At 42.5% G+C, this 63822-nt stretch overlaps 1 protein-coding gene across 3 annotated transcripts; it reads left to right on the forward strand.

The window, feature by feature from the left end:
- Positions 1-34081: 34081 nt before the first annotated feature.
- On the forward strand, positions 34082-59966 carry LOC118369254 (fibronectin type III domain-containing protein 5-like). 3 transcript variants are annotated; one of them, XM_035753708.2, is made up of 6 exons: positions 34082-34556; positions 45128-45243; positions 45679-45880; positions 53638-53745; positions 54214-54347; positions 55073-59966. In XM_035753708.2, exons 1-6 carry the CDS (start codon positions 34484-34486, stop codon positions 55130-55132), a joined length of 693 nt encoding a protein of 230 aa, XP_035609601.1. In that variant the 5' UTR covers positions 34082-34483; the 3' UTR covers positions 55133-59966. The 3 variants fall into 3 exon arrangements, with proteins under 3 accessions (XP_035609601.1, XP_035609602.1, XP_035609603.1); XM_035753709.2 differs by having other exon boundaries at positions 53638-53721; XM_035753710.2 differs by lacking the exon at positions 55073-59966 and having other exon boundaries at positions 53638-53721; positions 54214-54353.
- The last annotated feature ends 3856 nt before the right edge of the window (positions 59967-63822 follow it).

Here is a 63822-nt window from a genome sequence, read left to right on the forward strand (position 1 = left end):
ACGGGCGGTGTGTGTGTGTGTGTGTGTATAGTATAATATTTATAATGTAATATCAAATTCATTCTGGTTGTCATCCTCGCTGACATTTATTCTACTAATGCATGAGGTTAAGAGCTGATCCTCTTCACATCCTTTACAAGCAGCTGCCATGTGATTATGAGGCCTTGCCAAGCCCACTTTTTGAAATTCACTGGCGGGTCATTTTTCTTCTTTATCGATCCATTGCCCTGGTAGGGGGAACACATCAATATTAAGGCACCCATCAGCTCTCCATCTGGTCAATGGACATATGGGGGGGAAAGTGACTTATCGGTAAGCTTCACCCTCTCTGTGACACCTGCCACTCTGACACCTCAGGTGGGGATGTGGGGTGTGTGGGCGGGACAACATGGAGGAGGGACACTTTCGCTAACTCAGGACAAAAATTTGACACCCGCGCATAGGGCTGTGTCCTGATTTGAGATATGTGTCATGTGTGTAATCAAATATTCTGTGTAGATATTCAACAGGAAGAAACAGATGTGGATATACCACTTGAATGTTGCAGCCAGTTGAATATCACCTGACAGATTCTTGGGTGTTCTTTGGCTGCCGTGGCCTGTCCTCTGTTTTCTCCAATTCAACTGTTCCTTTCTCTGTCATGCCATTTCAGAGGCACACTCCCGTGTCCTTAGTTCTCCCTCCCATCTCCCGTTCCCTGCTCCCTATTTCCATTCCATAAATAATTTTAAGTGTGAGAGAATATCTCATCCGCTTCGCAGACAGAGATAGACTGCTCCACCCCTACTACGTAAGCAAAGCCCATGTTAGATTTGCATATGGAATCGTCCACGCGGTCAGATGTCGAGCCGTGTGTTCCAGTGTCTCAGTCAGGATCAACAAGGAAGGGACTGTATCCTGTCTATTACATTACATAAAGCTACTGGACACACACAGGACAAATAAGACCAGTTCACAGGTTTACAGGTCATTATGGAGAATCACAGAGCTCACCTGTAAAAATGTGTCCTGTTATCTATCTCTATCAGATACTGATAGATCAGTATCTCTATCAGACTATTGCTGAATACCTACAGTGCTGTGTGTGTGGTGGTGGGGGGGCTACATGTAGAGACAGAGAGGATAGGCCTATTTAGTATTGGGCCAGTGTGTACTGTGTTACAGACAGGGAAAATAAGTAGTATTGGGCTAGTGTGTACTGTGTTACAGACAGGGAAAATAAGTAGTATTGGGCCAGTGTATACTGTGTTACAGACAGGGAAAATAAGTAGTATTGGGCTGGTGCGTACTGTGTTACAGACAGGGAAAATAAGTAGTATTGGGCCAGTGTGTACTGTGTTACAGACAGGGAAAATAAGTAGTATTGGGCTAGTGTGTACTGTGTTACAGACAGGGAAAATAAGTAGTATTGGGCTAGTGTGTACTGTGTTACAGACAGGGAAAATAAGTAGTATTGGGCCAGTGTATACTGTGTTACAGACAGGGAAAATAAGTAGTATTGGGCTGGTGCGTACTGTGTTACAGACAGGGAAAATAAGTAGTATTGGGCCAGTGTGTACTGTGTTACAGACAGGGAAAATAAGTAGTATTGGGCTAGTGTGTACTGTGTTACAGACAGGGAAAATAAGTAGTATTGGGCTAGTGTGTACTGTGTTACAGACAGGGAAAATAAGTAGTATTGGGCTAGTGTGTACTGTGTTACAGACAGGGAAAATAAGTAGTATTGGGCCAGTGTGTACTGTGTTACAGACAGGGAAAATAAGTAGTATTGGGCTAGTGCAGGGCTCTCCAACCCTGTTCCTGGAGAGGTACCGTCCTGTAGGTTTTCACTCTTTCACTCTAATCTAGCGCACATGATTCTAATAATTAGCTTAATCAGGTTAGTTACAACTGGGGTTGGAGCGATGTCCACGCGACATCTGACCGCGTGGACGATTCCATATGCAAATCTAATATGGGCTTTGCTTACGTAGTAGGGGTGGAGCAGTCTATCTCTGTCTGCAGAGCAGATGAGATATTCTCTCACACTTAAAATAATTTATGGAATGGGAATAGGGTAGTTCTCCAGGAACAGGGTTGGAGAGCCCTTGGCCAATGTGTGCTGTGTTACAGACTGGGATAGTATTTAGTTGCTATATGTTCACAGACAGAAATGGTAGGCCTATTTAGTATTGGGCCAGCGTGAGTGTACTGAAAGTTGTGAGCAGCAGCAGGAGCAGCAGCTCGAGGCTAACAGATGGAATGCGTCCCATACCAGTCTGCTGGCTAATGAGTGGAGAGAAGCCAGAGAGCAGCCAGACACTGGCAGATGCTGAGCCTCCGGGACACTTCCTAAAAGCCTTTTTTGGAGCGCTACATTTTAATTCCAGCACATGGACACACTGTGAAAGAGGGATGGCTGATGTGGGATGAGGTGTTGGAGGTTCAATGAGAACAAATGGCATGTTTCCAAGTTGCCATGTTTTTAACAAGGCTGACAGATATGCAGGTGCTTATCTATACAGGCGGACTGTGCTGAACTGGGAAATTACATCCTTGAACAAAGTGGAACATTTTATCTGCTCAAAATACTCCCTGGAATGCTTTAAGTTGTGATGTATCATTCTATTTAAGGCCAGGCACCACAGGCTTAAATTACATTGGCTGGATGTCGTTTGGGTGGTGGACCATTTTTGATTCACGGGAAACTGTGGAGCGTGAAAAACACAGCAGCGCTGCAGTTCTTGACACACAAACCAGTGTGCCTGGCACATACTACCATACCCCGTTCAAAGGCACTTCAATCTTTTGTCTTGCCCATTCACCCTCTGAATGGCACACATACGCAATCCATGTCTCAAAATCCTTATTAAACCTGTCTCCTCCCCATCATCTACACTGATTGAAATGAATATGTGACATCAATAAGGGATAATAGCTTTCACCTGGAATCACCTGGTCAGTCTATGTCATGGAAAGAGCAGGTGTTCTTAATGTTTTGTGCACTCCAGTGTATATATATATATTGTTATACTAGCGCAATCAACATTTCATGAATTTTAACCATGTTAAAATGGTCATACATCAGTCATTTCAAAGCTCATGATTTTGAATTACATGTCATTTAAAAGTCAATTTCATAGATAATTTAACAAACTGGACTGTATGTAGTAACTTACTTTTATGAGATGGTGATTGGGTCTAAATAGGTGTTTGGTGTTTGACAGTCTAAATTCACTGTACTTGTCTTTTACTGCCATTTCTTGAAAGTTACTCTTCCCACACGTCAACCCATTTTCCTCAGCTTCAGAAGCATTTGCCTTCACAAAATGATGTGTGGTTATCCTTAGATATATTCTCGAGACTTGTCCAGAATAATTGTTGATATGTTGTAGATTTTTTTTTCAAGATATCATTTTTCTTTTGAAAAAACGCATTTTACGAACATGATTTTAGTATTTTACAGCCAGCAGCTGCTCTAAGTAAGTCCTGTCCTGGAGTGTCTTAACAAAATGAAAACAACATATTTAGGGTGACTTAATCCAGTGTCCAGAAAAATTAGTTTGCGTGATATGCAAATATTCACATTTTTAATACATAACTACATTTTTTATACATATAAGATTTTTTTAATACAAAAAAGTATTATATTTGTTTCTACATTCAACTAGTAATAGTTGATTGAGATATAATTAAGGGGGGAAAAAAATCCCTATTAGGGTGTGGTGCCTGGCTTTACATTTTAGTATTCAGGGAGAAACATCTTTATCTCCAAACATAATCTAAAATCACCATCGCAGATGCAACCTGCAATTTCCCAAACTGGCCTCTTCCCCTCTCTGAATAGAACCGGTGGGCACTCTCTTTCCATAAGATGAAGTTTGGCGTAGCATGCTGTTTCTGGGCATAAATCATACGCTTTATCCTACCCCCAGCCTCAATAAAACTCCTCTAAATGTAAATGGGTTCACGCGCGGATGCCATTGCAGGCTTACTTTAAGAGAATAACCATATAAATCATGTTTGTTTAAAGGATACCGCGTAAAGAGCTTTCTCACTATTGTGATGATCAAACACACCTCAGAGACGAGTGATCCTCATAACCTGCCCAGAAAAACACATACAGTTGAAGTTGGAAGTTTACATACACTTAGGTTGGAGTCATTAAAACTTGTTTTTCACATTTCCTGTTAACAAACTACAGTTTTGGCAAGTCGGTTAGGACATCTTCTTTGTGCATGACACAAGTCCTTTTTCCAACAGTTGTTTACAGACAGATTATTTCACTTATAATTCACTGTATCACAATTCCAGTGGGTCAGAAGTTTACATACACTTAGTTGACAGTGAAATGCTGACTGCCCAGCCCTTAACTAACAGGTGTAGACCTCACAGTGAAATGCAGACTTACCAGCCCTTAACCAACAGGTGTAGACCTCACAGTGAAATGCTGACTGCCCAGCCCTTAACCAACAGGTGTAGACCTCACAGTGAAATGCTGACGGCCCAGCCCTTAACCAACAGGTGTAGACCTCACAGTGAAACAGCTTGGAAAATTCCATAAAATGATGTCATGGCTTTAGAAGCTTCTGTGTCAATTGGAGGTGTACCTGTGGATGTATTTCAAGGCCTACCCTCAAACTCAGTGCCTCTTTGCTTGACATCATGGGAAAATCAAAAGAAAATCAGCCAAGACCTCCACAAGTCTGATTCATCATTGGGAGCATTTTCCAAATTTTCAAAATGTCTGAAGGTACCACGTTCATCTATACAAACAATAGTACGCAAGTATAAACACCATGGGACACCACTCAGGAAGGAGAGGCGTTCTGTCGCCTAGATATGAACGTACTTTGGTGCAAAAAGTGCAAATCAATCCCTGAACAACAGCAAAGGACCTTGTGATGCTGGAGGAAACAGGTGCAAAAGTATCTATATCCACAGTAAAACGAGTCCTATATCGAAATAACCTGAAAGGCCGCTCAGCAAGGAAGAAGCCACTGCTCCAAAACCGCCATTAAAAAGCCAGACTACGGTTTGCAACTGCACATGGGGACAAATATTGTACTTTTTGGAGAAATGTCTGATGGGAAAAAAATATAACTGCTCCAAAACTGCCATAAAAGGGGAATGCTTGCAAGCCGAAAAACACCATCCCAACTGTGAAGCACGGGGGTGGCAGCATCATGTTGTGGGGGTGCTTTGCTGTAGGAGGGACTGGTGCACTTCACAAAAGGGAGGAGGGTGTCACACCCTGACCATAGTTTGCTTTGTATGTTTCTATGTTTTGGTTGGTCAGGGTGTGATCTGAGTAGGCATTCTATGTTGGATGTCTTGTTTGTCTATTTCTATGTCTGGCCTGATATGGTTCTCAATCAGAGGCAGGTGTTAGTCATTGTCTCTGATTGGGAACCATATTTAGGTAGCCTGGGTTTCACTGTGTGTTTGTGGGTGATTGTTCCTGTCTCTGTGTTTTGCACCAGATAGGGCTGCTTTTTGGTTTTCCATGTTTATTGTTTTTGTAGTGTTTGTGTTTATCTTTTGTTATTAAACATGAATCAAACAAACCACACTGCATTTTGGTCCGCTTCTCCTTCACCTAAAGAAAACCGTTACAGAGGGAGGAAAATGATGTGGATATATTGAAGCAACATCTCAAGACATCAGTCAGGAAGTTAAAGCTTGGTCGCAAATGGGTCTTCCAAATGGACAATGACCCCAAGCATACTTCCAAAGTTGTGGCAAAATGGCTGAAGGACAACAAAGTCAAGGTATTGGAGTGGCCGTCACAAAGCCCTGACCTCAATCCTATAGAAAACTTGTGGGCAGAACTGAAAAAGCATGTGTCGAGCAAGGAGGCCTACAAACCTGACTGAGTTACACCAGCTCTGTCAGGAGGAATGGGCCAAAATTCACCCAACTTATTGTGGGAAGCTTGTGGAAGGCTACCCAAAACATTTGACCCAAGTTAAACAATTTAAAGGCAATGCTACCAAATACTAATTGAGCGTATGTAAACTTCTGACCCACTGTGAATGTGATGAAAGAAATAAAAGCTGAAATAAATCATTCTCTCTACTATTTCATATTTTTAAAATAAAGTGGTGATCCTAACTGACCTAAAACAGGTAATTTGTACTAGGATTAAATGTCAGGAATTGTGAAACTGAGTTTAAATGTATTTGGCTAAGGTGTATGTAAACTTCTGACTTCAACTGTAATTAGCAAGTGGATATTCTATCAGATACACTGAAACAAACACTGGCTGTTGGATCATAATGTTTTCGAGAGAGAGAGAGATATGTGGCTAGCTGGTCTAGTCTTTTGAAGTGGCAGAGAGATGCCCAATATAGAATCAGACTATGTGTGAAGGCTGGGGCAGAGGGGGACTTGAATGATTAATACCATCTATTATAATGTTGAAATTGTGTTATAAGTAATGTTCTCTAAAACCATTTCTCACTAACCATTTCTCAGTTAAAGTAAGTGATTTTCCCTCCAGTAAATGGGGGTACTTCTTAACAGATTTCTATTTCTGATTGATTGATCTATTTGATGATGTAACTCTGATCAGGAGTGGAGAAATAAAAACACAGGCCTCAACCTCCCCAGTTAGGTAACTGGTTCTCTGCTTAAAAAGTGGTTTGTCTTTTTTAGGACAGAGGTACGGCACATTTGAAGCAGCTTTGTCTTGAGATACAGCACTGCATGTTAATGTTGTGGGATTACTAAACTGTATAGTCGGTTAAGGGGAATCACTGTTGGATTAATAACCTCTTAAGGATACGCCCCTTTTTGTTCAATTTTTGCCTAAAATGACATACCCAAATCTAACTGCCTGTAGCTCAGGCCCTTAAGTAAGGATATGCATATTCTTGGTACCATTTTAAAGGAAACACTTTGAAAGTTGTGGAAATGTGAAAGGAATGTAGGAGAATATAACACAATAGATCTGGTAAAAGATAATACAAAGAAAAAAATAAACCATTCTTTTGTATTTTTTTGTACCATCATCTTTGAAATGCAAGAGAAAGGCCATTATGTATTATTCCAGCCCAGGTGCAATTTAGATTTAGCAGTGTATGTGCAAAGTTTTAGACTGATCCAATGAAACATTGTATTTCTGTTAAAAATGTTGTATCAAGAATGCCCAAATGTGCCTAATATGTTTATTAATAACTTTATGTTAAAAATGATGCACTCTCCTCAAACAATAGCATGGTATTCTTTCACTGTTATAGCTACTGTAAATTGGACAGTGCCAACATCTTTAGGGTAGGCTAACAGCTCTCTGTATCCCAATAAACCTTCCAGCAAACATGACTGCCCCGTGTGGTGGGCAATGTGGGCACAGGTTAGCCCACACCAAGACAACAACAGTCCGACATAGGCTCGACCACACCAATCCAACATCAACCAAACACAGGCTAGCCTAGCATGAGCTAGCCCACAAAAGCCCAAGACTGGCTAGCCTACACTAGCCCAACATAGGCTATCCCACACCAAGCCCACATTAGCCCAACACAGGCTTGCCCACACCAGCCCAATACGTGGGGTGGAAGGTCACAAAGCTCAAAGAATTAAATCACATTAAATGAGAGAGCAGTGAAGAGCTGGCAAAATTAAACATCCCGAAAAGGAGAAATAATATAGTGCTTGAATATTCGTTAAACCTCTGAATGTTACCAAAGTGGTCCGCTTGTCCACTCCTCAGAGAAAGCAGAATGTGAACAAAATGATATTTTTCATTAGGGAGAAAGTCTCTTCATTATCACAAAGGACCCTGGCTCTTTGTTTTCCCTTGTTCCCCTGCTTCCTCCTCAGCTCTGCACTCTTCTGCCTAATTAAGCTCGTTGCTGATGAAATGGCCTATCTGGGAGTGCTGATTAAGCCATCATAGAGGTGCTGCCTCGCCTCAGTGTCTGGGGAACGACGTGCTTCATTAACACGATTGGACCAGATGGTTGGGACTGCATGGGCAGGTCCAGTCCGGGTGCTGGGCAGGTCAGGTGCTTAGAGGTGATTGTCTGCTGCCTAGACCACACAGAAACACAACGTTTTACCTCAAACTAGTTAAAGATGTGACTTGTTTTTTACTCCTATTCTGATAATGTTTCCTGTCATCCTTTACCTTCTACTGTGCTCTTTAAGGGGCATAGATCAAAACCTGCAAACCAAATGCAAACCACGGAGCTAATTTAAAACCCTGAGGCAACTTTCACATATTCCTCTGAGAGAAGAAACCCATCAAACATCCAAGGAATCTCATTATGAATGTCAGGCATTCAACTAGATAACGCAGCAACCGACTACAATCTGGCCATAATGTCACCAGTTCATCATCCATACTAACTTCAGAACACTCCTCCAAGTATCAAAGAAACACATGAATGAATCTGAAGTGGTAAACATCTGGCTACTCCAACCTCGGCCAACAGCTTCACCCCCCGCAGCTACTAACCCAAGCCTCCCCAGCTTCTCCTTTACCCAAATCCAGATAGCAGATGTTCTGAAAGAGCTGCAAAACCTGGACCTGTACAAATCAGCTGGGCTTGACAATCTGGACCCTCTATTTCTGAAACTATCCGCTGCCATTGTCGCAACCCCTATTACCAGCCTGTTCAACCTCTCTTTCATATCATCTGAGATCCCAAAGGATTGGAAAGCTGCCACAGTCATCCCCCTCTTCAAAGGGGGAGACACCCTGGACCCAAACTGATACAGACCAATATCCATCCTGCCCTGCCTATCTAAGGTCTTCGAAAGCCAAGTCAACAAACAGATCATTGACCATCTCGAATCCCACCGTACCTTCTCCGCTGTGCAATCTGGTTTCCGAGCCGGTCACGGGTGCACCTCAGCCATGCTCAAGGTACTAAACGATATCATAACCGCCATCGATAAAAGACAGTACTGTGCAGCCGTCTTTATCGACCTGGCCAAGGCTTTCGACTCTGTCAATCACCATATTCTTATCGGCAGACTCAGTGGCCTCGGTTTTTCTAATGACTGCCTTGCCTGGTTCACCAACTACTTTGCAGACAGAGTTCAGTGTGTCAAATCAGAGGGCATGTCGTCCGGTCCTCTGGCAGTCTCTATGGGGGTGCCACAGGGTTCAATTCTCGGGCCGACTCTTTTCTCTGTATATATCAATGATGTTACTCTTGCTGCGGGCGATTCCCTGATGCACCTCTACGCAGACGACACCATTCTGTATACTTCTGGCCCTTCCTTGGACATTGTGATATTTAACCTCCAAACGAGCTTCAATGCCATACAACACTCCTTCCGTGGCCTCCAACTGCTCTTAAACGCTAGTAAAACCAAATGCATGCTTTTCAACTGTTCACTGCCTGCACCCGCACGCCCCACAAGCATCACCACCCTGGATGGTTCCGACCTAGAATATGTGGACATCTATAAGTACCTAGGTGTCTGGGTAGACTGTAAACTCTCCTTCCAGACTCATATCAAACATCTCCAATCTAAAATCAAATCTAGAGTCGGCTTTCTATTCTGCAACAAAGCCTCCTTCACTCACGCCGCCAAACATACCCTAGTAAAACTGACTATCCTACCGATCCTCGACTTCGGCGATGTCATCTACAAAATAGCTTCCAATACTCTACTCAGCAAACTGGATGCAGTTTATCACAGTGCCATCCATTTTGTTACTAAAGCACCTTATACCACCACCCACCACTGCAACCTGTATGCTCTAGACGGCTGGCCCTCGCTACATATTCATCGCCAGACCCACTGGCTCCAGGACATCTACAAGTCCATGCTAGGTAAAGCTCCGCCTTATCTCAGTTCACTGGTCACGATGGCAACACCCACCCGTAGCACGCGCTCCAGCAGGTGTATCTCACTGATCGTCCCTAAAGCCAACACCTCATTTGGCCGCCTTTCCTTCCAGCTCACTGCTGCCTGTGACTGGAACGAATTGCAAAAATCGCTGAAGTTGGAGACTTTTATCTCCCTCACCAACTTTAAACATCTGCTATCTGAGCAGCTAACCGATCGCTGTACAAAGTCCATCGGTAAATAGCCCACCCAATTTACCTACCTCATCCCCATATTGTTTTTATTTATTTACGTTTTTGCTCTTTTGTACACCAGTATCTCTACCTGCACATGACCATCTGATCATATCACTCCAGTGTTAATCTGCAAAATTGTAATTATTCGCCTACCTCCTCATGACTTTTGTACACAATGTATATAGACTCTTTTTTTATTTTTTCCTACTGTGTTATTGACTTGTTTATTGTTTACTCCATGTGTAACTCTGTGTTGGTGTCTGTTCACACTGCTATGCTTTATCTGGCCAGGTCGCAGTTGTAAATGAGAACTTGTTCTCAACTAGCCTACCTGGTTACATAAAGGTGAAAAAATACAAATAAATGACAGGATCATGTCCTGTTAACGACCAGCTATCCTCAGTATCATCCTATCACAATGAAGTGTGAGTGCTCCTGCAACGAGGTGGTAGTCCTATTCAAGTGGTTGTGTTGGACTAGTTGGCCAGGGTCAACAACCTGGTCTCTCAGCCAACAACCATTACAGTTGAAAAAAAACTGTGAATCTGTGAAAGGATCTGTGAAAGGAGTCCCCAACAGGGTCAGCCTGAAATGGTCTTAGTACCTCCCTAAATGTTTTAGGCCCCCCATGTGGGTAAGTGAATGAGAGTTAAGTGGGTAGGTGATGAATGTTGCCTTTATGGTGCGGTTAGACTGTTTATGAGAGATATTAAAGTGAGCTGCACTTATAAGAGTTAAGAACACTCAGTGTCATCCATCAATGTGTATTGAACACTTTATGGAGTCCGGACACTTTTAATATACTGTACTTCCTCTTTGCGACAATGAATCTTCAATGCCTCAGCTTTAGAGAGCACCACTCTTCCCACTTCCTTAATTGTTTTATTGCTTCTTTCATTTATTTGCAGATTTATGGTGTACAGTATTGATGTCCTACATTGTAATAGTTAAGGCATGTTGAGGAATGCTTCCTTTCAATGCTGCCTCACTACATGTGAATTTGAAAAAATAATTTATTAGGTTTATTAGGTGGGTACACATATTTGTAGATGTTATCGCAGGTGCAGCGAAATGCTTGTGTTTCTAGCTCCAACAGTGCAGTAATACCTAGCAATAAAAAAGAATCATAATTTACACATAATCCAGAAAAATTAAGAAATTGAGAAATATCAGAAAGAGCAATGTCAGTGACCAGAATATAAATATATGTACATATAATGGTACATATAATGGTGTGAAAAGAGAGTATGGACAGAATATGAATAGAAAAGGTGTGTACAGCAGTAGTTATATAGGATGAGCCTTGACTAGAATACAGTACAGTATATATAGTTGAAGTTGGAAGTTTACATACACTTAGGTTTGAGTCATTAAAATTAGTTTTTCAACCCCTCCACAAAATTCTTGTTAATTAACAAACTATAGTTTTGGCAAGTCAGTTAGGACATCTACTTTGTGCATGACAAGTAATATTTCAAACAATTGTTTACAGACAGATTCTTTCACTTATAATTCACTGTATCACAATTCCAGTGGGTCAGAAGTTTACATACACTAAGTCGACTGTGCCTCTAAACAGCTTGGAAAATTCCAGAAAATGATGTCATGGCTTTAGAAGCTTCTGATAGGCTAATTGACATAATTTGAGTCAATTGGAGGTGTACCTGTGGATGTATTTCAAGGCCTACCTTCAAACTCAGTGCCTCTTTGCTTGACATCATGGGAAAATCAAAAGAAATCAGCCAAGACCTCAGAAAAAAACTGTAGACCTCCACAAGTCTGGTTCATCCTTGGGAGCAATTTCCAAACGCCTGAAGGTACCATGTTCATCTGTACAAACAATAATACGCTAGTATAAACACCATGGGACCACGCAGCCGTCATACCGCTCAGGAAGGAGAAGCGTTCTGTCTCCTAGAGATGAAAATACTTTGGTGCGAAAAGTGCAAATCAATCCCAGAACAACAGCAAAGGACCTTCTGAAGATGCTTGAGGAAACGGGTACAAAAGTATCTATATCCACAGTAAAACGAGTCCTATATCGGCATAACCTGAATGGCCGCTCAGCAAGGAAGAAGCCACTGCTCCAAAACCGCCATAAAAAAGCCAGACTACGGTTTGCAACTGCACATGGGGACAAATATCATACTTTTTGGAGAAATTTCCTCTGGTATGATGAAACAAAAATAGAACGGTTAGGCCATAATGACCATCGTTATGTTTGGAGGAAAAAGGAAAAAGGGGGAGGCTTGCAAGCCGAAGAACACCATCCCAACCGTGAAGCACGGGGGTGGCAGCATCATGTTGTGGGGGTGCTTTGCTGCAGGAGGGACTGGTGCACTTCACAAAATAGATGGCATCATGAGGGAGGAAAATTATATGGATATATTGAAGCAACATCTCAAGATGTTGCTTCAACATGGGTCTTCCAAATGGACATTGATCCCAAGCATACTTCCAAAGTATGGAAACATACTGGAAACATGGCTTAAGGACAACAAAGTCAAGGTATTGGAGTGGCCATCACAAAGCCCTGACCTCAATCCTATAGAAAATTTGTAGAGCAGAACTGAACAAGCTTGTGCGAGCAAGGAGGCCTACAAACCTGACTCAGTTACACCAGCTCTGTCAGGAGGAATGGGCCAAAATTCACCCAACTTATTGTGGGAAGCTTGTGGAAGGCTACCCAAAACATTTGACCCAAGTTAAACAATGTAAAAGCAATGCTACCAAATACTAATTGAGTGTATGTAAACTTCTGACCCACTGGGAATGTGATAAAATAAATAAAAGCTGAAATATATTATTCTTAAAATAAAGTGGTGATCCTAACTGACCTAAGACGGGGCATTTTTACTAGGATTAAATGTCAGGAATTGTGAAAAACTGAGTTTAAATGTATTTGGCTAAGGTGTATGTAAACTTCCGACTTCAACAGTACATATGAAGTGGGTAAAACTGTATGTAAACATTATTAAAGTGACCAGTGTTTAATGACTATGTACATAGGGCAGCAGTAGGTAGAGTACTTGTTGGTAGCTGGCTAGAACAGTTACTAAGGCTAGTGGTGACTGTTTGACAGTCTGATGGCCTGGAGGTAGAAGCTGTTTCCTATTCTCTTGGTCCCAGCTTTGATGCAACTGTACTTTTTCCACCTTCTAGATGGTGGAGGAGTGACTAGACCGTGTCTCGGGTGGCTGAGGTCCTTGATGATCTTATTGGCCTTCTTGTGACACCGGGTGCTGTAGATGTCGTGGAAGGCAGGCAGTGTAATGGAACTAAGTCGCTGGTTTATGGACCATTAGTCCGAGAAACTCAATCTTCTGCAATACATTGAAAAGTAATTGTGTTTAATCACAGATCATGTGCTCTCTCTCCCTATCTCCCTCCCTCCCCTCAGGAGACTGAAAAGATTTGGCATGGATCCTCAGATCCTCAAAAAGCCATTCAGCTACACCAGCGAGAGCATCCTGCTTTTCAACCGATCGCTGCCTGCACCCGCATGCCCGACTAGCATCACCACACTGGATGGTTCCGACCTTGAATATGTGGACACCTATAAGTACCTAGGTGTCTGGCTGGACTGCAAACTCTCCTTCCAGACCCATATCAAACATCTCCAATCGAAAATCAAATCAAGAGTCGGCTTTCTATTCCGCAACAAAGCCTCCTTCACTCACGCCGCCAAGCTTACCCTAGTAAAACTGACTATCCTACCGATCCTCGACTTCGGCGATGTCATCTACAAAATCGCTTCCAACACTCTACTCAGCAAACTGGATGCAGTTTATCACAGTGCCATCCGTTTTGTCACTAAAGCACCTTATACTACCCACCCCTGCGACTTGTATGCTCTAGTCGGCTGGCCCTCGCTACATATTAGTCTCCAGACCCACTGGCTCTAGGTCATCTACAAGGCCATGCTAGGTAAAGCTCCGCCTTATCTCAGTTCACTGGTCACGATGGCAACACCCACCCGTAGAACGCGCTCCAGCAGGTGTATCTCACTGATCATCCCTAAAGCCAACACCTCATTCGGCCGCCTTTCGTTCCAGTACTCTGCTGCCTGTGACTGGAACGAATTGCAAAAATCGCTGAAGTTGGAGACTTTTATCTCCCTCACCAACTTCAAACATCAGCTATCTGAGCAGCTAACCGATCGCTGCAGCTGTACATAATCTATTGGTAAATAGCCCACCCATTTTCACCTACCTCATCCCCACAGTTTTTATTTATTTACTTTTCTGCTCTTTTGCACACCAATATCTCTACCTGTACATGATCATCTGATCATTTATCACTCCAGTGTTAATCTGCAATATTGTAATTATTTGCCTACCTCCTCATGCCTTTTGCACACATTGTATATAGACTCCCCTTTTTTTCTACTGTGTTATTGACTTGTTAATTGTTTACTCCATGTGTAACTCTGTGTTGTCTGTTCACACTGCTATGCTTTATCTTGGCCAGGTCGCAGTTGCAAATGAGAACTTGTTTTCAACTAGCCTACCTGGTTAAATAAAGGTGAAATAAAAAAAAATAAAAAAATAAATCCTGACTGGCTGCATCACTGCCTGGTATGGCAACTGCTCGGCCTATGACCGCAAGGCACTACAGGGGGTAGTGCGTACGGCCCAGTACATCACTGGGGCCAAGCTTCCTGCCATTAACGACCTCTATGCCAGGCGGTGTCAGAGGAAGGCCCAAAAATGTGTCAAAGACTAGTCATAGACTGTTCTCTCTTCTATCGCACAGCAAGCGGTACCGGAGCACCAAGTCTAGGTCCAAAAGGCTTCTTAACAGCTTCTACCCCCAAGCCATAAGACTCCTGAACATCTAATCAAATGGCTACCCAGACTATTTGCATTGTCCACCCCCTCTTTTACATGGCTGCTACTCTCTGTTATTATCTATGCATAGTCACTTTAACTCTACCTACATGCACATATTACCTCAATTACCTCGACTAACCTGTGCCCCAGCACATTGACTCTGTACTGGTACCGCCTGTATATAGCCTCGCTGCTGTTATTTTACTGCTGCTCTTTAACAATTTGTTATTTGTTATTTTTTTACTTATCTATTTCTTACTTAACTTATTTTTCTTAACTGTTGGTTAGGGGCATTGTTTGTTGTAAGTAAGCATTTCACTGTAAGGTCTGTTGTATTCGGCACATGTGACAAATAATGATTGATTTGATCTTCTCATCAACAGTGCTACTCTACTATAGGAAGGAGAAGGTGTTAGTTGGCTGCTCATGCCATTTCTGTCCCTTCATCTCCCATTTTCTCTGACCTGCTCTCTTTCTTTCTCTCTGCTACCTGTTTGACTTTCCACTCTCTCCTCGTTTCTCAATTTGTTCTCCCTCTTTCTTTATCATACATTTCTCATAGCATGACAGGAAAGAGTATGCTTCAACATCTATACACTCTCTTCCTCCCGCTCTTTCTCTTTCGTTGGAGATAGCTGGGTCTGACTATGTAGCTGTCCTCCACTCCTGCTGTCTGTTCTATTAGTGCTGAGGGAGACACAGAAACCCCTGTGAGCCAGGAGGGTTAAGCCATGTCAAAGAGACTCCCAGACACAACTGGACACAACACAGAACACAGAATAGACTGACAGGCCATGTGAGGCGTACAAAACACACTGCAGCTGACCGTGCTGAAGTCGGGTTCACCTCGCTTCTTTTCTATTCTTCCATTCATCCCCTGCTCCCTAGCCATCCCCTTCAGTATGTGTCACCCCAAGAACAATTCCCTTCCTCTCATTTTTCAAAGTCATCCCTCCCTCCTGTACATCCATCACTGTCCGCTCCTCTTCCTCTGAATAGATGCAATATCTTTTTGCCCATCGTCAATCTGTTCGATTGTTCTTCAGTTCACTGCAACTCTGTCCCTCCTCTGTCCCCCCTTCATTCCAGAGCCTTATATCAACACGCCCCTCCTCTTTCTATCGCTCCATCTCTCTGCATCCATACTGTTCTTCTCTCCTTCCCTCTTACTCTCTTTCTAAATTTACCAGCAGCATTGATTGACTGTGTGTGCAAGCAAGTGTTTTTTTTGCGTGACAAAGTGTGTGTGTGTGTGTGTGTGTGTGTGTGTGTGTGTGTGTGTGTGTGTGTGTGTGTGTGTGTGTGTGTGTGTGTGTGTGTGTGTGTGTGTGTGTGTGTGTGTGTGTGTGTGTGTGTGTGTGTGTGTGTGTGTGTGTGTGTGTGTGTGTGTGTGTGTGTGTGTGTGTGTGTGTGTGTGTATGCTTCAGTGCATTTGTGCGTGTGTGTGCATTACTTTTATTAGAGTACTGTGGCGAAGGCTGGTCCTATGAACATTGATCTCTACCTGTATCAGCATTAAGCAGGCAGACCTGTGTCGGCCCCATGCTGAATGATGGTTAATAGGAATGACCCGCGCCCAAGGAGGAGAGAGGGATAAAGAAGGAGAGAGAAAGTCAGTGAGATGATGTGCAGGTGTTTTCCCCATTCCAAACCTTTTAGGCTGTCTTGGACAAAGCCATTTTTGCAGAGTGACACTAAGTTTGGTATGAATGGTCATTTATAACCATAGTTGTATACTATACTGTTCAGGCTTGGGGAAGGTAATCTAATAATGAAAACACAATTGTGTTGTTTTCTAATAAATTCCTCTCCACACAGAGATACATCAATAGTGAGAAATAGACTAAGAGGACAGACCTCAGTGATTTACTGACAGATTACAGAATACAGATGGCTTGCAAATGTTACCTATTAATTCACATACATAAATAATGAAGTCGGATAATACAAGTGTTTTAATGAATATCAGGGACTATTGACCATGAGGGATTCTTACTAGTCACAGTGATTAATGACTCTACCTCTGGGTAGCCATAAAACTTCCTGACATATTTTATCATGGCCAGGGGTCTAATTCTATTTTACTTTGCATTATTGTTGAGATCACTTCCCATAATTTGATAAGCACACACACCTTTCTAAGGGAAAACATTTTCCCTTGGCGTTTTCCCTATTTTGCTGCATTACAACCTGTAATTTAAATATATTTTTATTTGGATTTCAAATAATGAACATACACAAAATTGTCCAAATTGGTGAAGTGAAATGAAAAAAATAACTTCTTTCAAAAAATTATAAAAAATACAAAATGGAAAAGTGGTGGGTGCATATGTATTCACCCCCTTTGCTATGAAGCCCTTAAATACGATCTGGTGCAACCAATTACCTTCAGAAGTCACATAATTAGTTAAATAAAGTCCAACTGTATGCAATCTAAGTGTCACATAATCTGTCACATGATCTCAGTATATCTGTTCTGTAAGACCCCAGAGTCTGCAACACCACAAAGCAAGGGGCACCACCAAGGAAGCGGCACCATGAAGACCAAGGAGCTCTCCAAACAGGTCAGGGACAAAGTTGTGGAGAAGTACAGATCAGGGTTGGGTTATAAATAATATCTGAAACTTTGAACATCCCACAGAGCACCATTAAATCCATTATTAAAAAATGGAAAGAATATGGCACCACAACAAACCTGCCAAGAGAGGGCCACCCACCAAAACTCAGGCAAGGAGGGCATTAATCAGAGGCAACAAAAAGATATCCCTGAAGGAGCTGCAAAGCTCCACAGCTGAGATTGGAGTATCTGTCCATAGGACCACCGTAAGCCGCTTGGCTTTACAGAAGAGTGGCCAGAAAAAAGCAATTTCTTAAAGAAAAAAATAAGCAAACACGTTTGGTGTTCGCCAAAAGGCATGTGGGAGACTCTCCAAATATATGGAAGGAGGTACTCGGGGTGATGAAAGCTTTTTTGCCATCAAGGAAAACGCTATGTCTGGCACAAACCCAATACCTCTCATCACCCCGAGAACCATATCCCCACAGTGAAGGATGGTGGTGACAGCATCATGCTGTGGGGACATTTTTCATAAGCGTGGACTGGGAAACTGGTCACAATTTAAGGAATGATGGATGGTGCTAAATATAGGGAAGTTCTTTTTTTATTATTATTTTTTTTTCTTCTTCCCAATTTCGTGGTATCCAATTGTTTAGTAGCTACTATCTTGTCTCATCGCTACAACTCCCGTACGGGATCGAGAGAGACGAAGAAAGTCATGCGTCCTCCGATACACAACCCAACCAAGCCGCACTTCTTCTTAAGACAGCGCGCATCGAACCCGGAAGCCAGCCGCACCAATGTGTCGGAGGAAACACTGTGCACTTGGCAACCTTGGTTAGCGCGCACTGCGCCCGGCCCGCCACAGGAGTCGCTGGTGCGCGATGAGACAAGGATATCCCTACCGGCCAAGCCCTCCCTAACCCGGACGACGCGAGGCCAATTGTGCGTCGCCCCACGGACCTCCCGGTCACGGCCGGTTACGACAGAGCCTGGGTGCAAACCCAGATTCTCTGGTGGCACAGCTGGTGCTGCAGTACAGCACCCATAACCACCGCGCCACCTGGGAGGCCTCAGGGAAGTTCTTGAGAGAAACCTGTTTCAGTCTTCCAGAGACGTGAAACTGGGACGGAGGTTTACCTTCCAGCAGGAGAATGACCCAAAGCATAGTGCTAAAGCAACACTTGAGTGGTTTAAGGGGAAACGTTTAAATGTCTTGGAATGGCCTAGTCAAAGCCCAAACCTCAATCAAATTGAGAATCTGTGGTATGACTTAAAGATTGCTGTACACCAACGGAACCCATCTCACTTGAAGGCGCTGGAGCAGTTTTTCCTTTAAGAATGGCAAAAATCCCAGTGGCTAGATGGGCCAAGCTTATAGAGACATACCCCAAGAGACTTGCAGCTGTAATTGTTGCAAAAGGTGGCTCTACAAAGTATTGGCTTTGGGGAGGGGGGGTGAATAGTTATGCACGTTCTTATTTCTTGTTTGTTTCACAATAAAAAAAATATTTTGCATCTTCAAGTGGTAGGCATGCTGTGTAAATCAAATGATACAAACCCCTCCAAAATCTATTTTAATTCTAGGTTGTAAGTAAACAAAATAGTAAAAATGCCAAGGGGGGTGAATACTTTCGCAAGTCACTGTACTGTATACATTATGCCATTAAGATGGAAGTGTGAAAGGGTGTGTGTGTGAAAGTAGCCATTACATCCATGTGAAGGAAGGACACGTTGGTGAGTAGAAAGACAGCCTTATGACCAAAGGGCAGAACAAACCTCACACTTTTAAATATCCATTATTGCTTTGCCCACAGACCCTTCCTGCTGGATTGGTTCCTGGAATATTAGGCTGCTTTCTTCTCACACTCAGATCATGCAAAATATTACTTGAAGCAGTGCCCAGCCTACAGCAAGAGTGCGCATAGAGAACTTAAAGTGTGAGTAAATGTTGTTTCGGCATTAAATACACAGCCAATTCTAAAGGAACATTCATGACAACACATAACATATATTTCTCTGTCCTGTTGACAAAAAAAACACAGTTTCCCCCTGTGCCAACCAGACAGCCAAGCAGCCAGCCAGGCAGCCAGAGCTGCACATATGGGCCTGCTCAGCAGTCGGCAGTAGCTGGTAACAGAAACACAAAGCTGTCAGAGCCCCGTTGTCCTTTTCCGTCTCCCCCAGAAATAGAGTTTATTACAGCCCGGGGCAAAGTTTCTCAGTTGGGCCTTCAGCCCAATGGCCGCTGGCAGGAAATCTCTCCTTGGATATTAATAGTTGTGGTTAGTGGGCCATTTAATTGAGAGAGGTAGTGAGTGGTAGGTGAAAAGGATGATGGAGAGGCTCCTGCCAAGCCACAGTGGATATGTGGGATTGCTGTACTGCATAAATGCACTCAATTTACTGGCCTGTCACTAGACTTGGGCGGTATACAGTATATACCGTATACAGGGGTATTTGGAAATAGCCACGGGATGATTTTTCAATAGCGTCAATACCACTTAAATACGTTTGACAATTTGTAGCTACTTTTTAAGTAAATACCTGAAGTAAACCTGAGCAATACTTTAGGAGATAAAGAAGATTGCATTCTTCATTTCACCTGTCACATAATTTTTCATTATGAAGCTTAATGGTAGTTCCCAGTCATGTGGTGTTTGTTTACAAGAGACCGGAGATGTGAGTCACTCACTGTTGTTCAGCACGTGCCAGGTGATCTAATTAGAGTATGGAATGCACAACTAAATGTTTTCCAGCTAGATATCTTATAACTATTAAGTTAACTGTCTAAAATTTGCTAAACTGCGCTGCAGTTGTGCATTTGGTTTTCTAATTTAGAAGCGAAGGGTTGCCAGTTTGTATACCAGGTCTGCCTGGAGAAATCTGTTGGGAAAGGAGCTGGAAACTGAAGGGTTGCTTGTATCAAATCCTAGATGCATTGCCTGCAGTTGTGCCCTTGAGCAAGGCACTTAACCCCCCACAACAGCAGCTCCCATCACCTCTCCAAAAACCTGTATATGTATGTGTGTCTTTTGGAGGGGTTGGGTTAAAAGCAGAAGTAACATTTTGGTTGGACCTTGTGTGCAATTGACCAATAAAGTGATCTTCATCTCTTAATCTAGCTAAGTGGCTAGCTTCTTCCAAAATCAAGCTTTTCTTGGTAACAGCAGAGAATCCACTCCTGGATCAAGAGCCTTGCTGTCTAATATTTGTTTGGTGCGTGCAACAAACTGTGAGTAGCATGTTTGAGTTACTTGTATAACGTTATGAGCTGGGATGTCAGTCCTGAAAAAAGTTTAGGTCAGAGACGGTATAAAATGTTCGCAATGTGCTCATTAGCATTTAGTTAGCATTATCTACAGGATTTTACATCTACATGGTAGCATTGCTAACCTTCGGATTACAGAGTGGCATTTTGCCCCTTATGTTCAGTGCCGGTATTACCGAATTTACCGGTAAGGCACAAGGTCGCTATGAAGGTACAGTATGACAATCTGAATACGGCTCAAGCCTGTCCTTGGGCTTACCATAAAACAGCTATTTTTATCAGACAGCAACACACATTTTCTGCTCTATCAGTGGTGCTGGTCACTGTTGATTGGGAAGAGGTAGATTATCATATAAGGAAAACTCACACATCCTGTCTACAAATCGTTTAACTTTTTTTAAAGCTACTGTATGAGACAGGCCAATGAGCGCAGACGTATGCAAATACAAAATGAATCCGCAATCAGTCCTCCTACATAGCAACTGTGTGTCATCTCCCCTGCAAGGCTACGTCAGTCCGTACTCCTTCTGCCACAGCGATTTTGACAGCCCTCTCTGTGCCAAGGAGGTGACCTCTGTCACTGTGCCAATAGGTGTACAACTTGTGAAATGTGCACTCCTCCCCTAGCACATCTCCTTTCTCCCCTCTACTCTCTCCTCCCCCATCCCATCCCCACCCTGATCTCCTGGTCTCTCTCTCTCTCTAAAGGCACAAGGAGAAAAAGGCCATCCCACTGCAGAGAGGACATGCATGACCGCCCACCTGTCGGACACCATGTCCAACAACGAGGTCACCGGCACCATGCAGCATCGCAACCGCATCATGAATATTCATGACCCTGGGAAAGGTGGTGTCAGCCGTTTTCCCTGCAGTGGTTTTCCACAGTGGTTTCCTGGAGCGATGCATGGAACTTCAATGACATTGCAGGCCTGAACATCAATGGCATTGCAGCCCTGGGATTTCTCTCTAAATCAATCGCTCTTATTAATCTGAACTGATCTATACACATTTTGCAATGAGGTCTTAGAGGAGGTGGATTTAGAGCTTTCTGCTTTGATGACTGATGCAGAAAAATATAGGAAACTTGTAAGGCGCGCGTGCGGTATAGTGGATGAGATCCACCAAGGCTGGGCAAAAGAAGACTGGCTTGATAAACTGACTGAGCAAGTTTGACAGTAAATAATCGAGGAATCGCACCACTCACCACATTCAACCCCCTAGAGCAGATTCCTTTGCTCTTTTATGGATTTGTGTTATTTCAGGGATTTCAGTGAGGTATTCTAACACAACACATTCCTGTGCCAGCTTCTGATGTCCTTAAGGAATTGCTCCATCTTGGATCTAGAGGGAGGTATTTATGATTGAAAAAACTCAAATGGAATAGCACTCACATACTGTGATTGATTGAGATAAACTGGGCATTTCATGCAAAGCAGCACTAAGCTTTTCTGATGTCCCTTGGCCATCTGCTACAAAGCACCGCCTTTCATTCGGTACAAAAAGGGCATCCTTTGAATATAGGCACAGCCAATGCATTCACCTTCTTTCATAACTTACAGTCACACTTTGCTGTGATTTTTCCTCTACTCTGATGCATTGTGAGCAGATCATTGTTCCTCCTGCATCATTTCAGAATTGTTTCATTAAATTAACATTACTTCTTCACAATTAGGTTGGATATTAAACTGTAGATTAATTGTGGTACCGTATTCCTACGAGGTCTGCAGAACGCTCTCATAAACCACGGAATAGAGCCACGCTCTGTTATGCGGAAACATTCTGATGAAATTTACTTTTCCACTCAAGTGGCAAATGTTCCATCACACTATAACCATGGAACTGAATGTAAAAAATAAGGTGCTTTAAATGTTGATTAAAAATGTTCTCTGTTACCCCTGAAAATAACCTATTTGATCATACATTAGAAAACAGGGCCCACACTATGATTGACATTGAATAAAACTGCATAGACTACAACTAGAAGCTCTGTCCATGGTCCTGAATGTAGACTACAACTAGGAACACTATCCATGGACCTGAATCTCTTCCTTCAAGTTTCATTTACATTTAAGTGACTTAAATGTAAATGTAAATGTAAAGTTTCAACTTTATTGTCCCATACAGTGGTTTTGCAGCAAAGGAGCACAAAGAACAATATTGAACATATAAAATACACATGGATGACAATGACACAGAGTTAATGACACATACCTTCTACAGTCCATCTGCATTGCTTGCTGTTTGGGCTTTTAGGCTGGGTTTCTGTATAAGCACTTTGTGACATCTGTTGATTTAATAAGGGTTTTATAAATATATTTCATTGATTGAGTTATAGTGAATACAATGAGCGTAGGGCTAACAGCCATCAGTACTAATATATACAGTAGGCCTACTAGTGATCGACATTAGCAGCAGCACAAAAGTATAGCAAAGTTGTTTAATAAGCTCTCTGCATTCTTAGATTATCTCGTCAACAACATATCATCAGTGTGCTGACAAAACTAAAATGACCATCATCATCAACATATTACCATCATAATCCGCAACATCATCATCATCATCCCTAGCCTACCTTCTTCTCTTCCCTGTAATCAAAAGGGCAATGGCCATAGGGGTGAAGGAGTGCTTGTACCTGTTAGTCTTAACAGTGGGGAATCGAAACTGGGAGCCAGAGGATAGGACCTGAAACCCATGGTGTAGGGGGTGGGTACAGTCAGACAGGATGGATTCTGCCTTCCTCACCACTTGTCTGTTGTACAGGTCAGACAGACTACTCCTGTGATCTTACTGACCACATCACTATTCTAGCTCGTGCATTGTTTGCTTTTACACCAAGGTTGCCGTACCAGCAAATCAAAGACAATGTTAAGACAGACTCTATGTACGACTTATAAAAGAGAGTAATCAAGGTCCTGTCTACCTGGAACTTTGCCAGTTTCCTGAGACAAAAAAAAGTGTTGCTGGCCCATCTTCCACAACATTACACTGTTACACTCAAATTTCAATGTATTCTCAATCATTGTGCCAAGATACTTGTAGTTTTCTACCATGTCTACCACCTGGCCTTTGATGATAGTGTTCTGAAGGGTAGGGGGTTGATGCCTGAAATGAACAGACATCTTTGGGTTTTGTCATACAGTTGTAAGAATGCACGGTTACTCCAAAGTGGCTCAATCATTACCTGATTCATGGGTGCAATTATTCGGTTGGACTGTCTCCTTGACTGGCTGAATTAGCTCTGACTGAGGGATAGCTCTACATTCTACTGCATTGAGACCCTTCCTATTGTGGGACCAAGTATGGACATCCATAAAGACTACTGAGATTGCGCCTGACACTCTATAGTAGGTAGCATATACACTGGATATAAACAAACACAGAGAGAGCTTAGTCCTAGAATGCCCTGCAAATGGTCAAGGAGAGAATTTAAAAAACATTGAAATTCATTCATTTACCGGTCATTTCTCAAAGTGTGAAAAATGAATTGCTCTGGATGTAGGCCTAGTGGTGGGGGAGACATAGAGTGGGAGAGTGAGGGTGGTTGGGAGCTAAGGTGGGCTACCCATCACAGAGCAGATAACTCTGGTTCTATTCATGGCCAGGCTCCATCTGTCCCATGGGATGCAGTCTCCTCCATAAAAGAAGGGTCATATCTGCTGCCTGCCTCTACAGATTTAGGGTCCACCAGCCTTAACCCTCATCCAGAGCATCTGGTGATGGCACACACTCACACACTGGCCCAACCACACGCACGCACAAATGCACACAACCACGCACACACAGAGTGGAGTGGATTCACTGTATTCAATCATGCTCACACTAAACTGATGCACTTGAGTGACCGTGCACGAAAAGGACATTATGTTCGCCCTTACACAGTCAATTTCAAGAACAAGACCATGACCTTATGCAAGGAAAGTGTGCTGCTGGCTCGCTTGGTTCTTATGTTGTATTCCCAAGCATGTGATTTAATTTCTGCCATCAATGACATCCAGGGGTGAAAGTAGATATATATTTTCTTACCCGTATGAGACACCTAAGTGTTTTTTTTATAGCCTAGGTGTAATCATAGAAGTCCATATAGAGTCCCCATTCATTTAATCTGATGTCTGTGGGCCTAGTAGCCTGGGCCTAGTAAAGATTTGTCATGTCATTTTAACATGCAATGCCTTTTAACATAGGCGGTGTGTGGGTTTCATGTTCAGGAAGCACATTTTCACCATAAAAATGCACCTTTTAAACAAAGCATTTCATGCATCCTCGCATTTGCAGACGTATGTAAGATAGCCTATTATTCCTAATGTGATGATTAGTTAGACATCATTTAGGCTAATAATATAACTCAATCATCGTTCGCAAAGAAAGACTGTTCAATGCCGCGCATAGTGGCATAGGGAAGGCCGAGGCTATAGGCTTATCAGATACATTTCTTGTTGGCCTTTTTTATAAACACATTTCATGCAATTCTACTACACTTTATTTGAATGGAGACATTAGCAGAATCTTTTTTTAATGCTAAAAAATACTACTCAGCTGACACTGACAAACAGATCAATAAATACATTGTTGTCTGATCCATATAATCGACCTACGAAAAGTGGAAACACAAATACAATATGACGTCCATCTAACCTGGAGGAGGACATTTTTGTCCAAAAACAAAACATAAGTGGCACTGACTCAATGATAAAGACAGTGATTATGCACACTCACTGGGGATATGGCCGATGTTCTCTGCTGGTGCCAATAAGATATTTGGCTACAGTTTGCTCAATTAAGTTGAGAATTTTGATAACTGAAAGACAGACGGGAGTCTTTTCATTGTCATCTCTACAGCAATAGCCATTAGCTTTCCAAACAGTTTTTCCACAATTGTATTTTTAAATATTGAGATATACCTGGCTGTGTCTCTTTACACTGACAGTCACAACTCAACAGCCATCTATTTGGTATTTCCCGTATGATCTGCCCAAATTGCGGGCCCTTCCGACTGTAGGCTATATGATTTAAAACCATCCACAGTCTCTTTTAAAATAAGCTAATGGTCCTCTTTGGCCAAATTATACTTTCTGGTGTACTAGCCTATTTTTTATGATTTTAGTTATAGACAGGAGTAAGTTAATTGGACTACAAAATGTTGGCAATTGAATTCAATTTACTTTAGGGAAGCTTAGCTTCCCCTATACAATCTTAAAATAGGGGTTCAACAAGGGTTCTTATAAGATCCTCAAAGTCCTTTGAGGAACCTTAGGGTTCTTGGCACTGAAAATTGCCCCCAAAAGGATCTTCCAAGAACCTCATAGGAGGTGGGGTTCATCGAGGAACCTCAATTGGTGAGGGTTCTTGCAGGAACCTAACTGCCCAACTGAAACATTCAGATTTTAATTTGAAAGGACAGCAGGTGCAGGCACTTAACTGAAAAATGTAAAGATCTCCTCAATTTAAGGTAAGGTTTGTCCCATATATGATCTAAAATTATATTGTTTTGTGATGATACCATCTATCTTTTCATATTTGTGCAAATCTTTCCAAAACAAAAGAATGGACACAATTCATTTGATATCAATCAACAAAGAGGAAAGAATATGTAGGCTATACGAAAATGTTGAAGACTAGCTGTATTGGGTGCAGATGACTGAACTGCTCACTTTTGTGTCTGTAGGTATACAGATGAGGAGGCATACACAGGTACAGTTGAAGTCTGAAGTTGACATACACCTTAGCCAAATACATTTAAACTCAGTTTTTCACAATTCCTGACATTTAAACCTAGTACAATTTCCCTGCCTTAGGTCAGTCACCACTAAAGTCACCACTTTATTTTATGAATGTGAAATGTCAATAGTCGAGAGAATAATTTATTTCAGCTTTCATTTCTTTCATCACATTCCCAGTGGGTCAGAAGTTTACATACACTCAATTAGTATTTGGCAGCATTGCGTTTAAATTGTTTAACTTGGGTCAAACGTTTCGGGTAGCCTTCCACAAGCTTCCCACAATAAGTTGGGTGAATTTTGGCCAATTCCTCCTGACAGAGCTGGTATAACTGAGTCAGGTTTGTAGGCTTCCTTGCTTGCACACACTTTTCAGTTCTGCCCTACAAATGTTCTATAGGACTGAGGTCAGGGCTTTGTGATGGCCACTCCAATACCTTGACTTTGTTGTCCTTAAGCCATTTTGCAAGTATGCTTAGGGTCATTGTCCATTTGGAAGACCCAATTGCAACCAAGCTTTAACTTCCTGACTGATGTCTTGAGATGTTGCTTCAATATATCCACATAATTTTCCATCCTCATGATTCCATCTATTTTGTGAAGTGCACCAGTCCCTCCTGCAGCAAAGCACCCCCACAACATGATGCTGCCACCCCCGTGCTTCACGGTTGGGATGGTGTTCTTCGGCTTGCAAGCCTCCAACTTTTTCCTCTAAACATAACAATGGTCATTTTGACCAAACAGTTCTATTTTTGTTTCATCAGACCAAAGGACATTTCTCCAAAAGGTATGATCTTTGTCCCCATGTGCAGTTGCAAACCGTAGTCGTTTTTTTAAATGGCAGTTTTGGAGAAGTGGCGTCTTCCTGGCTGAGCGGCCTTTCAGGTTATGTCGATATAGGACTCGTTTTACTGTGGATATAGATACTTTTGAACCTGTTTCCTCCAGCATCTTCACAAGGTACTTTGAAATTGTTCCCAAGGATGAACCAGACTTGTGGAGGTCTACCATTTCTTTTTCTGAGTTCTTGCTGATTTCTTTGGATTTTCTCATGAAGTCAAGCAAAGAGGCACTGAGGTTGAAGGTAGGCCTTGAAATACATCCACAGGTACACCTCCAATTGACTCAAATGATGTCAATTAGCCTATCAGAAGCTTCTAAAGCCATGACATCATTTTCTGGAATTTTGCGAGCTGTTTAGAGGCACAGTCAACTTAGTGTATATAAACTTCTGACTCACTGGAATTGTGATACAGTGAATTGTGATACAGTGAATTATAAGCCCAGTCAAAACTGTTCGCTGCTCTGGCCCCCCAATGGTGGAACAAACTCCCTCACGACGCCAGGACAGCGGAGTCAATCACCACCTTCCGGAGACACCTGAAACCCCACCTCTTCAAGGAATACCTAGGATAGGGTAAGTAAGGGTAAGTAATCCTTCTCACCCCCCCAACAAGATTTAGATGCAAGTGGCTGTTCCACTGGTTGTCATAAGGTGTATGCACCAATTTGTAAGTCGCTCTGGATAAGAGCGTCTGCTAAATGACTTAAATGTAAATGTAAATGTAAAATAATCTGTCTAAACAATTGTTGGAAAAATGACTTGTGTCATGCACAAAGTAGATGTCCTAACAAACTTGTCAAAACTATAGTTTGTTAACAATAAATGTGTGGAGTGGTTTGAAAATGAGTTTTAATGACTCCAACCTAAGTGTATGTAAACTTTCGACTTCAACTGTACCTTGTCCATAATGTAGTATGCAAGTATAAACACCATGGGACCATGAGAGCGCTGCGTAAACATCGCTCAGGAAGGAGACGCATTCTGTCTCCTAGAGATGAACGTACTTTGGTGCAAAAAGTGCAAATCAATCCAAGAACAACAGCAAAGGACCTTGTGAAGATGCTGGAGGAAACAGGTTCAAAAGTATCTATATCCACAGTAAAACAAGTCCTATATTGACATAACCTGAAAGGCCACTCAGCAAGGAAGAAGCCACTGCTCCAAAACCGCCATAAGAAAGCCAGACTACGATTTGTAACTGCACATGGGGACAAAGATTGTACTTTTGGGAAAATAACCCCAAGCATACTTCCAAAGATGTGGAAAAATGGCTTAAGGACAACAAAGTCAAGGTATTGGAGTGGTAAAGCCCTGACCTCAATCCTATAGAAAATGTGTAGGGCAGAACTGAAAAAGTGTGTGCGAGCAAAGAGGCCTACAAACCTGACTCAGTTACACCAGCTCTGTCAGGAGGAATGGACAAAAATTCATCCAAAGTATTGTGGGAAGCTTGTGGAAGGCTACCTGAAACTTTTGACCCAAGTTAAACAATTTAAAGGCAATGCTAAAAAATACTAATTGAGTGTATGCAAACTTCTGAACCAGTGGGAATGTGATGAAAGAAATAAAAGCTTAAATATATAATTCTCTCTACTATCATTCTGACATTAAACATTCTTAAAATAAAGTGGTGCTCCTAACGGACCTAAGACAGGGAATTTTTAGTAGGATAAAATGTCAGGAATTGTGAAAAACTGAGTTTAAATGTATTTGGCTAAGGTGTATGTAAACTTCCGACTTCAACTGTATTTGTATGAAAACCATTATCAAAACAGTTTTTCTTCATTCACATTTCACACAAAAACCAAGGTATGAATACTGTTGTGTGCATATTTTGTTAATCATCTGTATAATTACAATTGTTTGGATTCACAGACTTCACCCTCCCTACACCTCTGATGAATATAACAGGAAACCTGTTCGTTCACCAAGCACTGCAAAATCGTCCTGGCTATCGAACCCAAAAGGTTCTTCCAGGATCCATTAAGAAGGGTTATTTGAAGAACTTATAGGGGCTCCACCATAGTTTAAATTTTAACACCCCCTAAAGTATCCTCCAGGAACGTTTACTTTTTACAGTATAATAGCCTATAATATTTTGGGAATGTTGTATTAATTGTGATAGGCTCACGTTTTACCGGTACAGCGTTCCCCCACTATTTATTTTGTCCGGTTGCCGTCTCGGACCGTACCGCCTTACTGTCACCCCTGATGACATCAGACATTATAATAATTGACTAAAATAAGTTTCCCTCAAGAAGCTATCTATCCCAAAGCAGTGATCACTACAAGGAGATTTGACTGGGGCCAAAAATTGCTTTGCTTTTGGATCATGAATTAGATTGCTAACAGTGTTAACAACCTAAACGGCCTCATCTCTCGTGTTCTGCCATCCGAGGCTTTGAGTCGGTGTGCGACTGCCAGTTCAGATTTTCCACTATTCACACGGGAGCGTGTCTCAGCACAAAGCGGCAAATTAACTCTGAATTCAACGGAGTCGTAATAAGATTAGGACAGGGAAGTCAACCATTCAGAGGACCACTTTACATGTGAGCAGAGGCAAGCTCATCCATTTGTGCAAAAACATTGCATTGTCCGGGCCAAGAAAACACAAGGCACAGGAGCACTGAATGAGAACATGAGAGCGCTGCGTAAACATTATTTCTGCTCATATCATACATTTGCAGGTGTTATTTTGAAACTGTTCCGAAATGTTCCTACAGAGATAAACCCAAAATTCTAAATCAAAAATCCATTGATTCTTATTTTTATGACTTTTTGTGTGACACAATGATTTGAGGAAATTTAGGCTACCTTCCTGTGAACTCCTTTCTTTGTTTGAGTCATTGTCATCAACATCATCATCATCATCATCATCATCATCATCATCATCATCATCACCACCACACCAAACCCATCTGTTATAGTGACCCAGATGCTTGCAATCGTCTATCATTTTCCCTTCCTAGTTTGTTTCCTTCACTATCCCCCTTCTCTTCCTATCCTCTTCCCTCTCCTCTCCTCTCCTCTCCTGTCATGACCTTATCTCCCAGACCATTTTCTCCTGGTGTTCTGGCCAGCTAGCCTCACATTCGCCTGGGCCAGCATCCCAATCCTGTCAGCCTGGGATAGGAACAAAGGCCTCCTGTCCTGCTGCTGCCTCCGCTGGTCCTCCAACCACAGTAGCCCTGCCTCGTCTCCCCTCCACCACCCCACCACCAGCCCTCCAATCCCCCCAGGACTACTGGCTCAACCCTCACCTCCCCATGACCTCCAGGAGATGAGATTTTACAGCTCATCCAAAACTAATTTTGAACTGCAGGATAGTCCCAGGTAAGTACAAATGTAATATCAGGAGATACTTTTGTGTTAAATATTCATGCTCAGTTTACTTGTTTGCTTTCCCCATCCTTGTAAAATGCTGATTCAGGTTATGAATTTCAACATAACGTTTGGGAATCAAGTGTGCTGGGGGAGTTCTAATCCATCCCTTACATCACATGGTCATCATGACACATGTCCATTCAGAACAGATAGATACGTATACTATAAATATCACTTTTTTGTCCTCAAAATATGAGTTCTGCCTCAACAACTGAAAATGGATGCAGGTTTTTACCAGGGTAAATGCACTGATCTATATCCACCTACTAATGATCATCAAAATCAACCTCTCTGATCCACCCAGAGAAATGCGCCATGTCACCAAATCAATAGTCCCTCAGCTGTTATTTTCAATGTCTCTACCATATTGCTATCTGTCAGGCATGACTGAGCCAATTCATTCTGTATGCAAACACAGAGCCATTGGCTTCAACAGCCTCCAAAGCCACATGGACAGGGGCAGCTTGGGTCCCGGCAGATTGGAACATTTCAAAGGGTGGGATAATCCACACTGTATCTTCAGTAACTCCATGTCTAATGGTCCACTCTACGGCCCTCTTCTCACTGTGAGATGATTACAGTGACCACATCAATCCTCACACACACACAAACACCAAAACAAACCCATCAACCTCACACACAAACACACCAAAACAAACCCAGAGAGTGTGAAAGTTCAGCATCTTCTGTCAAAGTGGAACCTAGGAGAGGATAGATACACCACAACTTCCATAAAAACAGCTCTGATTTATTAGTGATTTTCTGCTTGATCTGTGTTTAATGTGGTGGACTGTGAGGTATCAGTGAAGCCCTTTCCAAAAGCAAATTACGCGCTTGGGCTGAGTCCTTTATGTGTTTGCAGAGCGGTGAATTTAAAGCCCATTAATATTCTATTGGCAGTAGACTTGAGAGATATCTTTGCAATTCCTCTGCTTGGGTCCGGTCAAAAATCCACTGTGCTGTCTTTGTGCTGCCCACACTTCTATTGAATGAAATACATCTCAGTCAGCTATGGCTGTGGAGCAGTGTTTTGCTAATGGGATTGTTAGAATGCAACACACCTGGCTGGATTGAGTATCAGACAGTATATACACGAGTAGGTTTGCAAAGCTACCGGTAATTTACTAAAGTTACCAGAATCTTCAGTCATTTGGGTAATTAACAGGTATTCTATGGCAATCTATGGTAACTCTGGTAATTTATGAAAATTTTGCTCACTTTAAAAAAATGTATTTATATATTGTATACATGTTTTTTTTTTTAAATCTGTGTCCATATTGTTCATGACTTCCTAGTGGGTAGACCATATGGATCAAGAGAAAATAGCCTAATTAATAAAAAAGGCTCTTATCAACAATGGCATTATTTTCAATGAACTCTGCAACTCTTTCAACTATTGACTTTTTTCACAAATTCCAACAGTTTGGCACAAAAACATTTACAAAAAAGACATATTAACATAATAAAAAAATGAGTGTGTAAATAAAAATATATAGGATATGTCATGCTGAAACCCTCGTATTAAACATCAATGGTATTCAATAAATTGATGGTTTATATTTAGGATACATTTAGTCATTTTTTGAAATCGTTTTATTTGACTATTTTATATATTTAACGTGTGATAAGGTCACACAGAGGGCCAGAGATAATTACAGACACCTGTGATAATCTGACTACCCAAAATGGCCACTAGATTAAATTTGAAAATGATCTAAATTCTGGTAGTTTACTGGTCAATTTTACATCCCTTTGTAACCCTACACACAAGTGACACACTGAGGCCCTTGTGCCAGAGCAATGTTTGCATATTTGCACGGGTGTACATTGTACATCTTAAAATCTTGGCAACAAGTGACAGTTTTACATTTTAATGTTGCAACTCTTAAAAATGCAGCTAATTTCTTAGGACAGTATCTTCCTCCTTGCCTTAAACGTGTGAGGTAAAAACCTATACGGAATTGGCTAGGGAACACCTGCTTTCATGACTGCAGAGCTGCAAAGGACAATGACTCACACACACACACACACACACACACACACACACACACACACACACACACACACACACACACACACACACACACACACACACACACACACACACACACCTTAATTCAATCATGCTCTCTCACAAACACGCCGTCACCCAGCCATATGCTGTGAAATTGAAGGAGTGGGTGTAGTGTGGGAGTCGTTGTGGTGCAGAAAACAGTTATTGGGGACACAGGGGGCATTCGCTAACGTTGCTTCTCAGTTGGGACAGTAGCCCGACTCCGGACGGGCGCGCTCTAAACTCGTGACGAAGCTTTCTTAACGTGAACCATCCCGGCCAAGACCGCACACATCTTGCAGCGCCGGCTGATATAGGTAGGCTACATTCAGGCAACTCAGGTAAGAGAGATTATCTTGTACTATTTATGTATCAAATAATTATCTGCAGTTTTCTTTTGATGCAGTAAACAATCTATTCAAATAGTCAGAGGGTGTGGTGATGTGGTTGCTTACACTATAGTGTATGGACGAATATTTGCGGTTCTAAGTGGTGTTCGAGGACAAAACCATTTATGACGCGAAACTATGCACAGGCGGCAGTTTTTTGTTGTTGCATGGAATTGTACATGAATATTTGATAGTGGTGTGGGCGAAAATCATTCTGAGAACTGTCTTACCAAGTATGGTAAATGGATGCGACCGGGTGTCGGTGACAGAGTGCACTCAAACAAATGACGGAGGAGTGACATGCAGGCTCAGGACCTTGAACTTGACCAATGGTCAGAGACAAATAGGAAGTCAGATAGATTCAGCCCATGTGTAACTATACCAATGGAAATGATCAAATCAAAACTTTACACTTCATTGGAATGCCTTTGAATTCTATTTTACTGGCCTGGTATTTTGTCCAAAGCCTTTAATGTACCATGACAATTGTCTATAGAGCAGTAAGTAGGCTACCGTTGGTGCTCTTATGCAAACTTGACATAGCTTACCCCACCCACGGCTGTATACCAAAATGCAAGTCTGAAACGTCTGAATATTCAAGCTTCAACAACTGGGCTCGAGATCCAACTTTATAAATCATTTCATAGCCGAAATATACAAGAGCCACTTTGTCTATAGCTGAGAACAATATACATGCACTTTGTCTATAGCTGAGAAAAATATACATGCACTTTGAGCAAAAGTCAAAGTTATCCGGTTTACTGTAGCCAATAGTCTGTGAGATGATTTCATACCTAATTTAATCATAATTAATAAACTCTCCATGTGGACATTATGTGTGCATAGAGGTATAATTGCAGCGCATATGAATAATAATTGGAGCCTAGAGTGTATGCCTGTGTGTGTGTGTGTGTGTGTGTGCATCTCTCCCATGACTATACGCACGCTAGTGTCGATTGCAGTGGGCAGGGCAGTGAGAGCAGCGCGATCACGTTTCTGTTGAGTGCCCCTAAGCACCACCCGACTTCAGGGGCACATATGTACACGGTGCGAAACTCGGCCACAGCCACGGACCAACACTCATCACCAGGACTTCATTTATGTCTGGTCGTCGAGTTTAATGTCTATAAATATCTCTCGTAGCTGAGGTGGAACAATGAAGAGCGTTCGTGGGCGACACACACGAACAAGGTCCGCCGCATGTTAAACTACTGTTGCATGTAGGTGGGGGAGTGCTGTCGCTGTCCCAGGTTGCTGAAAGCGCTCGTCAGTCGATCTGCGGCAAGCCAACGAGACAGTAAACGGTTTTTGATCGAGAGAATATGCATGGTCTGATGTGAATGCTGAACAATAGCAAGGCAGTTAACGTAGCTCTAGTCAGAGTAAATGGGATCTCACGTCCTCTAATGTTTAAAGGATGAAGATATTTTTCCTGTCAACCGTGACACTGCTAATTCTCAGCTGTCTAGGTGTCTCTCGCGTCTTTGCTGGTAAGTTAATGTTTATGTACTTAAAATATTTATTTTTCAGCAATTTCTCAACCATGCATTCACGTATTTGCCTTCTAGTGGGAACTCTAAGGTTAATGTGTGAGCATTAAGGGGACTGACTGCATTGGGTATCCGTGCAAATAAAACAATGGGAAAAAGTGTTTTTTTTTGTGGTAATTTGTTTCTAATTGGCATTTAAGCTATATTCTGCGCGATGAATGAGGAATCGTGTGTGTAAGAATCTGTATTGATACAATGCTCCAGACATTATGTTTATTTATTATATTATTATTATTACATTATACTGGTACTGATCTATACTGAAACGCTCTAAATAGGCCATGGAACATGAGCAGTTATGTTTCCGGATTTAAAGGCTAAACAAATGCTTTTGCAATAATTCAGCACCAGTTTTATTGCCTACGTTACGTTTCAGTATGTTTTATTACTGTAGCCTAGTTATATTTACTACCATATCAGCAAGAATAACACGAGCCTTTGATCCAAGCAGTTGTCATGTGCTTACATTCACAAGATTTAGACTGATATTACGTTAAACTGACTTAACCAAGTAAAGCTGACCATTTAATTAAGTAGTACATGGTACAGGTACAACCCCACTGTGTCTGAAAATGAAATAGCTTTAATAATGCATTTAAAAAAATGTTTTTCTTAAAAATCTGTAATTAACTGTTATCACAGAATGATGGAATATGCTAACAAATATGTATTTCTTCTACACACATTTTCAAAGTAATGTGGGATATTTATACAGCAGGGACCAAACTAATATCCATTAGAATCATGGCATTACAGTGAATGTACTATTGGCACAGCTTGCTATAACATTTGTGGAGGAAAACAACCATTTGAAATTGTTCCTCGGAAGGCTGCTGAATGAGCAATGCGTGAGGTGAGAGTGAACCCTGGGAATAGACAGAGGAGAACCCCAGCGGAATCTATCACCCTGGAATGTACGTTCCCTAAACACTTGAGTGCTGTAGCTTTCGCCGCTCATCTTGATGGAGCACTGCAAATCACACTGACACACTACTGCAATCAGAATCCACCCACCGCCTCTACAGCGTTTACATCTGTCTCTCTCCCTCGCTCTCTCATAAATAAACACACAGACACTTAGGACGTGTCTACACTTGACACCTACATGTGACATCTGCTATCAGAATACAAAAAAAAAACGCTTTGTGGTCTGACTGTGTTCAGATCTGGCTGACCAGGGGGCAACGTCATCAACAGTCCTCCCACATGTCTCCAGAAAACTTGTGTTTTGAGAACGAGAGGCAACTTTTCATTATAATGTTGGAGGAAATACGCTCCTAGCATGTTAAGAATGTGTTTGCTGGCCTCCTAAATGGTAGCCAGCTAGCTAATATTTAGAAAAATATTTTTGGTTTGGCTAGTTATGCTAACCTGTTTGCAATCCCTTTAGCATTGAGTGCTAGCTACAGAGATTAGCTGGCCAGTAGCTACAGCCATCAGTTGTTGTGGTGTTATCATATTTAGTCTATTCCACCATTTGTAAAATGTTTACTGGCATTTAAATATAGCGTGGGAATAGGGAATCTGGACACACTGTGGACACATTTCTGTAGGTGTAGATGCATGACACGTTCGCAATTCCATGAACAGAACGCTATGATCCGAATTCTAAAGATGCATGAACTGTCACGTCTAGACACAGCCTTAGACATAGCCTAGACACAGACACACATGCATGCACACTTGCACGTAGGCAACACACACCCTTACTGTGTCAGCAAATTACGTTTCGCCGAAAGTGGGGTGCACATATGGTTTCTGTGGGCTCATAATTGTTTCATACATACTGATTGTGCGGGGGGCGATTGAATAAAACATTGATTAATGAGCCAGTCCTGCAGGCAGTGCAGAGAGTTCTTGTAATCCCTCCTCCATCTACATCATCCTCCTTATAGCCACAGCAACATACACCTAGTGTATGATGTCATCTCACTAGACAGTACTGTACTGGAGAGCTGACACACGTACTGTAGCAATGCAGCCAGATCGAGGATCTAATGGTGTGTGCAGGCTTTTGTTCCAGCCCAGTTCTAACACCCTGTGGTTGTCCAGGACCAGGTTGAAGAACACTCAGACAATCAGAGACACCATTAAACCACTTCCATCTCCTTAGTAGAAGTGTTGACTGGAGAGAGTCAAGGGCACTTGTGGAGGGATATTTGATTGAAGTGGACATTGCACTTGTATAAGGTACTCTTAAGAATGTGTTACTTCTGGAAAAAAATCTTCAGAAAGCCAACATAGAGAACACAGAAACGAAGGAAAGCATGACAAGTAATCAGAGGAAAGCTAGGTACTGAGCGGGATGGTTGGATTGACAGAAGCGTGTGGGTGTGTGTTAACACGCTGTAAACTTTACATTTGTGACGTCCTTTAATGCATTTCTGTTTATGGTGAGTCATGAAGTATCTGTCACTCTGGACGAGGAATGTAAAGCTAATGTTTCCATTTAAAATGTAAATGAACTTCAACACCATCTTAACGAGGTGGTAAATTCCACCAGCCAGTCCCTGCTCCTCGACAGACTCGCCATGAAACACAATCAATCAGTCAGTCTACCCATCAAATCAACCAATCAATCAAGTAGTTAAACAGTAACCAATAGAAAAGCCCAGCATAACCTTAGAGACCCTTTCAAGTTCTGATGAAACGAGTAGCTATTCTAAAAAGCCTTGTTTTGTTTTTACTGTAAAACGCAGCATGACTATTACACTCCCACTATGAGGGTCCTAACACTGGCCAACCAGAGGAGTCCTGCCACTCCCCAACCCTGCCACAGATTCTCAGTAGCAGCAGTATATTAACTGTCAAGTGTCAAGTCATCACACCATCCCACCCAGAGGAGTTACAGCACCCAGACAGAGGAGCCAAAGGTCGTTAAACAGACTCATCAACTCCAGTCTACTGCCAAATCACTAGCTGGCTCAAAACGTCTTTGTGGAATATTCACTGGGAGGTTGTTTCATCAGAAAAACACCTAAATGTACAGTATGTTAAACACACTAGGGGGACATACACTGTGGTTCCTGAAGGTCTGTATTCTTTGATGCCACCCTTTCTTTCTTCACTTCAGTCTACCGTTGTTCTCCTTTATGCTACATAGACATTTTCCATCTGTTACATTCTGTGAATCTTTTGAAATAATATGTGACAACAAAAACAGCCCATAGCTACCTGTTTTGGATGTCATCTGGCTTAAGTGCCTCCTCTAAAGGCCTGGTTGTTATGTAGGCCAGCCACTTATTGTTGGATGAATCATCCCAATTTCAAAAGAACAGATTTAGATAGTTTACCCCGAAGACAGACACATACAATGGAGCAGGAAACAGAACATGCATGGGATTACACAGCAGAGGCTGGATATCTTCCACTTACCACATGTATGAGGTCTGCTCCAACCAGAACGGCAAAGAGAAATGGGTGTTTGGAAGCAGAACATTATGATATAAGTAATGGAGTGTGTGCTTGTTTATGTTCATATGGGTTTGTATTACGTGCATGTGTGTGTGTGTTTGTGTGTCAGTGTGTTTATCTGTGAGTGGAAACAGTTAAATAGTATTCATTCATTGTCTGGCTGTATTATTGAAGTATTCAATTAGTTATTTGGCAGTAGATCTGTAGACAAAAGGAGAGAACAGACGAAGGCACAGAATTCTCTCAAAATGGCACTTGCAGTTCAGCACACACATACATTACAGCCATTACCAGCACGAACACGCACTAATAAAGCCATGTTCCCCTTGTTAATCCAAAATAACAGCCTTAATGACAGGCTGATGGTATTTTCAAACACAGTAGGCAAACACAATAGAGACAAGGCAAAATGTCAGCGAGAATGAGAAGTGCTGCAGCACCAGCAGCAAAAGAGACAAGTGTAGTCTTCCTCAGAAGGAGTGTGGTTGGTTTTGCCTGAACTCAGACACTGTAGACAGAGGGGCCTTAAACCAGATACACACGGGGCTCCTGATGCTCTGTTGCCGGCTCCTGCACATGACTCACAGCCCTAGAATGCACAGATTAAGACAAAGGACTAAGCCTTGTTTGCGTTCCTGCTGGCTTCTGTTGAGTAAGGTTGACTGAAATACAACTCAACCAAACAGCATCTGTTCAACATCTTTTCACAGTGGAACTCATCTTAGCAGCTTATTTTCCAACCAGACCATGTGTGATTGATATAGTCAATTGCTCACTTTTTGTCATACTCCATATCTACTCCACTTGTGATCTCTCAGAGAGCTGGGATCCATGGAAATGGATGAATGTGCTTGTCTGAGGGGCCTTGTTGCTGTCATTGAGAACACACATTAATAATATAATAATAATAATATATGCCATTTAGCTGACGCTTTTATCCAAAGCGACTTACAGTCATGTGTGCATACATTCTACGTATGGGTGGTCCCGGGAATCGAACCCACTACCCTGGCGTTACAAGCGCCATGCTCTACCAACTGAGCCACAGAAGGACCAAATGCATGTATCACGTGCTTCAGAAAACAACCAGTGTATACTAACAGTGAAATGCTTACTTACCAACAACGCAGAGAGAAAAAAAAAGAGAAAAATAGTCTGGAAAAATAATAACAGAAGTAATAAATACACAATGAGAGACTAGCTCCTGGCCATCAGGCCTGTGAGGTGGCACTGCCAACAGACTGACGTATCCCTGCCATGTCTCTGACGCAGTCTGGAGTCTGCTCTGACACCATGAGTGGCACGTGGGGAGGAGGATGGCAGGTGGTATTGGTGGGGGGCCAAGCTATTGGGCGGTGGGGGTCCAATCTGCCATTTAGAGCCCATGAGTACAATATGATAATGGTGGGGTGGTTGCGCCAGAGAATGTTATGGTGCTGTATATGTTCCTGGCCCTAAGACAGAGGAGCGTACACACACACTGCCCTTGGCAGCTCACCAGAGCGTAAAAATACTGTTTTTATTTCCTCCTCTCTGTTAATATCCTAGGGGATAACGCAAATGGTGTGAGTTACGCTAGAACTGGCTGTGGAGACACAGCAGTTTACCTGTAGCCCAGTCTCTCTCTCTGTCTCTCTGTCTGTGTGTGTGTGTGCTCATGAAACACACTGTCTCCTGGGCCGATGGCCAAATCCAGTGTAAGAGCTGCAGGCCTGGTGACATTAAGGAGGGATAGAAGCCTGCCTCTCAGAGAGGAACCGTCACGCTCACCAGGAGAGAGAGAAGGAAGAGGCACAGAGCAAGAGAAAACACCAACTGGGCACGATGTGAACTCAACGTCTATTCCACATTGGCTCAACGTGGAGTAGATGTGGAATAGATGTGGAAACAACATTGATTCAACCAGTGTGTGCCCAGTGGGCAAGAGAAAAAGAATTGAGCGAAAAATGCAGAAAGACTGAGAGAAAGAAAGTGAGAGAGAGATGGAGAGAAAGCACCATAGAGAGCCAATGCCGACCTCTCTTTCTATCTCTCTCCACCATCTCCCTCCCAGTGCAATCCTTCCAAGGAGGCAGCTAGGCATTACCCCACCAGCTGCTTCACTTATCAACAGACTGGTTAACACTCTTCAGAAAGAGAGGGATGAGAAAAAGAGAGAATGAAACAGACAGGAAATGAGGGATGAGGAGAGAGAATTAAACCGGGATGGAGAGAAAGATGATGAGAGAAAGAGAGCAAGAGAGTGGAGTAGGTAACAGGGAGAGAAAGGGATGAGTAGGAGATAGTGAAACAAGGAGAAGGGGAGAATAGTGAAAAACCCCATCATATTTATGTGCTGTGTGTATAATGTGCCCAGCTCTACTGGGATATTGATTGTGTAGATATTACCTTGGTTTCCTGGCCCGAAGAACTTGGATGGGAACTAGATTTCATTTGTAGTTAACAGACGAGCAGTACGGCGGCTTGTCAAATAATCAACACTGCCACCCGTGCTCCTTTGCTGCATTCTCAGATGCGATACTACACAATGCAGCATTGATTTTCATACACTGGCTTTTGACATTTAATTACACAAGTGAGGGGGAGAGTGAGTGGGTGAGAGAGTGAAAGTGAGAGGCTATTTCGGCGCTCGCATCTTTGCCGCTCTTTAGGCCAGCGGGTTGGAGACTTATTTTGGCAAAAGTAAATAACTAATGTCTCCTCAAAAGAGAAAAGCCCTGGAGGTATGTTTATCATGGAGCGTGGTGAGTGAAAAGCCATGGAAAAGACACACACACACACACTGTGTTCTCTCTGGTGCTTTGGGCAAGAAGCCACACTCCTGTGGTTCGCTTTCTGGGTTGTATATTTCCACAGTAAACTATAGACAATACCATTTTCTATGTTAAACCAGGCCCTAATGAGCTCCTGGTTGGGATGAGTGGCAACCCTGATTAGAAGCACCTGCTGCTCACCGGTTGTTCTCTACAAATGCTGTTTAGAATTCAAATAAAACTGTACCTGAACACTGAGGAGGGCGGTAAAGCCGAAACGTCTGTGTACGCTATTCCTGATGCAGTAAAAAATAATACAAGTGAATGGAATAAGGAAGTAAGCTTTACGCAACATCCTTTTGAGTGTGAAACCAGTAAACTTTGTTGTTTATGGGAGATGTCAACCCCCTCTGTGCCCCTAGAACTCTAAATGTAAGGTCAACCTGGACTGTATCTCCACCCATACTGTACTTGTTGGCGGTGTTGGCGGGAGATGATGCAGAGATGATGAGGGGGTGGAGAAGGGGGTGCCAAGCCTGAACTCTTTCCTTCGAGTGTCTGAAGTGGAGGAGGCAGTGAGCAGCTCCCACAGAAGTGTCAGTTAGCCGGATCACCGTTTACACTCCGGAGGACTAGGAGACTGTCTGCAGCCCACCTGTCAGGAGAGGCTCTACTGGACAACGTCCACACAACCAGATAGATCGGAGACAGGTGGAGATGACGAGAGAGAGCGTTTCAGAGATTTGAAAGAGTCAGCGAGAGAATGAAAGAGAGAATGGCTGAACAAAAGCAGAGGGAAAGAGAGAGAGACTACAAGAAAGATTGAAATAGGAAGAGAGAGTGACCAAGAGAACAGGAAAATGTATTGTTTCTCTGCTTCCATCCAGGGACAATAAGCAGTGAAAAATAGAGTGAGGCTCGATAAAGGCTGTAATGAAACAGGTGACAGGGCATTCATAATTGAACATGGATTCGTGTTATGGCTCCCAGTCTCACCCTGTACACCTAACGCAGACATTCATTTTTCAACAGCTGCTTAAGATGCCAAATGAAACACATTAACTCTATTGTTCCAACACTGCGCTTTACTGCTGTTTCTTTAACTGTTGTGGGTGTGAGAATGACAACATGAATATATGCCTGCAATTCAGTGTGTGAGTCTGCATGTGTGTGTGTGTGTGTGTGTGTGTGTGTGTGTGTGTGTGTGTGTGTGACCTGAGGAAGAGTATGAATGACCTGAAAGCACAAAGGGAGAAGTGGTTGCCCTTGCAATCTCAATGACACGTTGGGGGGGTATTGAAAAGCCACTTGTGATTCCCCCAGCATGCTCGTTAGCGTCAGGCGAGAGGACGTGTTAATGAACATGTGCTAATTTATTGCCCAGCAGGGTCGGCTATCGTTTAGAGACAGCAACCCAAGGTTCACTTCATTTGTCTATTTATGGTCTCTCATTGCTAATGCCAGGGAGAAGCACCACATTATTGGCCCACTTTGATATTTTACTCCCCTCGGGCCATTACTGCCAGCATGCAGACTCTATGTCTGTCTGTCTGTGGGATATTTACCCATGAGATGAGAAGGGTGTCTTTGATTGCTGAGCAGTAAGCGTTCTATGAGCACAGAGGCATGAAAGGATGAAATGCTGCAGGACCAGACCAGGGTCTTAGATCAGGCAGAGGCAAAGCAACTCAGTCAGAAATCAGCCCGTGTTCAACAGTCAGAGAGAGCAGCGATACAGATATACAGTTCACAGGTTGAGGGGGGAGTGCTACGGTCTTTCCCAGGTCAGAGGGTCTGGTGGGGGGGGGAGAAGGGCCTGTGGAGGCCAGAGAACGTTCATTAAATAATGATAGGCTTTATTGATCTAGGGCAGCTGGAGTACTGTGACAATGAGACTAAGCAGGAGGCCGTGTTTGTGTGTGCGTGCTTGCAAGTTAGTAAAGGCTCTTAAAATGTAGAGGGGAAATAGTACGTGCAAGCTGCAAGCCAACAGTTTGAGTGTTTTATTTGTTGTCTGTAGGCTGGACAAAATCTAATTTAATGTGCACTGTACAATTAGTTTACTAGCAAACACACACAGACACCCAAACATACTGCCTCACTCTTTATATACCCCCTCTCTCCTTGAAAGACTGCCGAGCTGCCACCCACTGAACACTCATCCTCATGACACGGCCCAGCATGCCACACTCTACCTCCTGTCCCTCTGATGACTCCGCTAACAAAGACATGCTGGTGTCTGCTCCCTCTCTCTCTCACACACACGCACCAGGGACAGGGCTCTGAGTCTGGACTCAAAGTCATCCCCATCTCTCATCGTGTGTGTGTGTGTGTGAGAGCGTGAGAGAGTGAGTTTATGGAGACCTCTGTCTGCTGTTTCATTAGACCTGACTCACACTTCACGTCATGGGGATATATGAGAGCTTCCCGTCTTGGCCACCGTCTGCCAAGGAGTACATCCCCAACAAAGCAACTGGGTGTGTGTCTCTGTCTCAGGCCTTTAATCAGCAAAACAATTACTAGGCCATGATTTACACTGCCTAGCTAAAGACAAGAGTGAGCGCTAACACGCTCAATAACTCATCTGAACACATCTGCAGCACTAAATAGATGTCGGAATAATTAACATGATTATGAGTGTCCACTCTCGATGAGCTGTTCCTGTCCACACAAACCCATCAATCCTCAATGTCTGACTGTTTACCATACGGAAGTGTACGTGTGACACGGAGGGGCTAAGTGACAGGGCGCCCTCCCTCTGACAGTGAAGGAACATGGAAGATTGTATGTTCATTTACTCTGCAGACACTCCCCCATTGCATGAGTCATCACCACCAAAGCTCTCTGATCATTCAGGTAAGCCCTGATAATGATTGTCCCATTCACTGTCTGGAATGTATGAATTGAAAGTGTCATTGAAGCTTTTTTTGAAAAACAGTTGGCATGTCCCTACTCCAGCAGGGTTTGGATCTCTCATTCATTTGTAATCACAGCGTCATCTGCTCACTTATTTGATTAAGTATGCCGCCAGGTGTAAACATCTGAATACAGCACACACACACACACACACACACACACACACACACACACACACACACACACACACACACACACACACACACACACACACACACACACACACACACACACACACACACACCTGTAAATGTATTGCACAGCAACAAATCATTACTTTGAAGTGATGTAGCACAAACCCTAAATAAACTGTCAGCACGTGCAACACATTACACTGAATAATAAAAAGTAATCCAACTCTATATACACTGGAGTGTACAAAACATTAAGAACACCTGCTCTTTCCATGACAGACTGGCCAGGTGAATCCAGGTGAAAGCTATGATCCCCTATTGATGTCACTTAAATCCACTTCAATCAGTGTAGATGAAAGGGAGGAGACAGGTTAAAGAAGGATTTTTAAGCCTTGAGACATGGATTGTGTGTGTTTACCATTCAGAGGATGAAAGGGAAAGACAAAAGATTGAAGTGTCTTTGAACGGGGTATGGTAGTAGGTGCCAGGCGCATCAGTTTGAGTGTGTCAAGAACTGCAAAGCTGCTGGGTTTTTCCACGCTCAACAGTTTCCCGTGTGTATCAAGAATGGTCCACCACCCAAAGGACATCCAGCCAACTTGACACAACTGTGGGAAGCACTGGAGTCAGCACGGGTCAGCATCCTTGTGGAACGCTTTCAACATCTTTTAGAGTCCATGCCCCGATGAATTGAGGCTGTTCTAAAGGCAAAAAGGGGTGCAACTAAATGTTAGGAAGGTGTTCCTAAAGTGTTGTACACTCAGTGTACATTATTTTGAGTTGAGTGTAATTTCACGGAATATTCAACTGACTCTAAATGTGAACCTATTCAAAATTCAACCCTTAATTGCGGGGCCATTTAAAATTCAACCCCTACAAACCGCTCCACTCTAGATTTGATTGCACTTGTATTTCTTATGAGTCCTAATTATGCTGAATGGATGTGAATACTGAATCAGGCCCCAGTTCTCCCTGGGTGAGTAATAGTGAACAGTGAAACCAGCTGTGGGGGGCTGCAGTGATCAGAGGCCTCTGTTTGTAGTAAGCACCAGGCTCCACAGTCTGATGGCCAATCTGTAGATCATACTGTCTAGAATAGCCAAGCTTTCCTGTGGAGTAGCTTATTAACCGCTCTGTGATTGTAGGGACTGTTTGAAGTACTATATTGAGTCCATGTAAATAACACATGTACCCATTACCATACCTACTGTATCCTACCCAGTACCCACTAGAAGGTAAACTTCATTTGCTTCATGTGTATCTTTTCTCTCTCTCTCGCTGTCTGTGTTTGCAGACAGTTTGGCGGCTCCTGTCAATGTGACCATCAAGGCTTTGAAGTCCAACTCTGCCGTGGTGACATGGGACATCCCCGAAGGGGACCTTGTCATCGGCTTCGCCATCACACAGCAGGTGAGAGCGAGAAGGAGCGCAGTGCGGGGGGGGGGGACGATCCCGTCAGCGCCCGTCTCCTCGACAACAGCAGTGGAAGATTGCAGCTGTGTAAAGAGGGAAAGCAATAACATTTCCCACTTTCACACAGTCACTCTACCCTGCACAATGGTTAGGCTCCATTCTAGCCAATCAGCTGATGATTTCCTGGTCCCAGAGGCCCAGCTAAGAACCCTGGTTCTGCCCATCTCCTGACTGCTGCTCCCTCTATCCACTCCTCCACATACAGCTCCTCCACACAGTCTATTTCTGTCTACTATTACTGTACAGTATGTGATAACTGGGATTGAAGTTCACCAGGGCTCAATGTTGTGTGTGAGACTTCTACTCAACATCAGTGAATAGTTTTGTGTTACACTGCTCACTAAACGCACCTCCGTGATGATGTGCCAACAGAAGAAGGACGTGCGCATGCTGCGCTTCATCCAGGAAGTGAACACCACCACCCGCTCCTGTGCATTATGGGACTTGGAGGAGGAGACCGACTACATTGTGCACGTGCAGTCCATCAGCATGAGTGGGCCCATGAGTCAGCACAGCGAACCCCTGCGCTTCCGCACGCCCAAGGAGTCTGAGACACAGGCCTCGAAGAGTAAAGGTAAACAACTCTAGAATCTCACACACAACTTTAGGATAAGACTGAAGCTAATACATACAGTATCTATGGAGAAAACAAAGTCCAAAGCACTTCTCCAGGTTCCCGTACCTTGCTGTAATGCAGGTACAGTGCCAGAAAAGGAAGAGGAAACCCTGTGCACAGCAGTATGTACACATACAGTGCTGAGACTAAAGCTTGCAGTTGGACTGTTGACAACTTTTCACTGATTCCATAAAGGCCAATACAAATCAATGGGGACACAAAGCGTGAAATTAAGATTCACAACAGAATTCTCTTAAACATAAAGCGCTCTTACAACAATTTATGAATATAACACCTATATTAATTTAGTTGGGATATTCTCAGCTAGGAGAAACTAGCACAAAGGGATACAGAATGCTACAAACAGCCTCATCAGACACATACAGACCTACAGTCCCTAGGCCCAGACCAACACAGAGCTAGATCCATATAGGTGGACGATATGAGAACCGGTGCAACGAAAGTGGTGTTAGTGTGTGAGTGATGGCTGGGCAGAGGTGAGATAAATGTGCGTGTCTCAGAGAAGTGTTTGCTTCCTGTACAGCCAGGCAGCCACTGTGATAAATGGCTACAGTATTAAGGTATGACTCAGCACCGGTCGCATAATGATGCAGCTTCCATATCCCTCTATGTCAGTGGTATTCAAACGTTTTCAATGGGCACCCCATTTTGTCTGCAATAATTTCTTGAGACCCCATTTTTTTCACAAGAATTTCCCACAACCCCACCCTAAATATAATGACAGAACGTTAACATCGGTACATTTAGATTTTTATAGCAACAAATAACCTTCAATTCATTACATTTATCTCTTATCAAAATGAAGAAACAAATAAATATATTTACTGAATAAAATTATATTTTTTGTAATGATCTTTCTCAAGAACGTATTCACACCCCTTGACTTATTTGTGTTACAACCTGAATTCAAAATGGATGAAATAGCTTATTTTTTCTTTTAGATCACCCATTTACACACAATACCCCATAATGATGAAGTGAAAACACATTTTTAGACATTTTTGCTAAAATTAAATATAGAAATAACTCTTTGTAAGTATTCACACCCCTGAGTCAATACTTGGTAGAAGCACCTTTGGCAGTGATTACAGCTGTGAGTCTTTCTGGGTAAGTCTTTTAGAGCTTTCCACACCTGGATTGTGCAACATTTGCCCATTATTCTTTTCAGAATTCTTCAATCTCTGCCAAAGTGGATGTTGATCATGGCTAGACAACTATTTTCAAGTCTTGCCATAGATTTTCAAGTAGATTTATGTCAAAACCGTAACTCAGCTACTCAGGTGCATTCACTGTCTTCTTGGTAAGCAACTTCAGTTTAGATTTGGCCTTGTGTTTTAGGTTATTGTCCTGCTGAAAGGTGAATTCATATCCCAGTGTTTGGTGGAAAGCAGACTGAACCAGGTATTCCTGTAGGATTTTGCCTGTGTTTAGCTCCACTCTGTTAATTTTTTATCTGGAAAATCTCCCCGGTCCTTAACGATTGCAAGCATACCCATAACATGATGCAGCCACCGCTATGATTGAAAATATGGAGAGTGGTCCTCAGTAATGTGATGTATTGGATTTGTCCCAAACATAACACTTTCAATTCAGGACAAAAAGTGTTAATTTAGTGCCTTGTTGCAAACAGTTTTGGAATATTTTCACTCTGTCAATTAGGCTAGTATTGTGGAGTACCTACAATGTTGTTGATTCATCCTCAGTTTTATCCTATCACAGCCATTAAACTCTCTAACTGTTTTAAAGTCTCCATTGGCCTCATGGTGTAATCCCTGAGCGGTTTCCCTCTGACAAATTAGTTAGAAAGGACGCCTGTATGTTTGTAGTGACTGGGTGTATTGACACACCATCCAAAGTGTAATTTAATAACTTCACCATGCCCATAGGGATATTCAATGTCTGCTTTAAAAAATATATATATACCTTCCAATAGGTGCCCTTCTTTGCGAGGCATTGGAAAACATCCCTGGTCTTTGTGGTTGAATCTGTGTTTGAAATTCACTGCTCGACTGAGGGACCTTACAGATGTGTGGGGTATAGAGATGAGGAAGTCATGTTAAACACTGTTATTGCACACAAAGTGAGTCCATGCAATTTATTATGTGACTTTTTAAGCACATTTGTTTCTCTTGAATATATTTTGGCTTGCCATAAAAGGGTTAACTACTTAGACTCAAGACATCTAATCTTTTCAAAATCAATGAATTTGTCCAAATTTTCACAAACATAATTCTACTTTAACAATATGGGTTACTGTGTGTAGGCCAGTGACAGAAAATCTCAATTTAATCCATTTAAAACCACAAACTGTGGAAAAAGTCAAGGGGTGTGAATTCTTTCTGAAGGCACTGTATGTCCGCTGAAGAGAGACATGAGAGGATGAGAAAATTGGTTGTGATCAGTCAGGGAAATAAAAGTTCTGAAAACATGTTGGCTCACTATTTAAAAAGAATAATGGCGAACAAGCTATAGGAAAAAAAATCCCGGAATTTTGGCGCAGGCAGTGGAAACCCATCATTCGGGGCAGAGCCCGACCTGTTTATCTAAACAGAACAAAACAAAAAGTGGACATTTATTTACTTATATTTGCCTGATTTGCATGTTATTTTGGCATTAATACGTGTCACATATAATTTAGCAAACAATGTAAAAAATAAAATAATAATTGAGTTAATAAAGCCACACAATATGGCATGTTTTTTTTGCTTTCTTGAGTAAGGCAGCTCTAAAATGCAGCCAGCGGAAAATCAGTGTTCTGTCACTCATAGGGACACTGCATCACCGCAAATCTATGTCGGGGAGACACTCTAGACCAAAACTGTTACAGACCTATATTTATCCTACCCTGCCTTTCAAAGCTCTTCGTAAGCCAAGTTAACAAACAGATCACCGACCACTTCAAATCCCACTGTACCTGCTACGCTATGCAATCTGGTTTCCGAGCTGGTCATGGGTGCACCTCAGCCACGCTCAAGGTCCTAAACGATATCATAACCGCTACCGATAAAAGGCAATACTGTGCAGCCGTATTCATCGACCTGGCCAAGGCTTTCGACTCTGTCAATCACCACATTCTTATCAGCAGACTCAACAACCTTGGTTTCTCAAATGACTGCCTCGCCTGGTTCACCAACTACTTCTCAGACAGAGTTCAGTGTGTCAAATCGGAGGGCCTGTTGTCTGGACCTCTGGCAGTCTCTTTGGGGGTGCCACAAGGTTCAATTCTCAGGCCGACTCTTTTCTCTGTATACATCAATGATGTTGCTCTTGCTGCTGGTGATTCTCTGATCCACCTCTACGCAGAGGACACCGTTCTGTATACTTCTGGTCTTTCTTTGGACACTGCGTTAACTAACCACCAGACGAGCTTCAATGCCATACAACTTTCCTTCCGTGGCCTCCAACTGCTCTTAAATGCAAGTAAAACTAAGTACATGCTCTTCAACCAATCGCTGCCCGCCGTCCAGGATCACTACTCTGGACAGTTCTGACTTAGAATATGTAGACAACTACAAATACCTAGGTGTCTGGTTAGACTGTAAACTCTCCTTCCAGACTCACATTAAGCATCTCTAATCCAAAATTAAATCTAGAATCGGCTTCCTATTTCGCAACAAAGCATCCTTCACTCATGCTGCCAAACATACCCACGTAAATCTGACTATCCTACTGATCCTTGACTTCAAAATCTTAGCTACCAAGCTAGACAAGCAGTCATCATCATGAATCAAGTTGACAATCTGCTGGCAAATCCTTTTCAATCCAAATTATAGGTAAAACGTATTGGTGCTCATCGGCCGTTGGACATTAACATTACACAAGTTGGAAATCGCAAATTCAACAATGAGTGGTTTGGAAGGAATCAACAGCATGGGCCAGAATAGTTTGAATACATTGTCCATGCTGTCAATCCTGCAAAAAGGTATTGTATGCTGCTGCATAAATGATGTAATATGCGAGGGAGATATGTGTACTGCAGATAAGAAAGTAATACTAAGTGTATGTTGTGTAGTAAGCTGTTAGTAGCCCATGTACCTCACCCTAATAATTTGGTCCCTTTCCCCCTCATAATTTAGCCTACTGTTCTGACTTGGTGGTGCACATGTCGACTATTAGAGAAATGTCATCATTGAATATTGTAAGAGCTTTCATTGTCTGATTATATGCCCCCTTTATTTATCCTATGGTTCTGACTTGGTGTATAGGGAGAATACCGTAAGAACGGCCCATGTTCTGAATTCTGTTGCTGTACATTTAAAAATCGCTGAACAAATAATTATACTGACTACATCCTTCCTAGCTCGCTCATCAATGTCTTAATCGAAATGACAGATTGCTCGTCATTCCCTTGTGCCATAGTTTGTACATCTCAATTGTCAGTAGAAACCACGTTTGTTTAACCAAGTCAGCCATAAACTATATATTTTTTAAAGGCAGTAAATTAAGCTGAATGAACAGTTTCGCTGCCAGATAAGGCTCCGCTGATAGCCAGGTGTAGCGGTGGTAAGGATTCACTTCATGGTGCTGAAAAGAAAGCTCTGCTGTCGGGACAGCATTATGTAGGCCCTAACAGTTTGTGGCCATTGTTGGTCACCATTATATTGCAATTAATGTATAGTTTAGTGTTGTGTTGTGTAGTGGCTTTGCTGGTATGCATCTAAAACATTTTTTTTTATCACTAGGCGAAAGCAGGAGATAAAGAGAGGAAACAAAGAAAGCCGTGATCAGACTAAATTTGAGATCCTGTCTGTTCAAAACAAAACACAATTATTCTGTATAACAGACAGACTGCTCTGACATTCTGACACAGACACTATTTTCCCCTCATCAATCTACGAACAATACCACATGTGACAAAGCAAGAAATGTTTTTTTAGATTTAAATATATATATATATATATATATATATTATACTGAAATATCAAGTATTCAGACCCTTTACTCAATACTTTGTTGAAGCGCCTTTAGCAGCGATGACAGACTCAAGTCTTCTTTGGTATGACTCCATAAGCTTGGCACACCTGTATTTGGGGAGTTTATCAGTCTTCTCTGTAGATCCTCTCAAGCTCAGTCAGGTTGGATGGGGAGCGTCGCTAAACAGGTCTCTCCAGAGATGTTCGATCTAGTTCAAGTCCGGGCTCTGGCTGGGCCACTCAAGGACATTGAGACGTATCCCGAAGCCACTCCTGCGTTGTCTTGGCTGTGTGCTTAGGGTTGTTGTCCTGTTGGAAGGTGACCCTTCACCCCTGTCCGAGGTACCGAACACTCTGGAGCAGGTTTTCATCAAGGATCTCTGTACTTTGCGCCGTTCATCTTTCCCTTGATCCTGACTAGTCTCTCAGTCCCTGCTGCTGAAAAACATCCCCACAGCATGATGCTGCCACCACCATGCTTCACCATAGGGATGGTGCCAGGTTTCCTCCAGATGTGACGCTTGGCATTCAAGCCAAAGAGTTCCATTTTGGTTTCATCAGACCAGAGCCTCTTGTTTCTCATGGTCTGAGAGTCCTTTAAGTGCCTTTTGGCAACCTCCAAGTGGGCTGTCATGTGCCTTTTACTGAAGGGTGGTTTCCATCTTGCCACTCTAACATAAAGGCCTGATTTGTGGAGTGCTGCAGACGTGGTTGTCCTTTTGGAAGGTTCTCCCATTTCCCCAGAGGAACTCTGGAGCTCTGTCTCTCTCCATCGGGGTCTTGGCCACCTCCCTGATCAAGGCCAAGAACCCAAAGGTCACTGGTCCCCCGGCTCAGTTTGGCCAGGCGACCAGCTCTAGGAAGTCTTGGTGGTTCCAAACTTCTTCCATTTAAGAATGATGGAGGCCAGCCTTCAATGCTGCAGACATTTTTTTGGTACCCTTCCCAAGATCTGTGCCTCGACACAATCCTATCTCGGAGCGCTACGGACAATTCCTTTGACCTCATGACTTGGTTTTTGCTCTGACATGCACTGTCAACTGAGGGACTTTATCAATGGAAACGGAATGCACCTGAGCTCAATTTAGAGTTTCACAGGAAAGGGTCTGAATACTTAAGTAAATAAGGTATCTCTTTTTTTTCCCCATTATGGGGTATTGTGTGTAGATTCAGGTAAAACATTTCTTTAATCCATTTTAGAATGAGGCTGTAACATAACCAAATGTGGAAAAAGTGAAGAGGTCTGAATACTTTTCAAATGCACTGTATGTGTTTGTCTCCCAAGACCATAGCTATAGAACCAGCATGTGGTCTGTGACCAAGACTCTTGGTGAGGGAGGTTTTCTAGCTAGACCAGCGGGACAACTCCCTCCTGGACATCTGCAAAACTGTGCTGCAGTAAAACAGGTGTATAACACTCCAAGACTATATGTCTTTACTCATATAATCCTGCAGCTATACAGCATACAGTTTATGTCCCTGAATGCTCCCACCTGCAAACTTCCTCCTGTACAAACAGTACAGTCCCACCTCTTCCTGCAGAGGACTCAACCTGTCTCTAGGATTGGAGACCGTCTTTGACATTAGAACTGACCAATATTAGCCATATGGAGGCCATCTGGCAGCGGTGTCAGGAGCCTCTGGCTTTCCAGCTTGGATTGGTTAATGTCAAGGTACATAGACTCATCGATTGGCTGAATCAGTCATTGGGAGAACCTGCTGGAGCGTGGTGAAGCTGTGGCGAAATCTGCACGGATCCTTCACCATGCTAATGTACCAGTGTCACTGCCTACTTCTGTTTGGTCTTTAAATGGGGGGAACTTGTGTGCTGAACTTTAGCCAGCTCTCTACTGAATTCAGAAACATGTTGCTTTGTATGAGTGGACCTTGAACACACACAAACACACACTTTTCTGATAGTTTTTGGCCCTTAGGACATTAATAATGATTATTGAGTTCTATTTAGGCCCAACTCAATCGATCGTGGCTGCTGTGGTTAACTCTCTCTCTCCAACCCCTTCAGAGTGGGGATCCCCACTGACCCTGTCTCAGGCTTATGTATTCTCTTCATGCCCAGCTTCTACTGAATCCTTTGACACCATCAGCCTCTCTCAGAAATAGTGGGCAAATTGAGGCATGTGCTGTGCGGTTCCCACATAGCAGCGCTCTTCAATGAGGAGATAATTGTGGAGCCTATGCACAAGTTGTTAGGGTTGAGTCGGAATCATGAAAAACGTGGCCTGTTTGAAGTAGTGCTAGCTGACAGAAAGCCAGTGGTGAGTGGTGACATCCTGGGACTGAAGAAGAATAGAGAGATCAGTCTACACAATAGGGGGTGTCAGGGGCAAATTGTTCTATCCAGCTGACACAGAGCAGAACTACTCCCGAGTATGTATAATTACAGTAGAGACCAGTGGAGGCTGCTGAGGGGAGAACGGCTCATATTAATGGATGGAATGGAGCAAATGGAATGGCACCAAACACCTTGAAAGCATGCATTTGATAACATTCCACTGATTCCGATCCAGTCATTAACACGAGCCCGTTCTCCCCAATTAAGGTGCCACCAACCTCCTGTGGTAGAGACAAGTTCTACTGGACTGAAGTTCTGCCTGGCATATTCACTTAGCAGATGATGGATTTCACCCCAACACTCCCCCATCATTAGACTGACCTTTCAGGAGAACCTGGGTTTAATAAGCTGCCAGTTACCAATAATAACTCTGATGATAATGTTGCCATGGTGATGAACTGATTGTGCTGCTGTATTTGACACTGCAGACGAGGTGACCATGGAGGAAGTGGGAGCTCAGCTGAGGGCGGGGGAGTTCATCATTATCGTGGTGGTGCTGATCATGTGGGCAGGTGAGGGGTGGAATGTTTCAAAAGGTCAGAGTGCTACCCACACACTAGGGTTGCAAAATTCCAGTAAGTTTCCCCAAGTTCCCAGTTTTTCCAGATATCCTGGTTGCAGGAATCTGGATTCCTGCTTATTCCCTTCTGATTCTGGGAACATCCAACCAGGATTTCTTGAAAACATGGTAATTTGGGAAAAGTTACTGGAATTTTGCAACCCTACCACACACACACACACACACACACACACACACACACACACACACACACACACACACACACACACACACACACACACACACACACACACACACACACACACACACACACACACACACACACACCCTCATGAATGTAGAAAAAAAGAAAAGGCATATTGAAACAAATATGGTCCACAATTTTTTGTAATTTGTCCATGCTAAATGATTTCAGTCTGCTTTTCACTGCGGTAATGTGGTTATTTACTTATTGTGTATGTCCTTTTCTCCGCCTCTCTGTCAGGTGTGATCGCTCTCTTCTGCCGTCAGTATGACATCATCAAAGACAATGAGCCCAACACCAATAAGGACAAAGCTAAGACCTCATCAGAGTGCAGTACTCCGGAGCACCCAACGGGGGGGCTGTTGCGCAGTAAGGTATAACCCCTTCTCCTCCCCACTGAGTCCCCACCGTCACCGGGCAGGTGAATCGTCCCAGCGACTTTAAAAACGTCCACTTTCACCAGCAGTTAACACTCCCATAACAACATTAGAGGCGGCAGCGTAGCCTAGTGGTTAGAGCGTTGGACTAGTAACCGGAAGGTTGCGAGTTCAAACCCCCGAGTTGACAAGGTACAAATCTGTCGTTCTGCCCCTGAACAGGCAGTTAACCCACTGTTCCCAGGCCGTCATTGAAAATAAGAATATGTTCTTAACTGACTTGCCTGGTTAAATAAAGGTAAAAAAATTAGAGCTACGCCCACCACATAACAGAATATGCATTGATTTACTAGCATTGATGACAGCACTTCATCCCCCCCAAAAATGGTTAAAATGCAAAACATGCATCTCAGGTCATAAGTTACAACAATGCTATAAATCCAAAGCCTTTCAAATCAATGCATAGACAGCCCATACGCTGGCATGATTGTCCGATGTCCATTCGCTCCTCTCCATCAACAACTGGCTGATGACCTCTGCCAACTAAACCAATTGACACTAAAATGACCAAAATACCCCATCTCCCTTCCAGAGAGAAAGCATCATAACCCTCCATTTCTGTCCAGGCGCTCCATGCTCATACACTAGCAGAATTATACTTTATTCCAGGTTTAGAGACCTTCATCTTTTTCATCCCTGCTGTTTCCCTTCTTCCCCTCCAGTTCCCCAAGAACAACAACAACAACAACCGGGCTCCATCTGTGAACATCATCGAGGTGTGACGGCCAGAACACTCTCTAATCCAAAGGATTGAGTGTATTCTAAACAGAGCAACCAAAGGGCCCTTTATGCCCATCTGCTTGTTAGGATGAGGCTAGGACTGTGGGTCGTGGCCTGCCCTTTGGCATGGGGCCTGGGTGTGAACTGGGCACTCAGGACTCCAGGGTCCAGGTCTCAGAGGAGAGGCTCTAGATGTGGTGGCAGGACTGTGGCTGTCGCTGCTCTAATTATTGCCAGAAGGTCAAGGAGATAAAGGCCAAATGGGTTCAGCTATGAGTTGAGAGAGAGGAGATATGAACATGGCCAGGGGACTGCATATAACCAGGGCCAGAGACCCTCTCTCTCAGCTTGTTGTTAATGAACTGAAACACACTGTCCCGGCCCCTGTTCCCCATACTGCAACCAAGGCTTGAGCACTGTGCACCGTGTGAAAATGAACTCCCCCTACTGCATCTCCTCTCTTACAGTGTTTATTTATTTGCCTCCTATTATGCTCATTTGCTATAAGGCACATACTGTACTTTCCTTACTATTCCTTACCTCCTTTGACATATACCTCTTATTCAAACTACAGTATATATCACTGTATCAAAACCTGTTTCAACCTGTTTCATCTATTCACAACAACTTGTTATTGCTAAAGTACCAGTTTTATAGATCTCCTTCTGGCTCAACTCCCTGAAACCTCCTCTGAGATGTGTTTTCATTCGATCAGAGCTAGTTAGTTCCCCGCTCAGGGAATTCAGACAATACAAGGCTAATTTTGGAGGCCTTTCTGAATCCAAGCTCGTGGCTATGACGTCAGGGCAAGATCAAAAGGAGCACTCAAGACACCCGTGCGGCAGAATTCTCCATTTATCTGGAGAATTAAAGCTTGTTAGCTCTGACAGCAGAAAATAACTTTGTCATTTATAAACAAATCTGGTCTCTACATTTATCGTTGATTTACCTTAAATATAACATTTTCCTTTAAAAGGTCCAAAGCAGCCATTTTTTTAAATCTCAATATCAAATCATCTCTGGGCAACAATTAAGTATGTTCCTGTGTTTGTTTTCAGTTAAAATGATCAAAAATAAGAAAAAAATTGCTTCTTAGGAAAGAGCCATTTCTCAAGAAAGAATTATGCTAGGACCGTCTGGGAGTGGTCTGAGTGGAGAGGGGAAAACTGGAAACTAGCTGTTATTGGCAGAGATCTTTCTTATTGGACTATTAACTTACCGCATGGTGATGTCCCCATGGAAAGCCCAAAGCTCCATTCCACCAAAACGGGTGAAATTTCAGGCAGTCTTTTCAAACTGCTCTTACAATGCAAGGGGTTTATCCAAATGTTCACAATTACACAGTATTATTCCAATCTCAGTGGGCAAATATATATAAAACACAGGAAAAGCACGTTGACTGCACTGGGCCTTTAAGGGGATAATCCACACCAAACGGCTAATTCATACAATTAACAGTTTTAAATAACACTAATATGTGAATATATTGTTAAATTAAATGTTTAATTTTGTTGTTATAACAAGGTTGCTAAACATATGTGAAAAGCATTGTGGAAATCTCTTGCAACAAAACCCATGCTATTTCTGAACTGGCTGGCTAGCTAGCTAGAAAACATAGCTATACACAATAATACCAAAGTCAATATCAGCATGTGAAGTAGCTAGCTAGCTGTATAATCGCCTAAACAAACTGCACAATCAATTTAGGAGTCTCTTAAATTGCAGTTCATCAACTTGCAATGAAGCGAGTGCAGATATGGTACGTTGCTATGGCAACAACGGCCTTTTCCCACAGACACACGGGGAGCATAGAGATAAATAGTAATGGCGTCTTTTTGAGGGCATTAAATCCACCATGGTTCGTTAGTCAAAGCATATGGTAAAATAAATGGCCTTTTAGTAGGGGTTTTGGATAAACACGGGCTTAGGAGATTTAGGTTTTGTTCTATGAAAAGTTTGAAGAATTTATGTAATAAAAAAAGCACATACACATAAAAGGCTTCATATTTCAAAAATGTAATGTTAGTTGACTGATATTATCGCATAGAACAAAACGTATAAGATCTCCTAAGCCTGTGTTAACATCAGATCTTATTTTTGGCGTTTATTCCAAAACCCTATTCTTTCCCCATAGATAGGTTAGCTGAGAACGTCACAAAAACGATGTGCTTGCCTCTATGGGGCAGTAGTCAGCATGCTGTTGTGATTCTGGATGGCCAGATTGCTAGCAAGAATGACAAGAAACTGTCATGTGGGGAATCGTAACTGGCTCGTTTCATCTTGTTCTTGATACCATGTCTTGTTTGAGGTGTTTTGACTGATTTAATGTCAATGCTGATATGGCTAGCTAGCTAACCAACAACTGTAATGACGTATTTGAGGGACAAGTGCTCATTGTGCAAATGTATTTATGTTTTCAATAAAACATTGGAGAGGAAAAATAGCGTACATGTTATCAACAATTCAAGCCAACCCTGTCTGTTTTGCCCCATAGTTGCAAAAGCGTCAGTTTTGTTGCTAAACAACCAGACCGTCTATGGGAATGGCTAAACGAACCAGAGGTAACTCATTTCCTGTTTTTAGGACTAAAAGCTGGCGAGCTCTATTGCGAGATGGTACTTGAAGGAGAAACTGAGTTTAATCATTTGGTACACTGTTTAGATTGAACACATCTAAGTGAAATATATACTTTTTCATGATTATATAAACAGATGGATGTGTTCCAGACAAGTATGCCATACCATCTATTGGCTCACTTGGCAATCTGGAGTGCAGGTAATCGTTTAAAAAGCGTCATAAAATGTGATGTTGACCGAGAACCATTTGGCTATGCCACATTCCTACAGCATTTCCTGATTTCACAGATAGACCACTTAGAAGTTAAATCATGGGGAATTGTTTTATTTTACCCACTGATAGAACATAGGCTTTCAAGAAATTGACAGGAGATTCATGTATTTTATTTCTGGTGGTGGATTATCCCTTTAAGTAAAAATAATATTTGACTTATAAGTAGATTTACTAAAATGCTACTGTTCAAATATTTTAAGTGTATCGTTTGTCTTATCACCTACTTTTATAAGTGAATGTTCAAGAGAGTTTACACTCACCTTTAAGAGGGGCCTGACTCATGTGCATGGACTGGATGTGTCTCTGAGGAAGGGCTAAACAGGCCTCCCCATGAAAGCAATAACAGCCCTGAGTGGTGCAGTGGAGCATCTCACACACCGGCAGGCCATGAAGCACCTGTCCAACCTACACTCAACCTCCCAGCCACACTTAATGCAGGGGGACTTTAAAATGTGATTAAATAAGTTTAAAGTCCTATTTTATGAGCATCCTTGTTTATGAAAATACATTTCTATGAAACACCTGCCACCCCCAACTTTCCCAGATCTAATCAACGATGTGATCACAAGCTATTGGGCTGGGAAGTGCCAGGGACCTCACAATACGATATTATCCTGATACTTTGGTGCCGATACGATATGCATTGCCATTCTCACGACTCTATATGTATTCCAATTCGACTGTGATTTTATTACGATTCGATGTTCCAAACATATTGCTCACCATATGTCTGCTGCAGAGGAACAAAAGACAGCCATGAGAACGTTTTGATCAGTCATGGAAATAAAAATGCTGAAAACAAATTGTCTCCCTATTTAACAAGATGATGGAAAACAAGTTTTGCTGCAGGTACAGCCAACGATACATCTTCAAATATAATATCCCGACATGTAACTGTATTGATTTTTCCCCCATCACTAATGAGCTCCATATGTTGGTTCTAAACGTTGACCCCTTTGATTCAGTCCCATCTGACATCATCATTAGTAGTCATCTTCACAGAAGGGCTTCCACTGAATCATCTTCAGTGTGAGAGTCCATCCTCCCCACCCCATGTACTGTATCACAGGCAGGTGTTGACATGCTGTATGAAGAGACTATGCTGTGGAGATTCTCAAATGGGCCAGACAACCTCCTCCACATCCCCATGAAGGGGACATTGCTGTGGTAATGTGTTTTAGGTCTGATTTAAAAAAGCACTGCCTTAAACACCTAAATATTCCATTTTGTTTGATAGGATGGAAAGGTAAGGGTCCAATTTGTTCCACCTTTTCCATTTAGTATTTCCCTGCCACTTGGCCCATGGAGGCTGCAGTATGTTGTGTTAAACATCTGTGGTCTGTCTGTATCCATTATGAGATGGTATAGGAGTAAAAGTAGAATTTGATTTATTTTCTAAGGGATGGGCGAATGTAATGCTAAATAAAGAGCATGACAGAAATGTGTACATATGTTTTCTCATCAGTTATGTGGTTTCTAGAAATGCTACATACAAGTATTATTATTTCAGAAATGTGTCAACCTTTTCACATTCTGTAAAGAGTGGTATTGGTGAGAGAAATTTGTCTTCAGGCAAAGATTTTTGAAGTCTTACGGGCAATGTAAATGTCACGTTATTAGAGAGACTGAACATGACACTTTGCTTTCAATGTATATATAACATTCTATCGCTGTCCTATTTAACCTATATCCAATGTACAACAATCTTGTTAAAATGTGCATATTGAGGAATAGAGAAAGGTAAATATACAGCCGAGAGAGGAGGCAGGAAGGTAGACTATTCTGTACTTTACTCTCATTGATTACTCCAGTTCTGTTATGACGCATCACATTGTGTCAGACTAGCCCTTAATGAACTGTAATTTTGCCTGTACCCGTCTCGGTGAACAGACCTCTCTGCAGGTGATTGACCTTGGCTGTGGGGGAGTGGCAGACTAATGACAGGCAGAGCACAGCGATGTATAAATAGGGGAGAGAATGGGTTGACTGATGACCAATAAAAATTAAAATAAAAACTTATCTTTCTCCTTACTTCCACCATTAATGAGAGTGGGGAGCAGAACTCGGCTTCCATTTCTCCAATAAGCAGTGATTCGTGTCAGGGACAAGAGCAGGCTTTAAGCAGAGATGGAGGAAAGAGAGAGAGAGAAAAAAGGAGGGAGACTGAGAAAGGAGGAGGCCCATCTGATGGATTAATACAGACATATAGATGTTCGGAGGACAAACTTGCTGGCGAGGTCTCCAAACGTTGTGCTGCTGCATTACCCCATCAGCACTTCTCACAAAAGTTTCTATGCTGAAGGTTGAAAGCATCTGTCCTTAAGACTGTTGGAACTGGTAGCTCATTGCAATCGATAGGTATCTGTTGACTCAGTAACGGATAATGATGATCATCTCCCTGGATGATTTCTTTGAACTGGGGCCTTGTCTGTTTGCAATGTGCCAGCACTACATTTCTCAAAGGCACCCAAGCATTGCTTATTTCTCATTCACCTACCTCCTTGCAGTTTTTTAAATTGGCATTTTACTGTCCGCATTAGATTGGGCAACTCTAAACTTTCTGTTACACTGTGATTAATAGTCAGGGCCAAACATTATCAATACAGTGCTCAAGTCTTATTAAAAATTGCTTAAAGTTTTTCAATTAAGCGTAGCATACATTTTCATTATGGCACACCATTTACCCAATGTTGCCAATGTAAATACCATTTTTTATATTTTTTATTCTGGTTTCAATAATATTAATGCATTTTAGGGCTAATGTACTGTAAAGCAAGTTGTTATGTTGCCAAGTTGTGGCCCAACCATGCTTTGAAGAATCTATGGCTGCAGTTCTGCATTATGATCTGCTTGATTGGCTCTGGGAGCAGCTCCCTGCAGTCCGAGGCTGGCTGAAAACAATGACTGTTGCTGTGTTATTTGAATAAACATCAGAGGCGGCTGTGACCAAGACATATCAAAAGCTAACAGCCTTTTACTGTCACAGGAGGGGAGCTTTGTGGAGGAGCTTAGCCTGACACTTGGCTCTCTGTCTCAACATGCCCTAGTGTCATAGGAAGGATACAGTGGGATTGATCAGTCATCCGCACAAGGCGAACAGCAAAGCATAGAAATAATTATATTTCTATGGCCAACAGTTCTCTGTAACCTTTTGGTTTCTTTGGATCTCAGTCCCTTGGGAGATAGAGGCTCTGTAAAGTTGTAAAATAACTGCTGTCAGAGATTTCCATATCCAGGCAGACCAATTCTGATATTTTTTTCACGAATTGGTCTTTTGACCAATCAGATCAGCTCTGAAAAAGATCTGATGTGAAAAGATCTGATATCATTGGTCAAAAGACCAATTAGTGGAAATACAAAAAAAAGAAGAAAGGGTACAGTATTCAGATGGGCCTAATAGAGCCCAGCTGGAACTACTGAGGGGGAACTTTGCTTTATCTTTATACTTACTGTAAGAACAACAGTCTACTTAGGTCTTGTGGGAACCCACACTTTTTAGAATGCTGAAAAATTGTGTTTGCTTACTTGGGAGGGTTGATTTGCTCTCTTCATAGGATGAAAAATAGGGGATATTACTTGAGGTTTAATCTAATGATAATATCAGGCAAGGAAAATCTAAAAACAATGTCATACTAAATTGTGTTTTTTTCCCAGTCCATTTAGTTTTACTTTGGTTCTTTGTAATAGAGCAAAGGGATTCTCATTTAAAAAACAGCCTATGACGCATCGATAAAAAACATTTGTCTAATGTCAAAATTGACAAAAGTGTAAATATCCAAAACAGAGTTGTGTGAGACTTGAGGTCGTGACTGCATCACAACGTAAATGAAAGTTGGGTTTGTTTCAATCCTGCCCACAGCTGGCAGCATGCAGGTAATCATCAATTCGGAGTGCAGCAGCACGCGACCCAATCATATTGTCCGTGGCCAATTTGGGTTATAGCAATGGGGCTAGTTCGGGACCATCAGTAAATTATACAATGCACAGTGCATTCGTATTCAGACCCCTCGACTTTTTCCACATCTTATGTTGCAGCCATATTCTAAAATCTATTAAATTGTTAAATCCCCCCTCCCCCTCCCTCAAACTACACACAATACCACATAATGACAAAGCAAAAACTGTTTCTTAGAAATGTTTGCAAAAGTATACAAAAATCACTCCCCTCAAAATATCACATTTACATAAGTATTCAGACCCTTCACTCAGTACTTTGTTGAAACACCTTTGGCAGCGATCACAGCCTCGAGTCTTCTTGGGTATTACGCTACAAGCTTGGCACACCTATATTTGGGGAGTTTCTCCCATTCTTCTCTGCAGAGCCTCTCAAGCTCTGTCAGGTTGGATGGGGAGCGTTGCTGCACAGCAATTTTCAGGTCTCTCCAGAGATGTTCAATCAGATTCAAGTCCGGGCTCTGGCTGGACCACTCAAGGACATTGAGACTAGTCCTGAAGTCCCTCTTGCATTGTCCTATTGGAAGGTGAACCTTCGCCCCAGTCTGAGGTCCTGAATGCTCTGGAGCAGGTTTTCATCAAGGATCTCTCCGTACTTTGCGCCACACATCTTTCCCTCGATCCTGACTAGTCTCCCAATCCCTGCCGCTGAAAAACATCCCCACAGCATGATGCTGCCACCACCATGCTTCACCGTAGGGATGGTGCCAGGTTTCCTCCAAATGTTACACTTGACATTCAGGCCAAAAAGTTCCATCTTGGTTTCATCTGACCAGAGAATCTTGTTTCTCATGGTCAGAGTCTTAGGTGCCTTTTGGCAAACTCCAAGCAGACTGGTGTGGTAGCCATGCTGGTTAATTGTGCATTGAATTCTAAATAAATCAGTGTCACAAGCAACGCACCCTCACACCTCCTCCTCCATGCTTCACGATGGGAACCACACATGCGGAGATCATCTGTTCACCTACTCTGCGTCTCACAGACACAGCGGTTGGAATCAACAATCTCAAATTTGAAATAATCAGACCAAAACGACAGATTTCCAGTCTAATGTCCATTGCGCGTGTTTCTTGGCCAAAGCAAGTCTCTTCTTATTGGTGTCCTTTATTAGTGGTTTCTTTGCAGCAATTTGACCATGAAGGCCTGATTCACACAGTCTCCTCTGATCAGTTGATGTTGAGATGTGTCTGTTACTTGAACTCTGTGATTTATTTGGGCTGCATCTGAGGAGTAGTTAACTCTAATGAACTTATCCTCTGCAACAGAGGTAACTCTGGGTCTTCCTTTCCTGTGGCAGTCCTCATGAGAGCCAGATTCATCATAGCGCTTGCTTGTTTTTGCAACTGCACTTGAAGAAACTTTCAAAGTTCTTGAAATTTTCTGTATTGACTGACCTTCATGTCTTATTAATAATGGACTGTCGTTTCTCTTTGCTTATTTGAGAGGTTCTTGTATACCACCCGTATCTTGTCACAACACAATGGATTGGCTCAAACGCATTAAGGAAAGAAATTAAACAAATTAACAAGGAACACCTATTAATTGAAATGCATTCAAGGTGACTACCTCATTAAGCTGAGATGGCGCCGGAGCAGAAGGCAGGTGTTTTACGTGCCCCCAACAGATTGTTTTTTTTGTTTGTTTATCTGCGTTGTTTGGAACTTATTTTTGTACGTAATTTTGCCGCTACCGTCTCTTATGACCGAAAATAACTTCTAGATATCAGGACTGCAATTACTCACCATAGACTAGCAGAATAATTTTACTTATTTCACGACTTTGACAAGCCCGAGGTGGAGGATATAGAGCTCCCTCGGGAACAGACCCCGACCACATTGATCTTCGTGAAGAGGCGGTGGAGAAAGCGGCCGGAGGGCGGGCTTCCTTC

Source organism: Oncorhynchus keta, chromosome 35, assembly GCF_023373465.1.
Source record: "Oncorhynchus keta strain PuntledgeMale-10-30-2019 chromosome 35, Oket_V2, whole genome shotgun sequence".
Classification (NCBI taxonomy): domain Eukaryota; kingdom Metazoa; phylum Chordata; class Actinopteri; order Salmoniformes; family Salmonidae; genus Oncorhynchus; species Oncorhynchus keta.

What these genes read in the sequence shown, in the direction of transcription:
- LOC118369254 (XM_035753708.2), top strand. Translation starts at nt 34,484, where the DNA reads ATGAAGATATTTTTCCTGTCAACCGTGACACTGCTAATTCTCAGCTGT. An exon ending in GCTTCGCCATCACACAGCAG is followed by an intron (nt 45,244 to 45,678) that starts GTGAGAGCGAGA and finishes ATGTGCCAACAG; the next exon opens with AAGAAGGACGTGCGCATGCT. An exon ending in ACAGGCCTCGAAGAGTAAAG is followed by an intron (nt 45,881 to 53,637) that starts GTAAACAACTCT and finishes TTGACACTGCAG; the next exon opens with ACGAGGTGACCATGGAGGAA.